The 72,089-nt window shown below is 38.4% G+C and overlaps 1 protein-coding gene and 1 long non-coding RNA gene across 2 annotated transcripts; one reads left to right on the top strand and one right to left on the bottom strand.

Moving 5' to 3' along the window:
• Nucleotides 1-47,936: 47,936 nt before the first annotated feature.
• LOC145116312 (uncharacterized) lies at nucleotides 47,937-67,052 on the top strand. The gene is made up of 2 exons (XR_013711992.1): nucleotides 47,937-48,798; nucleotides 66,771-67,052. It is a non-coding gene; the product is annotated as an uncharacterized LOC145116312 (long non-coding RNA).
• Nucleotides 67,053-68,514: 1,462 nt separating this feature from the next.
• Nucleotides 68,515-70,366, bottom strand: LOC145116018 (uncharacterized). The gene is made up of 6 exons (XM_079052381.1): nucleotides 70,254-70,366; nucleotides 69,487-69,613; nucleotides 69,252-69,337; nucleotides 69,122-69,182; nucleotides 68,940-69,026; nucleotides 68,515-68,816 (listed from the first exon to the last, which is right to left on the bottom strand). Exons 2-6 carry the CDS (start codon nucleotides 69,565-69,567, stop codon nucleotides 68,724-68,726), a joined length of 408 nt encoding a protein of 135 aa, XP_078908507.1. The 5' UTR covers nucleotides 69,568-69,613; nucleotides 70,254-70,366; the 3' UTR covers nucleotides 68,515-68,723.
• Nucleotides 70,367-72,089: the final 1,723 nt, after the last annotated feature.

Here is a 72,089-nt window from a genome sequence, read left to right as displayed (position 1 = left end):
CATCAGGCAGGGGCGATGTGAGCGGATTGTAGGACAGTTGGCCGTAGCAGACTTCGAGGACGAAGTCTAGTTTAAGTGGGGGAGAGTTGTAACACCCAGAATCAGAAAGACCAAGAAAAGAAAGGAAAAGCTCTAAGTCATGAGTCAACTCGTCGAGTCCAGGGAGGAACTCGGCGAGTCGGAGCAGGATCTGGGGTATAGAGTAAGTGACCGACTCGGCGAGTCGGCTAGTGGACTCAGCGAGTCTGGTCTAGGCGAGAAAAACCCTAATCTCGGGGGTTGTGCCCTATTTAAAGAACATTACATCCCTTCCCCAGCCTCTTTACTCCCTTTTTGAGATCCAGAAACCCTAAATCGTGAGTGAGAGCCCTTGGAAGCAATTTAGAGCCTAGATAAGTGATTTTGGTGGAAAGGGGCTTGAAGAACAAGAGGCTTGCTACAAAGGAGTGGTGTAGATCGGAGATCTACTTCAGTTGGAGCATATATTGGAGGTAATAAGCTGTTACTTTGGCTTTATTGCAAATAGATCTATCTTATGTTTGAGATTTGGGGCATTTTGGGCATGATTGAGATCTATGTCGAGTTAGAGGCCTAGATCTGAGGTTGCTACCTCAGATCTAGACTTGTGATGGTCCAGAAGGTCATAAAGTTTATGTCAATAAGTTGTTGGTGAAGCCCCTTTGTCTTAAACCCTAGCCCTAGAATGTTTTGGGCCTATATCTCCTTGGTTTCACGTAAAGTTTGCAACTTTATGTGGGGGATAGACTGTAGAAGAGTGGATCTATGGATTGGAGCCCCTGCATGGCTCGAAAAGCCACTGTATGGATTGAGAACAGGAGAGACTCGGCGAGTCACATGGGTGTACTCGACGAGTTGTATGAATATGTGCATGGGCTCGGCGAGTTGGAAGAACAACTCGGCGAGTCTGTTGAAGATTGCCTAGGACTCGGCGAGTCTGTTCTTGGACTCGACGAGTCAGGTCGCAGAACCCCCCAACCTCTTCTGGTTAATACGCAAATCAGTGAGTTGAGTGGTGACTCAGTGAGTTGGACAGGATGGGACTCAAAGATCGTTGAACTCGACGAGTCCTGGGGTGACTCGGCGAGTTGGGTCGTATTTTGAGAGCTTCTGAGTTTAAGGACTCGGCGAGTCTACGGGTTGACTCGGCGAGTCGAGTCAACTGGAAGGTTGACTTTGACCAGGACTTTGACTTTAACCAGAGTTGACTTAGTTTGACTTCTAGAGTTCAGTTTGGAACTAAGTGTTATATTGATAATAGTAGCTCGGGGAGCTAGTGGAGCAGCGGTTCAGAGAGTTGTCGGATCAGCAGCCATAGGGTTATCAGCAAAGTTCAGCAGTGGAGGTGAGTTTCACTTTTGTGTGAATGTGTCTACGGCCACAATGCCGGCCCATATAGTTATGAGTAGGAAGACCCGGGGGTTAGCCCTAGGCACAGTATGCTAGTATGACATTCGGGACTAAGGTCCAATGTTAGCGGGCGGGTGCCCAAGGAATGGTTTGTATGATAGTTATACTTGTTGTCTGTGTGATACAAGTATGTGCCTGGTAGGGAGGTGAGTGTGGGCGAGGTCCCGCATCTCACCAATAGCAGAGTGTGGACGGTGTTCCATACCTCATTAGCAGCAGAGCAGGGGCGAGGCCCAAGTTAGGAAAAGAGTGAGTGTGGGCTGGGCCCGTATCTCGCTATCAGTAGGAGTGTGGACGGGTTCCATGATTCATCAGTGGAAGGACAGGGGCGAGGCCCAAGATAGGCGAGGCTTTAGCACAGTAATCCAGTAGAGTATAGTGTTGTGATATGATTGTATGTTAGTATATGTTAGCGGGCGGGGCCTAAGGAAAACAGATCTGTACGCCAAGCGGGGCTCGAAGCCAGGCGGGGCCTAGGCCAGGCAGGGCCTGGTGAAGGACGGGGTCCGATAGCGGGCGAGGCCCAATACAGCGGGCGGGAGCCCAGATGTGGTTATGTGCTCAGTATTATGTATGACATGTATGGATCAGTAGATATGTATGGTATGCGGTAGGTTGGGGAACTCACTAAGCTTCGTGCTTACGGTTTTCAGTTTTGGTTTCAGGTATTCAATTTTCTGAAGAGGAGCTCGGGAGGGTTGCTGTACACACACCATGACAAGTTAGCCTGGGATGTTACTCTGATAATTAAACAAGTGTTTTGGAAATGAAACTATGATTTGTCATATAAACCCTTTTAGTATGTTGGATGACTTAACACTATGAATCAGTAATGTTTTTAAAAGGAATTTTTGGACTCGAAATTTGGGACGTTACACATCCTTTAGATAAGTGATCAATTATTCATTTATTTCTACAAGATATCATGTGAATTGAGCATGGATATTGAATCAAACTAACGGTTCAAATTTAGTTTCTTGGTTTCGGATTTATGATGATTAAATCAGACTACTAATTGAACACATCAATTTAGTCCCGGCCAAGCCTAACACTTTAATGTCATCGTCAAATCACCAAGGGGCCCACTATATCACTTTTCCCACTAAGGCGAAAAGGACTAAATAAACTTTGACTACATAACTTTTGTCTACTCATAAAATAATACATAGACTTACCCGTTATTACCACCAGTTATGAATAGCATTTAAGTAAGACTAATATACAACCAACTCGTATCCAAAGAGCTCAAATGTCTCTCCGTTTTAATAATAAAATATATTATCGTCTCATAATTACCCATGATTTAATCCATGAAGCAATCTCTCTAAGTGTGATTTTCTCCAATATCTAAATCTTTATTAAGTACTCATGAAAGTTACTCGCAATCTCCATGCTAAGTCTATCTACCATAAACAATCTGCTAACACTTCACGACAATCTTAATTCAATACTTAGTCCCGAGAGTATGATCGATTGTGGAGTTTAAGTAAATTAATACTCGGTAAGTGAGGATCTAAACATGTAAAAACGAAACACAATAATAAATTAATTATAAATGGTATCACACTTGATAAATCTCTATTATTTAATCACCATAACAATTACAAAATTTATTTCATTGTTCTAAATGTTTTTACTTAATCAACTAACTACAAAACTTTACATCGTCTCTTATGCCTATGCTCCAACATATAAACTATGTCTTTCCTTGGTCATCCCTTTTGTGAACAAATCATCTGGATTTTCTTCTGATGATACTCGCTTCACAACTAGATCTCCGCCCTCAACTATGTCTCGAATGTAGCGATGTTTCCTATTGATATGTCTCGACCTTCTGTGATTCCTAGGCTCTTTAATCAGAAACTGCACCTTCGTTGTCACAAAATATCTCTAATGGATCTTTGTTGCTTTGAACAACTCCAAGGTCACCTATGAAGTTTCTGATCAACATAGATTCCTTCGATGCTTCACTTGCATCAATATATTCAGAATCATATGTAAAGTCTGCCACTGTCTCCTGCTTGGAACTTTGACATGTCATCGCACCACCATTCAAAGTAAAAACCCATCCAAGTTGTGACTTTGAATCATCTCTTTCTATTTGGAAACTTACATCACTATATCACTTCACAACAAGTTCTTGTTTTCCATCATATACAAGCAACATGTTTGGTATTTCTCAAATACTTCAAAAATGTTCTTGATAGCCGTCCAATGACTAAGTCCCGAATTTTCCTGATATCGACTTAATATGCTCAAGGCATATGATACAATAGGATGTGTACATCTCATGGCATACATGATCGATCCTATAGCCGAAGCATATGTGTAACATCCCAAAATTCAAGACCAGAAATTTCATTTTTAGTTTAATAATTCATAAAACCAACAGTATAAAAACATCCATAAAACATCCCATGTCAAAACCAAAGTGTCAATAATCAAAACATGTTATCATAAACCAATATCAGAGTGCAATCCCAAAGATCTCATGTGTGGAAAACATAGTGTGATGCGCTGCGATCGAGCCGACTCCTTTCCCTTGAAAACGAAGTACCTGAAACAAAAACTGAAAACCGTAAGCATGAAGCTTAGTGAGTTCCCCAAATACTACATACCATACATATCAACATGCTTCCTAGCATATCTGGGTGCTGGCCTACCCCTTCGGTCTCTTTCAACCGAATACTGTCTAGCATATAAGCATATAACTCGCATACTGTCATACATAACCATGAGCCATACATATATCATAATCAGTAAAGATGTTATGTGCCAAACATAGTCTTGCTGTCACACCCCCAAACCAGAACGGCGGAAACGTTCGGGGGCGGATGACGTCATGCTCAATATCATAACCATAGTGAAGAAAGTAAAACACAACCATCATAGATATAATTTAAAAGGTTACATTGTTTCAAAATAATACATGTTTTCCAAATAAATTACATATGATGATAAAATGTAGCAAAAGAATCCACGCCTTAGCGTCTTGACTTCAGAAATCTTGTTGTTACCTGTATTACTGATTACCTGAGAATACAAGTTGTTTTGAAAGAGTAATCAGCATAAAGCTGGTGAGTTCATAAGTATTTTATGAAAAATGAATGTTGTTTGTTACAAGTTTGTTTCCAGAAAATCCAATATTTTCTAAAAGATTTGTTGTAATCTGAACTGAAACAAGCCTAGTAAGTGTAAGTAAGTCGTCATACTTATGCATGTGTTTTATATTTAAATAAAACTTCCTTGCATAAAACCTTAGAATTTCCGTGATTTGTATGCTGTGTAAATGTTCCATGCGAGATGTTATAATCATACTAAAGACTAGATGGCCTGAAATACGACGTTCTTCAGGCGTCGGAAAGTTATGACACTTGTCACCCCAAACCTGCCGGTCTAGCTGTTGCAAGCAGCTTAGGTGCGGGTTTGTCAGACCCAGTATAGATCTATACACAACTATCACGTTCTCGATCCACGAGATTCTGATTATAACTACAGGACTTTTCTGTGGTACCTAGGAGTACCCCGAAGGAGAATGTCTCGCGAGTAAAATACAAGATCACGCAATGTACAATGAAATATTTGTTTTGTAAGTCGATTGAGTAACTGTTTCTTTGTTTAACGAAGTGCTCAAACTATACCCTTTATAGTTTATCAAAAAGTATTGTATGTGTTTGGATGAAACCTTTTTATGCAAGTCATTGTATTTCCAAAAATCGACATTTGGCATGATAAGTGTAAACCGTATACACACCTTGCTCAACATGTTACAAGGTGTAGGAAAAACTTTTAAACATATGTTAAATAGTTTTAGTATTTGAACTTGTATCCCCCCTTGAAAACTAAAGAAAACGTAAAAAAGTTAGGGGTATGAACTCACCTGATAGATTGAAGAAAGTGAGACGAAAACCGGGCAGAACTTTGATAGGAGAAAGCGGATTTCTCGGGATTCTCGGGAATCTCGGGGGCGTAAAACTTCCTTCGGGGCTTGGGTATGAAAACCGGGGCTTTAGGATATTTCTTGCACGCAAAAAGGAGTAAAAACGCAAGACAAGGAGAGAAATTGAGCACAAATGCCCGGAACCCTCGCATCCTTTTTATAGTGGCTGGAGGTCCTCGGTACGCTGGGCGTACTCGGACGTCACGCATGACTGCATCTTCGACTGCCGGACTTCGGACGGGACGGCGTAGAGGCATAGGGGGCGACGTGGACGATCCGGAGCCTAGCATCCGAGTACGCTGGGCGTACGAGGGTACGCTGGGCGTAAATCGTCTCGTTTTGTGCACCTCGAACTTGTAAAATCCGTAACTTTCGCATACGAGCTCCGATTTTGACGTTCTTTATATCCACGCGAATGTGAGAAAATACTCTACAATTTTAGTTTAGACTTCGTCGGCTAATTTTGACTTTATTTTTAATTATATTTTATTTCATAGGCCGGGACACGATAATTCCGTTAAAAATCCATAACTTCTTTATCCGACGTCCGTTTTCGTCTGTCTTTTTACCATTGTACTACTATTGTAGAGACCTTGAACTCTTGTTTAGGTTGCGTCGGCTAAAAATCGCTCGATCTTTATTTCGAGTTTTTAGCTGTCTACCGCTGTTCCGAAACTTAGAAAAATCATAACTTCCTCATACGAAGTCAGATTTGGGCGTTCTTTTTATGTATGTTCACGGTTTAACGTAATCTATGACTTTCGTTTAGATGCTTGAGGCTAAAAAGTATTTCATTGAAATTTCACTTTTCACGCTTAACAGCGTTTTATCGGGTGTGTCGTGGATTTTCGATTGGTCATAATTCCTTCGTTATAACTCGGAATTGAGTGTTCTTTATGTTTTTGGAAATCCTGGCACGATATCTAACACTTTATGCATCCCAATTAAGATTTTAGAACACTTCGTTTTTGGCGCTATTTTCATTGATTCTAAACCGTCTATTACATTTGACTTTTTGAATGTTGCTTTGACTTAAAAATATCGGGTTGTCACATCATCCCCCCGTTAGCGGGAATTTCGTCCCGAAATTTAATCTAAGACGGAGTTTGTGGACTAGGAAAAAGATGCGGGTACTTATGTTTCATCTTATCCTCGCGTTCCCAGGTGTATTCCGGTCCTCGTTTGGCGTTCCACCTGACCTTTACGATGGGGATGCGGCTTTGTTTCGTCGACGTCACTTCTCGGTCCATGATTTCAACAGGTTCCTCTACGAAGTGGAGGTTCTCGTTGATCTCAATTTCTTCCTAGGGAACGACAAGGGTCTCGTCCGGCAAACATTTCTTCAGGTTTGACACATGAAAGGTAGAATGAACGTGATTGAGTTCCTGTGGTAATCGTAGTTTGTATGCCACCGGGCCAATCCTGGCGAGGATTTCGAATGGTCTGATGTACCTTGGGTTTAGTTTTCCACGTTTTCCGAAACGTATGAGCCCCTTCCAAGGTGATACCTTAAGAAGTACACGATCCCCAACTTGGAACTCCAAGGGTTTCCGTCTCTTGTCTGCGTAGCTCTTTTGTCGGTCTTGCGAAGCTTTCATTCGTTCTCGAATTTGGACGATCTTCTCGGTTGTTTCCCTTATGATTTCCGGGCCAGTGAGTGCGCTGTTAGGGACTTGTCCTTTCGCTAGTTGCGTATCGCCCACCTCGGCCTAGCACAGGGGTGATATGCACTTTTGGCCGTAGAGGGCTTCGAACGGAGCAACTTTGATGCTAGTGTGATAACTATTATTGTAGGAAAACTCAATAAGAGGCAGATGAGTATCCCAAGCTTTTCCAAAGTCTATCACGCAAGCTCTTAGCATGTCCTCTAATGTCTGAATGGTTCTTTCACTCTGACCGTCAGTCTGTGGGTGGTAAGCTGTACTCATGTCCAGCCTAATTCCCATAGCTTTTTGTAGTGACTGCCAGAATCGTGACGTGAACCTACTATCTCTGTCGGAGATAATGGATATCGGTACTCCGTGAAGGCGTACTATTTCTCTAATGTAGATCCTTGTCAGCTTCTCCATTTTGTCTGTTTCCTTTATTGGTAGGAAGTGTGCGGATTTGGTCAATCTGTCGACGATTACCCAAATGGTGTCAAGTCCACCCGTGGTCTTAGGTAACTTGGTAATGAAATCCATCATAATCCGCTCCCACTTCCACTCGGGTATCTCTGGTTGTTGTAGTAGTCCCGAGGGCTTTTGATATTCTACCTTAACCTTGGCGCAAGTCAGGCACTTGCCCACAAAGGTAGCTATTTCGGCTTTCATGTTCGGCCACCAATATAACTTCTTGAGGTCTAAGTACATCTTGTCTGAGCCGGGATGTACGGAGTAGCGAGTTTTATGAGCTTCGTTCATGACAACGTTTCTGAATCCACCAAATTTTGGTGTCCAGATTTGGTTCATGATACAACGAACTCCGTCGCCCCTGACTTCAAGATTTTTGTCCATTCCTCTCAATGCTTCACCTGTCACGTTTTCTGGCTTCAAGGCTTCTTCCTGAGCTTCCTTGATTTGTGCGGACAGGTGTGAGTGGATGGTCATGGTTAATGCCTTTATTCGGCGACCCGAGTACTCCTTTCTGCTTAAAGCGTCTGCAACCACGTTGGCCTTTCCGGGGTGATAACGAATCTCACATTCGTAATCGTTTAGTAATTCCACCCATCGCCTTTGTCTCATATTGAGTTCCTTCTGGTTGAGGATATGCTGGAGGCTTTTGTGATCGGTGAAGATGGTGCATTTGGTGCCGTAAAGGTAATGCCTCCAGATTTTTAGGGCGAAAACTACTGCTCCTAATTCGAGGTCGTGCGTCGTGTAGTTCACCTCGTGTGTCTTTAGTTGTCTTGAGGCGTAGGCAATGATCTTTCCTCGTTGCATTAATACACATCCTAAACCTTGGTTTGACGCATCGCAATAAACCACAAAGTCTTCGGATCCATATGGTAAGGACAAGATCGGAGCACTGCACAGAGTTCGTTTTAGTGCTTGGAACGCAACCTCTTGCTTATCACTCCAGACGAAAGTCACTCCTTTTTGGGTCAAGGTAGTGAGTGGTTTTGCAATTTTGGAGAAATTTTGAATGAATCTTCGATAGTAACCGACGAGTCCTAAAAATTGTCGGATCTCCGTGGGTGTCCTTGGTGCTGCCCAACTTTCAATCGCCTTGATCTTTGAGGGGTCCACATGGATTCCTTCCTTGCTGACTACATGTCCGAGGAATTTTACCTCTCGAATCCAGAATTCACATTTTGAGAACTTTGCGTACAATTTCTCCGTCCTCAGCATTTCTAGGACTTGACGTAAATGTTGGTTGTGTTCTTCCTTACTTCGGGAGTAGACTATTATATCATCGATGAAAACAATAACGAACTTGTCTAAGTAAGGTCGACACACTCGGTTCATCAGATCCATAAATGCTGCGGGTGCATTTGTTAAGCCGAAGGGCATCACTATAAATTCGTAGTGACCATAGCGCGTTCTGAAAGCTGTCTTGGGAATATCCTCCTCTTGGACTCGTAGTTGATGGTACCCAGATCTAAGGTCAATCTTCGAGAAGAAACTCGCTCCTTGTAGTTGGTCGAAGAGGTCATCGATTCGAGGCAAGGGGTATCGGTTTTTGATGGTGAGTTTGTTTAGTTCACGATAGTCAATGCACATTCGGAACGATCCGTCCTTCTTCTTAACAAACAAAACTGGTGCTCCCCAAGGCGAGAAGCTTGGTCTAATGAAGCCTTTGCTCAGTAGTTCATTCAGTTGACTGGACAGTTCCTGCATTTCGGCTGGGGCTAGACGGTATGGCGATTTGGCTACGGGGGTAGCTCCGGAAATTAAGTCGATTCGGAATTCGACTTGTCGAGGAGGGGGCACTCCTGGAAGGTCTTCTGGAAATACATCGGGGAAATTGCAGACCTCCGGAATGTCCTTGATATCCATCATTCCTTGACCCTCATCTACGACGTGGGCTAGGAAGGCGTGGTACTCCTTGCGGAGATACTTTTGAGCCTTGATACAAGAGATGATCTGAAGGGTTGAGCTAGATTTGTCGCCATAAACAATGAGAGCTTCGCCACTTGGCAGATTAAGGCGAACAACCTTTTCGTGACATAGGATTTCCGCATGGTGAGGGCATAACCAATCCATGCCAATGATAACGTCAAAACTTTTTATGGTGACCGGCATAAGGTCGATTTGGAAAGAGTTGTTGTTTAAGGTGAGGGTACACCCGGTGTAAATATCGTTAGTGTTCTCTGTTTTACCTTTAGCCATTTCTACGGTGAATGTGTCTTTTAGTGTTTGTGGTGTTTGATTAAGCAAGCGTTTAAATTGGTGGCTCACGAAGCTTTTCTCCGCGCCACTATCGAAAAGAATGCATGTGTATGTATTGTTGAGGAGGAACGTACCGGTAACCACAGTTGGATCTGCGACGGCTTCCTCATGACCTATTGCCAGAACTCTGCCCACTTCGCCGGGGTTGGGGTTCCTTGCCTTCGGGCAGTTACGTTTGAGGTGTCCTGCTTCTCCACATCCATAGCAGGTTCGGCTTGCTTCGGCGTTGGCAGCTTGTGCGTTTGGTTGGGCTGGAGTTCTACAGAATCGGGCGGTGTGCCCTTTCTTGGTACAGTTGGTGCAATGCATTTCGCGGCATGCACCGTTGTGGTGGTAGTTGCATTTGTTGCATTTAGGTAGGTTCCCGACGTATTGCCTTATCGGAGTAGGGTTGGTAGGAGTCGTGGCAGCGTGCACAGCAACCACTTGTTGTTTCTTGGTAGAGTCTTGGGCAGGTTGGCCCGTCTTCTTATCCCAGAACTTTCTCTTGTTGTTTCCCCCTTTTGCTTGCTCGGAGGTGATCGTTACAGTGCCATGGCTGGCGTTATGGTCGATGAGTTGTTGTGCCAGTTCCTTGGCACTGTCGAAGGTAGTTGGCTTTGAGGCTAATACGTGCCCTTGGAGTTGTTGAGACAATCCCCATACGTATCTTTCCACCTTCTTGCTTTCAGTAGGAACCATCCCGGGGCACAGCATGGCTAGGTCGCTGAACTTTGAGGTGTACTACAGGATGTCAGAGTCTGTCATTTTCAGACCCCAAAATTCCTCTTCCAGCTTCTGTATCTCACCCCTGGGACAGTACTCCTTCATTAACATGGTTTTCAGATCTTCCCATGTTATCGCATTAGCCACCGGAAGCGTTAGTGCCTTGACGTGACCCTTTCACCAAGTGAGGGCTCTTTCGGAGAATGTGCATGAAGCAAATTTGACCTCGCTTGCTTCAGGGCAGGCACATATTTCAAAAATGGTCTCGGTTTTCTCGAACCATTGTAGCAATGTTATGACACCTCCGCTTCCTTTGAAGGTTTTGGGTTTGACGTTAGTAAAGTCTTTGTAGGTACACTCTCTCGAGCGTCCCTGACCGTCCCCGTTATTAGAATTTGAGGCACCACTCCCTGCTCCTCCTGAACTACTAGAGTTGATTTGGACTATCGTGGCTGCCACCGCGGCCGTCACCGCATCCTGGAACATGACTGGGTCGAACTGAGGAGGTGGTGGTGGTGGCGGTGCAGTTTCATTTGCGTTGCCGCGTCTAGGATTTCTACGAGGTGGCATTTTATGCCATAATCAAGAATGAAAAGACAATAAGTCTTTGATACAAGTCGAGAGTTAAACTAAACATTATTAGTTCTTTATATGCATCATGATTCCGACTTGTAGAAATGTTTGTAAGAATTCATTCATACTAGAAGTCTATGAAATATAGACTTTATGAATTTTGATAGTATTGATTCTCATGAAATGTCTGTGATAGTATCCATACCGGGGCCAACCAATAATCACTTGATGTACAATTATTTACATGTAATTAAGATTAAATAAACTTTCGAATCTAATGGTTCTGCCCTGGGCCCACAACCAAACAAGGAACAGGGTCCAAGGCGGAACCACCATTTCTAGGTCGACATGGTCTCAATTACATATAACTTCGGTTTATACCTCAGGTGATCATAGCTTGAGCACCAGTAAATTTTTATCTGAAAAATAGTTCACGTTATGATTTTGATGTAGTCTTCCCAATAAAACAAATGGCGCGTCAATATCATTGATATAACTTAGTATACAGTACTTTGGGAAAATTTGACCCTACTAGGGTTCTGTGCTACATCAATGTACGGAAAATTTTGACTGCCTAACAGATCCCGGAAGTGTAAACACTTAAATCGCGAGATCGGACCTAGAATACTAGAAGATAATAGTAATATTTATCCGCAAACTAGATTAAACTGGAGCGGGCGTTGCAATACTACTTGTGGTGTTTGAAGCTCTGAGGAACACGAAGTGTAGACATGAAGTTCCTCATTTCAGCTCGTGATTCCGCCGCTTGGCGCTCTGCTTCGGCTAGACGTCCCTCTAGGGTGGCTCGGTGCTCTCGGAGTTCTTGCACTTTGGTTTGGGTTGCAGCCATTTCCCGTCGAAGGAGCTCGGTGCGGTCTCGAGTCCGATCGTATTCATCATCCAGCCGGCGGATGCGAACGGAATTGACTTGGCTGGTGGCACCAACCTCCATGAGATGTTGGGTGTTAACTCTTGTCTGCCCTTCATGGCGTGTGACACGGTGAACTATGACAGGGAGGGCTCGGTCGGCTGACCCTCCTCTGCTGAGATCGTAGAAACCTCGTTGCATGCCGTAGGGAGGTCGTTGACCTTGCTCTCGGCTCCATCGATGTATAGTTTCGGCCCATTGGGGCGTCGGGCCCTGGTAGTGTCGTGGAGGAATGGGGGCAGGGTGTGGATTGTAAACTTCGGGTTCGGAGTCGGTTCCATCTGAGTCTTCTTCTTCTTCTTCACCGTCTACTGGTTCTTCTTCTTCCATGGGCTCCTCATCTTCCATGGGTTCTTCTTCGGGATCTTCCTCTGGGTCTTCCACGATCCAACCGACATTCCCTTGGTTGGGAAAATAGGGGTCACCTGGTAAGTGGAATCCTGCCATCGTACCTATACGAGAATGGGGATAAGGAGGAATGTTGCGAGAAAACTTTGGGAACAAGAAGTTAATTGTCGAAGTTGTGACTACGACTTTTTGTGTTAAAATACTCCTATAGTATTTTTAAGTTTGATTCTTGAAATTTTTGGTAAGCTGCAGACTTGTTGCTCACCATGATCCTTCTTCGGCATACATTGGTCCTACCTTGGCTAAATATAGTTGATCAGGCTATATTCATCCAAGATCTGACTACATACCCCGAAGCTAAATCATGGTGTTCGATTGGTCTTGATACTTTTATTGTCTTTATGATATTGGGTTAACGAGTGTGATTGTATATGTACTTTTATAAAAATACAAATTTTTATTTTTAAAGTATTTTTGAAAAGCTACGTCAGAGAACTTTGTCCCATTGTGTTTATAGTTTGTATATCTTACGTGGTTCGATATACTTAGTTCACTATAAACATAGCTCTGATACCAATCTGTCACACCCCCAAACCAGAACGGCGGAAACGTTCGGGGGCGGATGACGTCATGCTCAGTATCGTAACCATAGTGAAGAAAGTAAAACACAACCATCATAGATATAATTTAAAAGGTTACATTGTTTCAAAATAATACATGTTTTCCAAATAAATTACACATGATGATAAAATGTAGCAAAAGAATCCACGCCTTAGCGTCTTGACTTCAGAATTCTTGTTGTTACCTGTATTACTGATTACCTGAGAATACAAGTTATTTTGAAAGAGTAATCAGCATAAAGCTGGTGAGTTCATAAGTATTTTATGAAAAATGAATGTTGTTTGTTACAAGTTTGTTTCCAGAAAATCCAATATTTTCTAAAAGATTTGTCGTAATCTGAACTGAAACAAGCCTAGTAAGTGTAAGTAAGTCGTCATACTTATGCGTGTGTTTTATATTTAAATAAAACTTCCTTGCATAAAACCTTAGAATTTCCGTGATTTGTATGCTGTGTAAATGTTCCATGCGAGATGTTATAATCATACTAAAGACTAGATGGCCTGAAATACGACGTTTTTCAGGCGTCGGAAAGTTATGACACTTGTCACCCCAAACCTGCCGGTCTAGCTGTTGCAAGCAGCTTAGATGCGGGTTTGTCAGACCCAGTATAGATCTATACACAACTATCACGTTCTCGATCCACGAGATTCTGATTATAACTACAGGACTTTTTTGTGGTACCTAGGAGTACCCCGAAGGAGAATGTCTCGCGAGTAAAATACAAGATCACGCAATGTACAATGAAATATTTGTTTTGTAAGTCGATTGAGTAACTGTTTCTTTGTTTAACGAAGTGCTCAAACTATACCCTTTATAGTTTATCAAAAAGTATTGTATGTGTTTGGATGAAACCTTTTTATGCAAGTCATTGTATTTCCAAAAATCGACATTTGGCATGATAAGTGTAAACCGTATACACACCTTGCTCAGCATGTTACAAGGTGTAGGAAAAACTTTTAAACATATGTTAAATAGTTTTAGTATTTGAACTTGTATCCCCCCCTGAAAACTAAAGAAAAAGTAAAAAAGTTAGGGGTATGAACTCACCTGATAGATTGAAGAAAGTGAGACGAAAACCGGGCAGAACTTTAACAGGAGAAAGCGGATTTCTCGGGATTCTCGGGAATCTCGGGGGCGTAAAACTTCCTTCGGGGCTTGGGTATGAAAACCGAGGCTTTAGGATATTTCTTTCACGCAAAAAGGAGTAAAAACGCAAGACAAGGAGAGAAATGGAGCACAAATGCCCGGAACCCTCGCATCCTTTTTATAGTGGCTGGAGGTCCTCGGTACGCTGGGCGTACTCGGACGTCACGCATGACCGCATCTTCGACTGCCGGACTTCGGACGGTACGGCGTAGAGGCATAGGGGGCGACGTGGACGATCCGGAGCCTAGCATCCGAGTACGCTGGGCGTACGAGGGTACGCTGGGCGTAAATCGTCTCGTTTTGTGCACCTCGAACTTGTAAAATCCGTAACTTTCGCATACGAGCTCCGATTTTGACGTTCTTTATATCCACGCGAAGGTGAGAAAATACTCTACGATTTTAGTTTAGACTTCGTCGGCTAATTTTGACTTTATTTTTAATTATATTTTATTTCATAGGCCGGGACACGATAATTCTGTTAAAAATCCATAACTTCTTTATCCGACGTCCGTTTTCGTCTGTCTTTTTACCATTATACTACTATTGTAGAGACCTTGAACTCTTGTTTAGGTTGCGTCGGCTAAAAATCGCTCGATCTTTATTTCGAGTTTTTAGCTGTCTACCGCTGTTCCGAAACTTAGAAAAATCATAACTTTCTCATACGAAGTCAGATTTGGGCGTTCTTTTTATGTATGTTCACGGTTTAACGTAATCTATGACTTTCGTTTAGATGCTTGAGGCTAAAAAGTATTTCATTGAAATTTCACTTTTCACGCTTAACATCGTTTTATCGGGTGTGTCGTGGATTTTCGATTGGTCATAATTCCTTCGTTATAACTCGGAATTGAGTGTTCTTTATGTTTTTGGAAATCCTGGCACGATATCTAACACTTTATGCATCCCAATTAAGATTTTAGAACACTTCGTTTTTGACGCTATTTTCATTGATTCTAAACCGTCTATTACATTTGACTTTTTGAATGTTACTTTGACTTAAAAATACCGGGTTGTCACACTTGCCATTATGTCACGCGTCGCCACGTGGTCTTTCTTGCCAAGCCGGGGGCCACCCCCTCGGTCTCACAGACAAGTGCCAAGAGCCACCTCCTGGTCTTCCATGCAAGCATCACAAAGACAACTAGCATACATACTACTCTACTTAGCCAATTAGCATACAGTGTGCCAGGAGCCACATCCTGGTTTTTCATACATAATGCCTAGGCTAACCCCCGGGTCTTCCTACCATACATAATAACATAGAGTGTGCCAGGAGCCGCCTCCTGGTCTTTCATACATAATGCCTAGGGATAACCCCTGGGTATTCCGACCATGCATCAAAAAAATGGGCCGACATTGGTGCCTTCGACCCATACAAACAGTTATGAGACTCACCTCACACTGCTGAAGTCCTGCGGATAAAGCTGTGGCTGCTGGCTGACAGATTCCCGAATCTGTCAACATCAAAATAACACCCAATTAGTAATTGGGTTCCAACACATATCCATAAGTCCACGCTTCGGGTAAAAAACTGATTTACCCTTATCTTAGCTTGATTCAAGCCTAAGGCCCAATCCAAAGGCCCAAAAGTCAACTATGAGTCAAAGCCCAACATATGGCCCGATTTTCCAAATTAGGCCCAAACCTCTACATGGTCTTCCCTAAGGCCCAACCATTTAGTCCAGTCCAAACTTGTGGCATTACAATGGTCCAACATCTCATAATCATCAAGGTCCAGATATGGCCCATCTATGGCCTAATTTTCCAAATTGGGCCCAAACCACTTACATGGGCCTTACCCTAAAGCCCATTAATTTATTCTAGTCCATATGCTTGTTTTTGGATGGCCCATTAATAGCCCAATCACCAAAGCCCTTTAGAGGAGCCCAAATCAAAGCCCAAGTGAAATTAAGGTTTTCACATAAAATGATGATTATGGTTAAGTGTTTCTCACTTAACCCATTAAGGACTTAATCCATTAAGTCCATAACTCTACTAGATAAATCATATGGTGTGATCGAGTATAATTCACAATTCCATTCCAATGGCCCAATATGCGAGTCCCGATAAGTCCAAACCAATAATTCCAAAATTAGCGTTTTCTAAACCCTAATTAGGGTTTTCAACTCCATCACAACCCAGTTAGGCCCAATAGCTAAGTCTTTGGATCAATTAGGGTTTCATTAGGCCCACTAGGGTTTTATTAGGCCTACTAGGGTTTCGTTAGTCGGGCACCACCCACTACCACCTCGGATAGTGGTGGTCAACGACGGCTCACGGTGGTGGTTATGGTTCTAGTCAATTTGTCCAAGCATCCCAAACAAAATCCAAACACAAACAAGCACATCGCCACCCAACACGGCGGCTGGTGGTTACTCTGAACATGTTGTATCAACTCAGTAGTCTTGAGTACCACCTCAATACTCCCCACAACTCGCTGACCACCAAAACCGGCACGTCATGCCGTGCTACGACCTCCTTGATGTATACCTCAACCAACTTCTCGTAGAGATACTATCTTGGACCGGGATAAAATGCGCTCTCTTGGTCAATCGATCCACGATGACCCAAATCGAATCCAGTCTGCATGGAGTCTGAGGCAACTTCATAATGAAATCCATGGTAATCTCCTCCCATTTCCAAACGGGAATATCCAACAACTGCATCTTGATGTGAGTTCGTTGATGCTCGACCTTGACTCTCCTGCAAGTCAAGCACATCTTCACATACCAAGATACATCCCGCTTCATGTAGGGCCACCAATAATCAGGATGAATATCTCTATACATCTTCATCGCCCTAGGATGAATAAAGAACCTCAATTTGTGTGCGTCCTCCATCAAAACCTGACACACACAACCCCAATACGGAACCCATACTCTCCGATGAAGAGTCAACAACCCTTGCTATCAAAATCAAAGGAAGCCACCTAACCCACTATGCGCTCACTCTTCCGGTGCTCTTCCTTCATAGCCTTGATCTGAGCCTCATGAATCCGCTCCAAAAGCGGAGTAATCACGGTCATCCTCAAAAAAACATCCCTGATCGGAGCCGCGACCGCCTTGAGGTTAAGAGCATCAACAACCACATAGGCCTTCCCCGGATGGTAAAGGATCTCACAATCATAATCCTTCACCACATCCAACCACTGGCATTACCTCATATTCATATTCGGCTGATCCATCAGATACCTCAGGCTCTGTGATCCGTGTAAATAGTACAGTGGAACCCATAGAGGTAATTTCGCCAAATCTTGAGGGAGAAAACCACATCCCCCATCTCTAAATCATGCGTCGGATAATTCGCCTCATTAGGCTTCAGCTGCCTCTAAGCGCAAGCGATCACGCGTCCCCTCTACATCAGAACTGCACCCAAACCCGTGATCGACGCATCACAGTAAACCACGAAGTCCTCAACACCTTCCGACAGGGTCAAAATCGGCGCCTCACACAATATATGCCCCATGGTCTCAAAAGTTGTCTGCTGCTCAGACCCCCAACAAAAAGTGACGGTCTTCTTCGTCAACCGATTTAGAGGAACCACTATCTTGGAGAAATCCTGAATGAATCTCTGATAGCAACCTACTAAACCAAGGAAATTCCGAATCTCAGATGGAGACCTCAGAACCTCCCATCTCATTACGTCCTCGACATTGGCTGTATCGACCAGAATACCGTTCTGGTTGACAAGGTGCCCCAGAAAGTGCACCTCGCGTAACTAGAACTCACACTTGGAGAACTTCGCAAAAAGTCTCTCCCTCCGTAGAGTCTCCAAACCTCTCTCAAGTGCTCCTCATGCAGCTCCTGTGTCTTGGAATAGACCATGATATCATCAATGATTACAATCACATACTGATCCAGCATCGGTATGCATACTCGGTTCATGAGGTCCATGAATGTGACCGGGGCATTGGTGAGCCCGAAGGGCATCACCATGAACTCGTAATAACCATAACGAATCCATAAGGTCGTCTTTTGCACATCCTCCTCTCTGACCCTCATCTGATGGTAACCCGAATGCAGATCAATCTTGGAAAACCAAGATGCACCCTAAAGCTGGACAAAAAAATCATCAATCCTTGGGAGTGGATAACGGTTCTTCACCGTTAGCTTATTCAACTCCCGGTAATCAATACACATTCGATGAGACCCATCATTCTTCTTCACAAACATGATCAGTGCTCCCCATGGCAAACTGCTCGATCGAATGAACCCCTTGTCTAATAGCTCCTGCAGTTGTGTAGACAACTCTTGGATCTCTGGTGGAGCTAACCGATACGGTGCCTTGGCTAGGAACCAGGTCAATCCTAAACTTCACCTGCCTCTCCGGAGGCACTCCAGGCAAATCCTCCGTAAACACATTGGGGTACTCCTGTACAATCGACACATCATACACGGTCGCCTTACCCTTATCCCGGGTATCCATAACATAGGCGACAAATCTGGAACAACCCTGACGAAGATAGCGTCTGACCCTAGTCGTTGAACAAAGAATTGGCCCACGCTGAGCTCTCTCTCCCTGAACTACCAACTCTCCCCCACTTGGGGTCCGAACACGCACCAACTGATGCTCACAATTAATCATCACCCCATTGGGGCTCAACCAGGCCATCCCTACGATAACCTTGTTCCTGTGCAAAGGAATGGGAACCAAATCAAATGGATACTACTCGCCGAACATCTCAAGAACACAACCCTTATGAACCCTCGATACCTGGACAAATCGATCATCTGCAATCTTGACGTCAAAAGGACAATCCAGCTCCCCCGGAGCTCCAACAAACCTCTTTCTAAGCGCAAGTGATACAAAAGATCGGGTAGCCCCCGAATTAAACAATACCAAGGCAGAAATACCGTTCAGGAGAAACGATCCTAAAATAAAACACATAAAAATAAGCAGGAACTTCAATATAAATAAAGAGATAAGGAGAAGATACACACCCGTCAGCACATCAGGTGCTGCGTGAGCCTCCTCGGCCGTCAGCTGAAAAGCGCTGCTCTTCACCACAGGCGCATCCGCCTTGCCCTGATGGCCATCAGTGATCCTCAACGTCGTTGGAGCGTGTGCTACCACTGGTCCTGCTGCTGCCAAACTCAGACAATGGACCTACTTGTGGCCCCTCTGATTGCAATGGAAGCAAATCAGATCAGATACTGGTGTGGTGGTGGTAGTAGTAGCAATAGAATCCCTGCTAATATGGCCCGTCCGACCGCACTTGAAGCAGCCAGAACCACCCACCCTGCACGCCACCATCGTGCGTCTTGCCGCACTTGCCACAACGGCTTCGGCCCTGCTGGCCCCTCGATATCGAATCAAATACCTTGGGCCTCTTGCCCGAACCCCCTGAAACCTGAGCCTAATATGGCTTCCTCTTCCTCTCCATCTCAAGATCAATCTCTTTCTCTGGCTCTCACAATCATATCCTCCAGTGTCCAGCAGCTGGATCGGCTCATAAACTACCGAATATCACTCCTCAACATCTCATGGTATCTCACCTTCTTCATCTCCTTGTCCGCCACATACTGCGGAACCAACATCACGCTCTCACAGAACATCATAGTGATCTCATTCACCATCTCAGTAGTCTAGAGAAGGTATTGGAACTCCCTCGCCAGCTGCTGCACCTCAATCACTGGCGCAAATTCAGCTCGGAATCTAGTCACAAAATCATCCCATGTCATCGAATCAACAACCTCATCACCAACGGAGCGCCCAACCTCCTCCCACTAGTCTCGAGCTCTGTCTTTCAGAAGACTGGAAGCAAGTCTGATCTTTGCCCCATCGGGACAACTGCTAGTGCGGAAGGCGTTAGCGACATCCGCCAACCAACGCCTGCTCGCGATCGGGTCCTTCTCCCCGAAGTACTCTGGAGCCCCACATGTCCAGAGCTTACTGAAGGTCAATGAACATGCCCCAATCAAAGCCATTATCTCAGAACGGAAAGAGCCCAAGAACTCCTCCAACACCTCCATGATACCCTCATTGATCGTACCAAAGATCACAGGATTCTGCTCAAGTATGCTGCGGGTAATTTCAGACAAAGTGAACTCCCGCATCTGATCATCCAATTGCCTGGCTCCAAAACTTGAGCCTGAACCCTCACCAGCACCAGAACCACCAACCGGTCTTCCTCGAAGAGTCACCATACTGAAAATAGACCATATAAACCATCGGAATACGCATCAATATATATATATATATATATATATATATATATATATATATATATATATATATCAAGGAGTCTCGTACTCAACAAGTTTCCTGGTTTCATCGCAATTCTCCTTGACTCAAGTACGAATCCTCTGTTTTTAGGCCAATACTACCTTCCACATCTATCCGTACTTTCCTCAAGGATCACTTTGAATCCTCAAAGTCAATTTTTATCCACACAAATTGTCACACCCCCGAACCAGACGACGGAAACGTCCGAGGGCTCGTGTGACTTAAATTGAATATCATCACAATGAATATACATGAAACATAACATAAACATCACCATACATTAATACATTACAACCGTCATTGTTCACATCAAGTACGTTGTTTACATTACATAATCTCCAACATAAATTGTTTATCGAATGACATCACACAAAAGACCTTCAGACACACGCTTGATAGTTCTTCATTCTAACGGTTACCTGAGAACACAAGTTATTTTGAAAACGATCAACATATATAATGTTGGTGAGTTCATAAGCAGGTTTGATGTGAAAATGTTTTGTAATGTTTGTGAAACCCAGAAAATCCGATATTTTCTGTAACAAAAAGTGTTTACAAAAAAAGAGTGTGATGATCCATAAGTATGCGTGTATATGATTTCAAAACATGTAAAAGTGAAATGCCCTTCATAATAGTTCCTTGTATTATAGTTGTTGTAAGTAAAAGTGCATAATGTTATTTCCCCCGGAAAACCCGATGTTTTCCGATATAAATAGTATGATAGTCTTGTATTATTATATCAACACAGCGTATGGATATGATTTCCATGATTTCTTAGATGATAATGGATTTTTATGTGAGTCGTTATAACCATGCATAATAATGACTAATTCGCTTGTCTTGGCATTTTATCGAATGCCGGTCTTGAATTAAGATTTTGTCACCCTAGACTGGCCGAGTCTAACTATAGCGAACAGCTCAGGTGTGGGGGAGTGACCCCCGTATAGATCTATACACAAACTCTCGCTCTCCCTCCAGAAGACTCTGATTATAACTACAGACTACGACCGACACTTATTGGTGTCACCCGTTATTACTCACTAAATCCAAATGAAATTGAATAACATTGTTTTACAACCCGATTTATGTTTACTTGAATATAAGGTAAGCCTAACAGGCAAAGAAAAGAGGACTACGGAGGCCCACTAACTTTGTATGTTATTACAGGCTGTCGAGTATGCTACAGACACGTTATAGCCCATTAAGCATATTATGAATGTTTAGGGTCTTATTAGCAATGCAAATTGACCATTATGGCCCAATAGCATGTTAAAGCTGATAAAGACCCATTGGGTATGTAATTGGGTCACCGGAAGCCCAATAAACATGTGTGAATATATTGGGTCCAATAATCATGATATTGGGCCACAAAGACCCAATAACACGAACAAAAGATTTTCGAGCCCAATCATTGAATCATTTATAGTTTATCGATTTTAAGTTCGTAGTGTAGGTATTTGTTGTAAGCTAAATGTTTATTCGAAGTGTTAAAATACTTTGACGTTTGATTTATAACGAAGCTTGGTTATATATATATATATATATATATATATATATATATATATATATATATATATATATATATATATATATATATAAACATTTAAAAAAAACATGTGTTATAAACTTGATATTTTTAACCCAATAATTTAATATTTGCCTATTCGGCCCAAAAACATTTAGTTTGACCATTGCAGCCCCTTTACCTATAAAAATGGCACTTTTAGTCCCTTTTTATGTAAATTGACATTTTTGGTCCTTAAACCATTTTTTTTGACATTTTCGACCCAAACTTTATTTAAATAATAGTTTCAGCCCAAAACTATTGTATTTGTCATTTCCAGCCTTTATTTGTAAAAAGTTTACATTTTTGGCTCAAATTCCGTAAGTTTTACAATTTTGGCAAAACTTTGCATTTTTATTCCAATTTTTGCATGAAAGTCATTTTCAGCCCCTAAAATAGTTTATTCACGTTTTAGACTCATATTTTGATAAGTTTACCACTTCAGCCCCCAAAACTCTTCATTTTTCGCAATTTTGGGCCCAAAAACTCGTGGGGCCCAAATTAAAGCCCAATAAGCTAAAACTTATGTTTTTGACCCCTAGAAAAGTGTTATTTTCATAAAAGTCAGATTTTTATGTGAATGATACCATTTTACCCTTATAGAGCCGAAAATATTATATTTTACCCAAATCTTTGTTATTTTTGCAAAAATGACACTTATAAGGATTTTGAATTTGTTTTCACTTCTTGATCCTAAAGAACCTTAGATCTTTGAAGTAAGTTGTTTATTATGTTATTTGTTTATGTATCCTTCACACTTTAGCCTTCGATTACAAGATTTAGCAAATAATGTCATGTTCTCTCGACATATCCCAATGAAATCACATATAACAAGCATACACACATAGATCAACACATAGTACTTGTATTCTCCCCCCAAAACATGTAAAAAACGAAAACAAGGGGTATGAACACGCCTTGATTAGTTGTTCTCGGTTTTGAAGCAAATATGAAGGAGGTTTGTATGGTTTTTCGGCCCTAGCAAGCTCCTTGAAGAGACCTTCGAATTTGAAAAGTTCTAGGGAGTATGATCAAGAATTTAAGGTGGTAAGAAGAGTGATTAGGTGTAGAAAGAAATTATGTTTGCAAGATTTTACCATTAGTATGTAGCTTGAAGTGATTTTTGGATGAAAACCTTCTTGAAGCTCTTATGATTCTTGAAAATTTGGAGGAAGGAAGAAGATGTTCTTGAGAGAGTTTGAAGAGAAATTTTGAAGATGGTGGTGTGGTTGTGATCCTCGGCCGAGAAAAAGAAGAAGAGAGGAGAGAAGGAGTGAAATGACATGCATGGAAATCCACCATGTAATAAGGAGGTGGCTAACCCTCCTTAATTCTCCTAATTTCCTTTTAATTCTTTTTATTCTTCCCCCTTTTTTTTACTTGGGCCGAAATGGGCCTAGTGAAAGAAGGTATGGATTAATTTTGGCCCACTTCTAGCCTATGTTTGAAACTATGAGGTTCATGGAGAAGGTTTTCGGCCCATTGGGCTCCTTTGGATGGTTCACGGCCCATCTAGCATAAGAGAATGGGTTTTATGGCCCATTAAAGCTAATTAGGTTATTTATGGCCTAATAAGGTTAATTAGGCTAGTTATGGCCCAATAAGGCTTATTGGAGTAGTTTATTCCATTTTAGGCCCAATATGGCCCAAAATGTCAAATCTTATGAAGGTGGGTTGAATTTGAGCCCAATTAAGGGTTCTAAGCCCAAATTAGTCAAATTGGAGGCTTATTGGTCCATTAGGCCCAATAAGAAAATCCTAGTCCATATTGGACTTTAACCGGGATTTTTAGGGTTTCCAATCCTTTGTTGACTATTTGAAGTGTTTGTATAGAGTTTTTGATGGAATTTTGTTGTCATTGGATAAACATCATGCATGCTTTCAAGTTTTAGTTACAAATGTTAGCATCATTATTGTTACAAAAGCATAGAATTCCTAGTTGTGACATCATCCCCCCATTAGAGGGAATTTCGTCCCGAAATTATTTTTCAAGCTAGATTTGAGAATGCGAGAATAGGTGAGGGTACTTTTGCTTCATCTGGTCTTCGCGTTCCCATGTGAATTCCGGTCCACGCTTTGCGTTCCATCGAACTTTCACAATCAGAATGCGACTTTGCTTAGTACGCTTCACTTCCTGTCCATGATTTCAACTGGTTCCTCGATGAACATGAGGTTCTCGTTGATTTCGATTTCTTCCAATGGGATGACAAGAGTTTCATCGGATAAGCACTTTTTCAGATTGGAAACATGGAACACGGGGTGTACACTGTTGAGCTCAACAGGCAGCTGCAACCTATAGGCCACTGGGCCGATTCGGGCAAGAATCTCGAATGGCCCAATGTATCGTGGGTTTAATTTTCCCCGTTTCCCGAAACGAATCACCCCTTTCCAGGGAGAGACCTTTAACAACACCCGATCCCCGACCTGGAATTCCAAGGGCTTTCGTCGTTTATCAACATAGCTCTTATGTCGGTCTCGTGATGCTTGGAGTCGAGCTCTAATTTGAACTATCTTCTCTGTCGTTTCGTGTATGATTTATGGCCCTGTTAATGCATTGTTTGGTGTCTGTCCTCTTTCTAGCTGGGTGTCACCTACCTCAGTCCAACACAACGGTGATCTACATTTACGCCCATATAATGCTTCGAAAGGAGCAACTTTAATGCTCGTGTGATAACTATTATTGTACGAAAATTCAATCAAAGGTAAGTGGGTATCCCACGACCTTCCGAAGTCTATCACACATGCTCGAAGCATATATTCAAGCGTCTGAATGGTTTGCTCACTTTGACCATCCGTTTGTGGGTGATAAGCAGTGCTCATGTCGAGTTGTGTTCCCATAGCCTTGTGAAGTGTTTTCCAAAAGCGTGAAGTGAATCTACTATCTCTATCTAAGATGATAGATATTGGTACTCCATGGAGTCTCACAATCTCTTTGATGTAGATTCTCGTCAATCGCTCCATCTTGTATGTCTCCTTTATTGGCAGGAAATGGGCGGATTCCGTCAACCTATCGACTATTACCCATATCGCATCCAATCCATCAGTTGTCTTGGGTAATTTGGTCACAAAGTCCATGGTAATCCTTTCCCATTTCCATTCGGGTATTACCAGCTGTTGTAATATTTCCGAGGGCTTTTGATATTCTACCTTCACTTTAGCACAGGTGAGGCACTTGCTAACGTAAGTGGCAATTTCTGCCTTCATGTTAGGCCACCAATAATGTTGCTTGATATCCAGGTACATTTTATCTGAACCCGGATGGATGGAGTATCGTGTCTTATGGGCCTCATTCATGACTACCTCTCTGAATCCCCCAAGTTTAGGGACTCAAATTCGGTTCATGAAATAATATGTTCCATCCTCCTTGATCTCGAAGTTCTTTTCCATTCCCCGTAACGCTTCGCTTGTTCTGTTTTCTGTCTTCATGGCATCAAGCTGGGCTTCTTTGATTTGTGAGAACAGATGGCATTGAATGGTTATTGAAAGAGTTTTCACACGACGATTTGAGGATTCTTTCCGACTCAAGGCATCAGCTACCATGTTAGCCTTGCCTGGGTGGTACTTGATTTCACACTCATAATCGTTTAGCAGCTCAATCCATCTTTGCTGCCTCATATTTAACTCCTTTTGATTTAAAATGTGTTGGAGGCTCTTGTGGTCGGTGAAAATGGTGTACTTTGTACCATAAAGGTAGTGCCTCCAAATCTTCAAAGCAAAGACCACAACTCCCAATTCGAGATCATGGGTGGTATAATTCACCTCATGTGTCTTTAGTTGTCGGGATGCATAAGCTATCACCTTCCCACGCTGCATGAGTACACAGCCTAAACCCTGATTCGAAGCATCGCAGTAAAATACGAAGTCCTCAGTTCCCTCTGGTAATGATAGTATTGGTGCACTACAGAGAGCTCGTTTCAGAGTTTGGAAGGCAACCTCCTGCTTTTCTGTCCATTCAAATGGTACGCCCTTTTGTGTAAGCATGGTAAGTGGCTTGGCTGTTCTGGAAAAGTTCTGAACGAATCTTCTGTAATAGCCTGCGAGGCCCAGAAATTGATGAATTTTTGTGGGCGTCGTTGGGACTTCCCATCCTTCAATAGCTTTGATCTTAGAAGGGTCCACATGTATTCCTTCTTGGCTGACAACATGACCTAAAAAGTTTACGCTACGGAGCCAGAACTCACACTTAGAGAGTTTTGCGTATAACTTTTCTGTCCGCAGGGTTTCCAAGATTTGTCGGAGATGTCGACCATGTTCTTCTTCGCTTCGAGAATAGATCAGGATATCGTCGATGAAAACGATGACAAAGTTGTCGAGGAATGGTCGGCAAACTCGATTCATCAGGTCCATAAATGCAGCAGGGGCATTCGTTAGACCGAAGGGCATTACAACAAATTCATAATGTCCATAGCGAGTTCGGAAAGCGGTCTTGGGGATATCCTATTCCCGGGCCCTGAGTTGATGGTAGCCGGATCGCAGATCTATCTTAGAGAAGTAATTTGATCCTTGAAGCTGGTCGAATAGATCGTCGATTCGTGGAAGTGGGTAGCGATTCTTGATAGTGAGCTTATTCAGCTCTCTATAATCGATGCACATCCTAAAGGATCCGTCCTTCTTCTTAACAAAAAGGACCGGAGCTCCCCAATGTGAGAAAATGGGTCGGATGAATCCTTTGTTCAAGAGTTCGCTGAGTTGGCTTGACAATTTTTGCATCTCCGCAGGAGCCAACCTATAAGGCGATTTGGCAATGGGTGTAGCTCCTGGCACAAGGTCGATTTGGAACTCGACTTGTCTTTCTGGGGGTATCCCCGGAAGATCTTTAGGAAAGATGTCAGGGAAATCGCAAGCCACTGGGAGGTTTCGAATATTGACCTCCTCCTTGGATTTATCCACAATATGAGCCAGAAACGCAAAGTCCTTCTTTTGTAGACACTTCTGTGCCTTGATACATGAGATAAGACGAAGGTTCGTACTGGGTTTGTCTCCGTATATGATTAGGGTTTCGTGGTTAGGGAGATGAAGGCGAACGGCCTTCTCGCGACACATAATTTCGGCATGATGGGGGCTCAACCAATCCATGCTGATAATCATATCAAAACTCCTAATAGTTACAGGCATCATGTTTATTTGAAAGGCGTGGTGATTTAAGGTTAGGGTACATCCTACGTAGATTTCCCCAGTTGCTTCTGTTTTCCCATTAGCCATTTCCACCGTAAAGGTTTCATTAAGCTTCTGGGGTTGTTGTTTTAGAAAATGTTTGAATTTATTACTCACAAAACTTCGCTCTGCCCCGGTATCAAACATGATGCATGCATATGTGTTGTTAAGGAGAAACGTACCAGTGACAACAGCGGGATCCTGAACCGCTTCTCCTTGACCCATGGTCAGCACTTTCCCTGCTCCTCCATTCCCTTGGTTGTTGATATTGGGGCAGTTTCGACGAAAATGCCCAGTCCTTCCATATCTATAACAGGTGTGGCTAGCCCCAGTGTTGTTGTCGTTGTTGTTGTTGTTGTTGCGGTTGTTGTTGTTGTTTCCTTGTTGTTGGTTCTGGGGAGGATAGGTCCTACAGTATTTTGCCGTGTGACCCTTTCGGTTGCAACTGGTACAATGCATCTCCCTGCATTCACCATTGTGATGGAGATTGCACTTGTTGCACTTTGGGAGATTTCCGGAATACTGCTTAGGGGCACTTGGGGTGGATGAGGCTGGAGCATGTGGTGTGGAGGGAACTTGGGTGGTTGCAACATGAACTGTCACTGTTTTTTGTTTCTTTGACGACTCGGTGCCTTGTCGTCCCTTCCGCTTGTTATTCTTTCCCTTCTTGTTATCACTCTCCTTCCTGCCTTCAGTTTCCCCTGTTTTCTCGCCCTTCTTGTTGTTATGGTCGTACAGCTTCTTGGCCAACCTCTTGGCACTGTCAAAGGTTTTAGGATTTGCAGCTATCACGTTTCCTTGAATTAAGGAGGTTAATCCCCAGATGAATCGTTTGATTTTCTTCCCTTCCGAAGTAATCATGCCAGGGCACAACAGAGACAGTTCACTAAACCTTGATATGTAAGCATCAATGTCGGAGTTTCGGACGGTGAGATTCCATAACTCTTGCTCCATTTTCTGAACTTCGCCACGCGAGCAGTATTTAGCCATTATCATTTCCTTCAATTTCGTCCATGGAATGGCATTAGCCACTGGAAGAGTCATAGCTTCCACATGTCCATTCCACCAGGTGAGAGCTTGATCAAAAAATGTACATGCTGCAAACTTCACCTTGACTTCATTAGGGCATCCGCATATCTCGAACATTTATTCCACCTTTTCAATCCATTTCTTCAGGGTTATCACTCCCCCTGTTCCATTAAAGGTTCGTGGTTTGGTGTTGGTGAAATCTTTGTAAGAGCATGTCTTGGTAGGTCCTTGGTTCATCCCGTTGTTTGAACTTTCGGCCCCCTGTCCGTTGCCTCCACCATTGTTCCCATTGTGGATCTGCGCCAGTGTTGCTGTGACTGCAGCAGATACAACGGCTTGAAATGCAACTGAGTTGATTTCCGGTGGCGTCGGTGATTGATTGTTTCCACTGTTTGGTCTTTGCGGCATCTTGCTGTTATGGAACAGAAAGATGTTGAGTACTTATTGTATTTAAGTTGGGAATTCCGTGAATCGATTTTTTCATTTTAGTGATTCCATACATTTACACCAAACAATAAGAATATAAAACACAGCAGATAACAACATCACGATAAAACACATAATAATTTCCACTAATAATATCCGTACTTTGATACATGAAAATTTGCCCGAAAGAGCATACATAAGGGTATAAGGTTCGGCAGCATAACGACTCTATGAGTAGTGTAATCACTTAAACATGGAGTCGGTAGTACATAACATGGTAAGCATAAGAGAACATAACACTAGTAGGTAAAGCTGATCCTAATCACGACGAGATGTATCGGGGGGTGGTGCTGTAAATGTGGATGCTCCCTGAAGTCGAGCCACCTGTCGCTCCATGTCTCGAAGTCGGGCCTCCCACATCTCCTGTCTCATGTGGAATTCCCTGATAACTTCCTGTGTTTCCTGCTCGGCCCTTGCAATCCTTTCTTGCATCTGATGCATGTGGTCAGCAATGTTCTGAGCTAAGTGGCCGGTATCCCTCAATCGTCTTACCACAATAGAAAGTGCTCCGTCTGCCGGTCCTCCGTCCCTCAGATCATAGAATTCCCTCGCCATGCCGTACGGGGGTCGCTGACCTTGCTGCCTACTCCATCTCCAAATGTCAACTCCCCATGGGGGTGTAGGGCCATTAGGGCCCATCCGATGTGCTGGCACCCTAACTGGAAATGGTGGGTTGATGACTACGGACTTTGCGTCCCAGTCATCGCCACTATTGTCGCTAGATTCTTCCCCTCCAGAGTCAGCCACAGGTTTTGCAGGTCCGTCTTCGATCCCATCCTTTTGTCCCTCCTCGGGTTCCTCCTCAGACACCTCTTCAGGTTCCTCCTCAGGCTCCTCTTCAGGTTCCTCCTCAGGCTCCTCTTCAGGTTCCTCCTCAAGCCATCCATTATTCCCATGATTAGGCAAATACGGATCTCCAGGAAGATGGAAGCCAGCCATACTGTTTCAAGAGGGTATATAATTAAACCATTATTATTCCTAAGATATTTTAGTTGTAAAAAAAATTGGGTTGATGTTCTCCCCTTGGTTAACAAAAGGAGTATGCCTCAGGTTTACTGACCATCGCGATCGCCCCAGGGCATGTGATAGTTGTATTCTGAAGGAAATGTAGTTGATCAGGCTACATTCATCCCTAATACAACTGTGAACAGTCCTGGCTTAACCGAGATGTCAGGATTTTCCAATCATCTTATTTGAATTGTTATTATGTTTATTTTTATAAGTCGCACTAGTAAGAGTGTTTATTATTATATTTTATTTGTTTTGTTCAGAGTTATTTAGTCCCTTATTGGGTTTATAGTTGCATATCAATATGTGGTTAGATATGCCAGTTCACTATAAACAGAGCTCTGATACCAACCTGTCACACCCCCGAACCAGACGGCGGAAACGTCTGAGGGCTCGTGTGACTTAAATTGAATATCATCACAATGAATATACATGAAACATAACATAAACATCACCATGCATTAATACATTACAACCATCATTGTTCACATCAAGTACATTGTTTACATTACATAATCTCCAACATAAATTGTTTATCGAATGACATCACACAAAAAACATTCAGACACACGCTTGATAATTCTTCATTCTAACGGTTACCTGAGAACACAAGTTATTTTGAAAACGATCAACATATATAATGTTGGTGAGTTCATAAGCAGGTTTGATGTGAAAATGTTATGTAATGTTTGTGAAACCCAAAAAATCCGATATTTTCTGTAACAAAAAGTGTTTACAAAGTGATGATCCATAAGTATGCGTGTATATGATTTCAAAACATGTAAAAGTGAAATGCCCTTCATAATAGTTCCTTGTATTATAGTTGTTGTAAGTAAAAGTGCATAATGTTATTTCCCCCGGAAAACCCGATGTTTTCCGATATAAATAGTATGATAGCCTTGTATTATTGTATCAACATAGCGTATGAATATGATTTCCATGATTTCTTAGATGATAATGGATTTTTTATGTGAGTCGTTATAACCATGCATAATAATGAGTAATTCGTCTGTCTTGGCATTTTATCGAATGCCGGTCTTGAATTAAGATTTTGTCACCCTAGACTGGCCGAGTCTAACTATAGCGAACAGCTCAGGTGTGGGGGGAGTGACCCCCGTATAGATCTATACACAAACTCTCGCTCTCCCTCCAGAAGACCCTGATTATAACTACAGACTACGACCGACACTTATTGGTGTCACCCGTTATTACGCACTAAATCCAAATGAAATTGAATAACATTGTTTTACAACCCGATTTATGTTTACTTGAATATAAGGTAAGCCTAACAGGCAAAGAAAAGAGGACTACGGAGGCCCACTAACTTTGTATGTTATTACAGGCTGTCGAGTATGCTACGGACACGTTATAGCCCATTAAGCATATTATGAATGTTTAGGGTCTTATTAGCAATGCAAATGGACCATTAAGGCCCAATAGCATGTTAAAGCTGATAAAGACCCATTGGGTATGTAATTGGGTCACCGGAAGCCCACTAAACATGTGTGAATATATTGGGCCCAATAATCATGATATTGGGCCACAAAGACCCAATAGCACGAACAAAAGATTTTCGAGCTCAATCATTGAATCATTTATAGTTTATCGATTTTAAGTTCGTAGTGTAGGTATTTGTTGTAAGCTAAATGTTTATTCAAAGTGTTAAAATACTTTGACGTTTGATTTATAACGAAGCTTGGTTATATATATATATATATATATATATATATATATATATATATATATATATATATATATATATATATATATATATATATATAAACATTTTTTTAAAAAAAAAACATGTGTTATAAACTTGATATTTTTAACCCAATAATTTAATATTTGCCTATTCGGCCCAAAAACATTTAGTTTGACCATTGCAGCCCCTTTACCTATAAAAATGGCACTTTTAGTCCCTTTTTATGAAAATTGACATTTTTGGTCCTTAAACTATTTTTCTTGACATTTTCGACCCAAACTTTATTTAAATAATAGTTTCAGCCCAAAACTATTGTATTTGTCATTTCCAGCCTTTATTTGTAAAAAGTTTACATTTTTGGCTCAAATTCCGTAAGTTTTACAATTTTGACCCCAAAATCAAAAACTTTGCATTTTTAGTCCAATTTTTGCATGAAAGTCATTTTCAGCCCCTAAAATAGTTTATTCACGTTTTAGACTCATATTTTGATAAGTTTACCACTTCAGCCCCCAAAACTCTTCATTTTTCGCCCTATTGGGTCCAAAAACTCGTGGGGCCCAATTTAAAGCCCAATAAGCAAAAACTTATGTTTTTGACCCCTAGAAAAGTGTTATTTTCATAAAAGTCAGATTTTTATGTGAATGATACCATTTTACCCTTATAGAGCCGAAAATATTATATTTTACCCAAATCTTTGTTATTTTTGCAAAAATGACACTTATAAGGATTTTGACTTTGTTTTCACTTCTTGATCCTAAAGACCCTTAGATCTTTGAAGTAGGTTGTTTATTATGTTATTTGTTTATTTATCCTTCACACTTTAGCCTTAGATTACAAGATTTAGCAAATAATGTCATGTTCTCTCAACATATCCCAAAGAAATCACATATAACAAGCATACACACATAGATCAACACATAGTACTTGTATTCTCCCCCCAAAACATGTAAAAAACGAAAACAAGGGGTATGAACTCGCCTTGCTTAGTTGTTCTCGGTTTTGAAGCAAATATGAAGGAGGTTTGTATGGTTTTTCGGCCCTAGCAAGCTCCTTGAAGAGACCTTCGAATTTGAAAAGTTCTAGGGAGTATGATCAAGAATTTAAGGTGGTAAGAAGAGTGATTAAGTGTAGAAAGAAATTATGTTTGCAAGATCTTACCACTAGTATGTAGCTTGAAGTGATTTTTGGATGAAAACCTTCTTGAAGCTCTTATGATTCTCGAAAATTTGGAGGAAGGAAGAAGATGTTCTTGAGAGAGTTTGAAGAGAAATTTTGAAGATGGTGGTGTGGTTGTGATCCTCGGACGAGAAGAAGAAGAAGAGAGGAGAGAAGGAGTGAAATGACATGCATGGAAACCCACCATGTAATAAGGAGGTGGCTAACCCTCCTTAATTCTCCTAATTTCCTTTTAATTCTTTTTATTCTTCCCTTTTTTTTACTTGAGCCGAAATGGGCCTAGTGAAAGAAGGTATGGATTAATTTTGGCCCACTTTTAGCCTATGTTTGAAACTATGAGGTTCATGGAGAAGGTTTTCGGCCCATTAGGCTCCTTTGGATGGTTCACGCATCTAGCATAAGAGAATGGGTTTTATGGCCCATTAAAGCTAATTAGGTTAGTTATGGCCCAATAAGGTTAATTAGGCTAGTTATGGCCCGATAAGGCTTATTGGAGTAGTTTATTCCATTTTAGGCCCAATATGGCCCAAAATGTCAAATATTATGAAGGTGGGTTAAATTTGAGCCCAATTAAGGGTTCTAAGCCCAAATTAGTCAAATTGGAGGCTTATTGGTCTATTAGGCCCAATAAGAAAATCCTAGTCCATATTGGACTTAAACCGGGATTTTTAGGGTTTCCAATCCTTTATTGACTATTTGAAGTGTTTGTATAGGGTTTTTGATGGAATTTTGTTGTCATTGGATAAACATCATGCATGCTTTCAAGTTTTAGTTACAAATGTTAGCATCTTTATTGTTACAAAAGCATAGAATTCCTAGTTGTGACACAAATAATGCTTCTCAAGACAAGGCTCCCAACACTAAATCTCTTCCTAGGTTTTCCTATGGCAATCACCACACCACTCTCCGCCACCAGCTGCAGAAGGAACTCCTACCAACACCCTCTAACTTGCTCATGAATACAATTACATATCACTGACACCAAATAATTCTTCGAATGAAAGGTCTCACACTACAACGGTTGGACTCAAACAAGAGCTGTGCAATAGAGTTAAAACCTAACCTTCTAAAATTATTTAATTTCCATAATATATAACTCAGAATATTCGCTTACTAGTTAGCTGAAGTTAGTGAGGACTCCTAAAAATCACAAAGCAAGCAGCATTCGAGCATTGAGTAATCGGAATCAAGCATAACCTAATCAGGCCATCCTATCACTGATTGATTAGTACTAGCATGCAAGTCTACAAGGTCATACAATAGGCATATAAAAGCATCTCTCATAGCATTCTATCATGCAAATCCTGAGCACATCCTTAGCCCTAACTAGCATGCGATTCACAAATTCATAAATCAAAGCATATCATAAAACATGTATGGGTATTTTGGGAAAACTTACTTGAGCTCGGTCGATTGAATGCACCACACCCTTTTCTTTTGTTAGAACCCTTTTTATAAAACATTTTTTTTTGAAAAATTCTACCAAACCCTCAGTTTGAGTTCAGACATACCCGAGAGTACGTCCGAGTCCCTCAAACTAAGGCTTTGATACCAACTTGTAACGTCCCAATATTAAGACAAAAAAATTTCCGTTTTTAAATTAATAAAACCATTATCTAAAACATCATCATAAAACCATGATGGAACAAAGTGTTATCAACTACATCATAAAACATCAGAGTAATCATAAAATGCGGAACGAGGTGGTGTGTGCACTGCAATCATCTCGGGCTCTTCCCATTCGAACCAGACGTACCTGAAAACATAAACTGAAAATCGTAAGCACAAAACTTAGTGAGTTTCCCAAAATACCACATACCATACATAATAAACACATAATGGGCCCCACTCGAGATCGAGCCCCGCTCGGTATACAGATCTGTCAGTCATCGGGCCCCGCTCGGTATACACATAACATATAATAGATAAACACATAGCACATGCAATAATCACAAAGATAAATAGCATACAGAATTGTAACATCCCAAACTTCAGAAGTATGACTTAGGGGCTTATGTGTAATTTAAGGAGTCTACTCGGCGAGTAGGTACATCTACTCGTCGAGTCGGAGCGGGTTTTGGCCACGTGATTAAGTGACCAACTCGCCGAGTCGGCGGCTGGACTCGACGAGTTGGTGCTGAGAATAGAAAACCCTAATTTTAGGGTTTGCACCCTATTTAAAGGACCTCAAGTCCTTACCTCAACCCCCTTATCACCTCTTGACACCCAGAAACCCTAATTTTCGTGAGTGAGAGCTTGGAGAGTGTTTTGGAGCTTTGGGAGGTGACTTTTGTGAAGGAAATTTGTAGATCAAAAGGCTAGCATCAAGATTTTTGTGTGGATCCAGAGCCTACTTCAGTTTGGGCATGTTTTGGAGGTAACCAGCTGTTACCTTAACCTCTTTTCCTTCTAGAATCATTCATATGTGGAAACTAGGGCTTTCTTTAGTTATTCATGAAGGGATTTTGGTGTGAGGGCTAGATCTGAAGTTGAAACTTCAGATCTGAACCTATTTTGAGTCCTAAGTCCATAAAGTTTCCAGCTCTTGCAAGGATGAGACTCTCCCAAGGTGTAAAGCTCCATTAGAAGCTTAGATTGGTCATTTAGGGCCTTTAGAGCCTTGCATGTGCGTAAAGTTTGCAACTTTACGTGATAAACATGCCTTAGAAGCTTGGATCTGTAATCTGGAACCTTGCCATGGATTAAAAAGCGTCTGCATGGATAAAGGTCTGCAAGGACTCGGCGAGTTGGATGAACAACTCGGCGAGCCCGTTGAAGATGGCCATGAACTCGACGAGTTGATGAACAACTCGACGAGTCCGTTGAAGATTGCCTAGAACTCGGCGAGTCGTTCGAAGACTCGGTGAGTCGGCTAGGGTTTCTCCCAATTCTTGGACACGTATGAACTCGGCTAGTTAAAGAGGAACTCGACGAGCCAATCAAGGATTTCACGACTTCTCGAGTTCAGGAAGGACTCGACGAGTCGGTGAACTGCACTCGACGAGTCGAGTCAACATGGACTGTTGACTTTGACTGTTGACTTTGACTTGGACCAACGGTGGACCAGTTGATTTCTGAGGGTATTCTGGTAATTTGGAGATTTATAAAAAAGGGGTTTTATGGTAACTATAGGTGGTTGAGTTCGTGTTGGTGATCCGGGAGTTGAGCTTTCTAGTTTCAGACAACAGTTGCGAGGTGAGTTATCCTCACTATACTAAGGGGTCTAAGGCACCAAGGCCGGCCCATTAGATATGTTATCCTAGCAGTGTTAGAGGTTGAGTACGAGTTAGTGTTGCATGCTAGTGGTTATGCCAGTTAGGTAGATCTGTAGGACTACCTGTGATGTTATGTGATTATTACATGCTCAGTGGTTATGTTATGTGTTTGTTATATGGGATGGGTTGAGGTTGTACTGCTTCGTGCGGTAGCCAACAAACCCTAGGAGCATTCCAGTTACGGGCTAAGGGAGACGCGTATTGTGGGCTCGGGAGCATTCCAGTTACGGGCTAAGGGAGACTCGTACTACGGGCTCGTTGGTATTACAGTCTGTAGGGATGTGGACCCGCTATGTGCTGTTCTGATCAGTTTGTTATGATATGTTTATGTGGACTGTATACGTATCGGTATTTTGGGGGAAACTCACTAAGCTCTCGGGCTTACAGTTTTAGTTTATTGTTTCAGGTACATCAGGGGATCGCGGCAAGGCGAAGGCGTGATCGTACAGCTCCTCATGTTTTGTCTATGTTTCTGGGAAAACTCTGATATTATACATTTTGAAAACAAAGTTGTAATGATTTGAAATGTTTTTAAAAGTTTAAATTTGCTTGAAATTTTTGGGTGTTACAAGTTGGTATCAGAGCCTTGGTTTGAGTGAATTGGAGGAACATGCGTGTGAATCCAGTCTCAAATCAAGGAAAGGTTTTCAAAATGATTTCTAAAATGGTTTTCAAAATAAGTAAATGAGGATGCAGGGTGTACGATCAGCCGAAGCCAGTAAGTAGACCCCAAAATACCATACAAGTTATTGATCTTATGTGTTAGAACAGCATGCTAGTAATAAGATAGGGATCCTCAGGAATCGTATGATAGAATTGCCTGATCTTTGATGCCTTATCTTATGTAGAGTACCTCAGTTGATTGTTTGTGACTCTTTCGCGTGTGAACTAACTATTGGGTGAATACTATAAGTCACATGCTACATGGGTTAAATGGTATTAGGGTGAGGGATTTGGTCCTGCAGCGCAACTCTTGTCTGAGTCCAACCGTTGTGGGATTAAATCTTTTAGCGTATGATTGTTTAAGCCATGCGGTATGTGATTGTATTCACGCAATAGTTAACTGGCACCAAAGGAGAGTTGTGAGGCAGTTGGTGGATGGGTGGGTTGTGAGAGGCCGAGAGGCCAGTTATGTGATATTTAGCATTCCTCTAGGAGTGAGGATTGAGCGGTCGCTATGTATATGTATATGGTAGGGTGTTGTGGTGATACTTGAGACAAATATGGGTAGGTGTGGAAGGTAGTATGGGCCCGTACTACTGAAAGCACATGACTCATACGCGTGTCAAGGAAGTCACAACCTCGAGGGTTTGGTTGGGGTAGGTTACCCGTCATGTATGCAGCTTATCTGATATCTTCCTGGTATATGTTCAGTATAGTGATGGAAAATCGATTTGAGGTGGGATCCGGATCAGGATCGGGAGCGAGTGGCCAGGATAGGCCAGTATTGTCCGTTGATCAGATACGGGAGATGATTTCCGTGGAGGTTTCTCAGATTTTGTGAGAAGAATTATTCGGTGTCGTGGACCGGGTCACCGCCAGGGTGATCGCCAAGTTCGAGGAGCAAGTTGTAGCGTTGCAATCTGTGAGAGATGTTGCTACCGGGATGACTACTGGGGGAGTATCGGTGGTGGGGTCATAACTAGGAAAGAGGAGGAGGGACTATTCAGCAGAGGACGAAGAATTGGAGACAGCTAACTTAAGTACTGGAAGTCAAGAGGGTTACGAGGTGTGTGGCAGGTGTGGGGGAACCCACGGATTTGCTTGTCACAAATTCAGGTGCTACAAGTGCGGGGAGAGAGGGCATGTGCAACGGGATTGCAAGAAGGATCAGATATGCTTTCACTGTCACCAGTCAGGTCATTTCAAGTCCAGCTGTCCTGCGTTGAGGACGGAAGGAATTCAGATTCCAGCGATCATCGTTCCTCAGGAGGTCAAGATCGATCCGCAAGAAGTCTCTGGTATGTAAATGGAAAACCCCATTCTGTAATTATATTATGGTCAAGTCGTCCGTGATCGGTATTTATTCTGTCTTAGAATATTGTTGAGTATGGATAAGCAGTAATTTCGGGTTAGTTGCCTGTTCTTTCTGAACTATGTGTTGCGGAGTTTCATGATTTGTTAGGCCATTGGAGGTGTCAGGAGAAATTTATTATCAAGGATTGTAGGTGATTAGAGTTCAGGGATTCATTAGAGGATGGGAAGTAGAGTGGTTGATTAGAATTCTTTTTTCATCTATGGCAAGGGTTGTGCCCTTTCAGTTTTTCGAGCTCAAAGGAGTGAGCAGACGTGTGACCCCAGGATCAGGTTGTATTCCAGCTCGGCGTCAGTTGGATGCAGGAATAGGCAACATTATTTCAGAACCGGTGAGCACAGAACGGTCAACATGGCATAAGTATTTGTGAGGTCTGGTTTGCCTTGGATCTCTTGTATCGGATGGAAAGGATTGATTGTGCGACCTATTGCACTTTCAGGATTGTAGACTATGACTTGGGAGTAGTTTGTAGCCCGGTTTAGGGCAGAGGTTGTCTCAGCTGCTGCAGTTCAGCTATGGGCGTTTGAGCTGGTATGTGAGTCAGGGTTCGAACCCCGAAGAGAATGATTTCTAGAGCCCGAGAGCGGGAAGCTTGGTTGGGACACCTTTGGAAGGGGGCATCAGGTGGGAGGCCTGCGTATAAGGTCCCACAGAAGGGTTAATCAGCATTGTCAGGATTCAGTGGTTAGCAATCGTTAGTGAATGACGGACTAAAGCGCAAATGGAAGGGGTTCATTGCCGAGGAAGTGTTCATCTGGTTCCTAGAAATGTGTGATCAATTGAGATTATCTAGCAATGGAGCACTAGTGGGAAAGAGTTGGTTGTCATTGGATCGATCGTTGGGAGGTGAGAAGGATTGAGAATCCTATAATTTTCATGTATTATGAAGGCTTAGTCGAATCTAAGTGGGGGAGTGTTACCCCGAGATGCAGAAGTGGGAGGGATTTTGAAACGAGGATAAGTTTCACAACCTGATAGGGAGAATGGAGGCCCTAGTGGCTGCTTGGATTGAGGGTTGTGTTGATTGGGGGATTGGCAAAACTCCCCAGCATAAGAACATGTCTTCTGGGTGCTTGATAGCAGAAGTCGGGGAATCAGGTTGGGATTCTGGCCATGAATTGCGTACAGTTGTGTGTTAGTTCGAGTGCGTGCTCGACCAGTATGGAAAGTGTTATAAGACTACGGGGGTAGCCGTAGCAATCACTATCAATCAGTAGGTCTATCCCCAAGTATTGAACATGTTGCTGGATTAGGCTGAAGACTCCAGTGTATTTTGGTTTGATCGGAAGTTGTTGTTAAAGATCAGATGGAGTGCAAAGGATCTTGGTGATCCCATCAGTTCGGAGTGTCTCCGAGGCCTCATCTTCTTTGATTGGGTAACACTCTAGTTGGGGACTGAGAGTGGATACGAATGGGTATTAGTCAGTTTTAGGAAGGCTTGGGATTAGAATATCCTGTCATTCAGGTTCTGGGAACCGGGTTAGATCTTTCTCATGATTGTCTATGACATTTGGATAGGGTTGAGGCGGTCCTGCTCTACGCAGTAGGCCAAGATACCCGGTGTGGGCCGACTGTAAGTCGTAGGCACGGAGGCTCGAAGGGAGCGGTAGGGTTGAGGCGGTAGGCCAACAAACCCTGAGAAGTTTCGACTCGATAAATGAATTGATTAGACATGTTGGGATTCTAACCCGAAGGGGGTGATATGGGTTAGGTATGAGTGTCGTGCTGGTTGGCCGGTAGTGGCATGTATGTTGATGATGGTTTGAGTTATTGTGATGTGTCTTGGGATTCGTGTGTGGTAGTAGTTTTTGTGTATCGTATGTTGTTCGTTGATGAGAGTAGCATCGATTAGGCCCTTCGAGTGGCGGAGGAAAGTGGATATCTGCAGGGTCAGAGTGTTGGGCAACTGAAGTGACGACAGTAGTGTCAATCGGTCATCGGGAGCATTCCAGTCATGAGCTGAGGGCCGGAGAGGGCATACCAAACTCATGATGTGGGCTCAGAAGCAATCCAGACTTATACTGAGGACCACGTAAGGGTATTCCAGTCATAGGTCGTGGGCGTAGAAATCGTGATAGTTATATTCCATGTTGTAGCAGGATTGAGGTAGACGTATTGTTGAGATTTGGGTAAGTTGTACTCGGTTGTGTCAAGTCAGAGGAGTTTGAAGGAGATGAAAGGATAGATCCTTGGATTCCAAGTATGGGTATAGACATGGGATATGTATGTAGTGGTATTCCGATCTAGGGTATTCCATCATGAGGATGACCGGATCCTGTGATTGACTAGAGCTGATGTGTTTGGTATTCCAACCCGAGGGTTGATTGGGCCAAACATGCGTGAGGATACGAGGGTATACCATCCTAGGGATGACTGGACTCGTCGTAGGCATATCTGGTATTCCAGCCCAAGGCTGATTGGGCCAGGTATGAGTGTTTATGTGATATAGCTGGTTGTTCATGGGAGATGCCCGGAAGCTGAAGGATGCATCATCCTGTCAGCACGGAAAGGGACTAGATTCAGGAAGGGGACAGGATGAGTTTCCAATATTGCAAGTTACTCGGGTTATCGCCAGTTTTGGAAAGGGGAAGATAGATTAGTTTTGTGGCAGAGAGCCCCGTGAATTATAGTGGTATCTAACTTTCGCCAGTCACGAAAGTGTGCTCATGACAGGAAGGTGGAAGTATCATCGGGTGATACTTAGATTGATGTGTGGAGATTAAGGAGAAGAGGCCGGTGGAAGGCTTGGAGAAATAGGTTCGGACCCTGCACAGGAAGGAGTTGTCCTTAGAAGGGACGCGGTAGTAGCGCCTGAAGAGATTTGGGAAGGTTGGGAGATCGGAGGCTGCAATGTAGGAGTGTTATCCAAAATCGTGTGCTGCAGCAGGCTTCGAGGACAAAGCCTAATTTAAGTGGGGGAGAGTTGTAACATCCCAAACTTCAGAAGTATGACTTAGGGGCTTATGTGTAATTTAAGGAGTCTACTCGGCGAGTAGGTACGTCTACTCGTCGAGTCGGAGTGGGTTTTGGCCACGTGATTAAGTGACCAACTCGCCGAGTCGGCGGCTGGACTCGACGAGTTGGTGCTGAGAATAGAAAACCCTAATTTTAGGGTTTGCACCCTATTTAAAGGACCTCAAGTCCTTACCTCAGCCCCTTTATCACCTCTTGACACCCAGAAACCCTAATTTCCGTGAGTGAGAGCTTGGAGAGTGTTTTGGAGCTTTGGGAGGTGACTTTTGTGAAGGAAATTTATAGATCAAGAGGCTAGCATCAAGATTTCTGTGTGGATCCAGAGCCTACTTCAGTTTGGGCACGTTTTGGAGGTAACCAGCTGTTACTTTAACCTCTTTTCCTTCTAGAATCATTCATATGTGGAAACTAGGGATTTCTTTAGTTATTCATGAAGGGATTTTGGTGTGAGGGCTAGATCTGAAGTTGAACCTTCAGATCTGAACCTCTTTTGAGTCCTAAGTCCATAAAGTTTCCAGCTCTTGCAAGGATGAGACTCTCCCAAGGTGTAAAGCTCCATTAGAAGCTTAGATTGGTCATTTAGGGCCTTTAGAGCCTTGCATGTGCGTAAAGTTTGCAACTTTACGTGATAAACATGCCTTAGAAGCTTGGATCTGTAATCTGGAACCTTGCCATGGATTAAAAAGCGTCTGCATGGATAAAGGTCTGCAAGGACTCGGCGAGTTGGATGAACAACTCGGCGAGCCCGTTGAAGATGGCCATGAACTCGACGAGTTGATGAACAACTCGACGAGTCCGTTGAAGATTGCCTAGAACTCGGCGAGTCGTTCGAAGACTCGGCGAGTCGTTCGAAGACTCGGCGAGTCGGCTAGGGTTTCTCCCAATTCTTGGACACGTATGAACTCGGCTAGTTAAAGAGGAACTCGACGAGCCAATCAAGGATTTCACGACTTCTCGAGTTCAGGAAGGACTCGACGAGTCGGTGAACTGCACTCGACGAGTCGAGTCAACATGGACTGTTGACTTTGACTGTGGACTTTGACTTGGACCAAGGGTGGACCAGTTGATTTCTGAGGGTATTCTGGTAATTTGTAGATTTATGAAAAAGGGGTTTTATGGTAACTATGGGTAGTGGAGTTCGTGTTGGTGATCCGGGAGTTGAGCTTTCTAGTTTCAGACAACAGTTGCGAGGTGAGTTATCCTCACTATACTAAGGGGTCTAAGGCACCAAGGCCGGCCCATTGGATATGTTATCCTAGCAGTGTTATAGGTTGAGTATGAGTTAGTGTTGCATGCTAGTGGTTATGCCAGTTAGGTAGATCTGTAGGACTACCTGTGATGTTATGTGATTATTGCATGCTCAGTGGTTATGTTATGTGTTTGTTATATGGGATGGGTTGAGGTTGTACTGCTTCGTGCGGTAGCCAACAAACCCTAGGAGCATTCCAGTTACGGGCTAAGGGAGACTCGTACTGTGGGCTCGGGAGCATTCCAGTTACGGGCTAAGGGAGACTCGTACTGCGGGCTCGTGGGTATTACAGTCTGTAGGGCTGTGGACCCGTTATGTGCTGTTCTGATCAGTTTATTATGATATGTTTATGTGGACTGTATGCGTATCGGTATTTTGGGGGAAACTCACTAAGCTCTCGGGCTTACAGTTTTAGTTTATTGTTTCAGGTACATCAGGGGATCGCGGCAAGGCGAAGGCGTGATCGTACAGCTCCTCATGTTTTGTCTATGTTTCTGGGAAAACTCTGATATTATACATTTTGAAAACAAAGTTGTAATGATTTGAAATGTTTTTAAAAGTTTAAATTTGCTTGAAATTTTTGGGTGTTACAAGAATGGTCATCGGGCCCCGCCCGGTTAGCATACAAGCACATAACACATGCAAGAGTCACGCATACATATAACATCCTAACATAACAAAACATGGGCCGAAATTGGTGCCTTCAACCCGCTAAAATACAATGAGGAAACTAACCTCTAGCTGTTGAAATACGCAAAAGAATCTCTGCCTGCTAGTCCCGAAAATCCCTGTGCTATCATCAACAAAATAATATCAAATTATTAATTGGATCTCGACCCAGCCAAGAATCTAAGCTACTTAGCCCATAACCAGGGTAAAAGACAATTTTACCATTTTTCTAGCTTGGCCCAAAGCCAAATCCCAACCCAACTACTAAAAAGGCCCAAATCCTAAATGGCAACCCAGATCCCAATTATGGCCCAATCTTCCAAATTGGGCCCAAAACCCATCATGGGCCTAACTCCAAGGAAGCCCAACATACTATTCAAAAGTCCAAAACAAAAGTATAATGGCCCAACAAGGCCCAAACTTAAAAACCCAAACTATGGCTTAATACCGAGAATTGTCGAGCCCAAAATCCCATCTGCTGAGTACGCGGGGCGTACTTAGCTCGTACGCCCAACGTACTCCCCTGACCACTAGTCCTCTTCATTAAGCACTTAAAACGTTAAGACCTTTCACCAAACTCTCAGATCTGGTTCCTAAGGGTAACTTATCACGTAAAGTTGGAAACTTTACACTCATGCATGGCTTAATGGGACTCAAAGCTCAAAAAGAAGCTTAATAAAGGTCTTAATGCTTTCATGGACCAATATCCTCCATAAGGTTTGCATTTTTATGAACAATAGACCTCCATGGAGATAAGATCTAACATCCATTGCTTTTGAAGTAGATCAAAAGCTCAACTTTAACTCAAAAGACCCAAAAATGCAACAATAACAGCATAAACTAGATCTAGCACAAATGACCATCAAGGTGAGAGCTTTTTACCTCAAAAGGCTTGCAAATGTGAAGGTAATCGTGGATCTACAAACTCAAGCTATCCCTTCAAGCAACCACCAAGAGTTCTTCTTCTTCTTTTTTCACTAAAACACCACCAAAATCACATTTACAAGCTCAATACTCTCAAGAGGCACTTAGGGTTTCGTTTTCAGGGTAAGGGGAGGTGGAGGCTGATCAAAAGTGTCCAAGAGGTGTTATAATGAGGTTTAAATAGGGTGAAAACCATAAAAATTAGGGTTTGCCCCTACACCACGTACGCCATGTGTACTCCACGTACGCCCCGCGTACGTGGGTGAAACCCACGATCATGAATGGGGTAGTACACTAAGCGTACTCATAGAGTAAGCCCCACGTACTAGACACAAACCAAAATGTAAAGAATTTGCATTGAAGGGCTAAAAGGAAACTTACCAAAAACTTGAATGTTACAATGTGGCAGATGCTGCAGCCCAAGCCCATTATTCTTAGGATTTCTTCCATATTTAAGCACCCAATCTTAAGGATTAGGGCATCCTCTTCAGCCTCCAACCCTTTAAGATGAAAACCTAGCCTCCATGCATGTTTGAGAGGCTATTTTCTTGATTTAGAGTTTATTCTTTGGATTTTGGTGAAGTTTGAGGAAGAAGGAAGTTCACATTGGTGCAAGGAAGCAATGAGCTGGTTCAGATCCATCATTCTCTTCTGATTTCTGAGCTATTTGAGGTATAAAGTTCATACCTTGGCATTTCATCTTCTAGATTCAAGTTTGGGATCATTTTGGGTAGTTTTCGTCCCTTCCATGGATGCTCTTTGAGTTTGAGGAACTTCAGAGCTTGTTATGGTCCTCTTATGGTCTCTAAGTTTATGATGATTGATAAAAGAGCCATGTTTGGGGTCATCATGTGTCCATGCCTAAGTTTGGGTCACATTAAGGACTTATTGGCCTTAGAATTATAGATTTTCCTTGTGGTGGAGTCCTAATGGAAAAAGTTGGAAACTTTATCCATTAAGTCATTGCAATGGACCAGATCTGAAGTTATGAGCTTAGATCTGTAAGGATTAAGCACTTAATGAAGAGTATGACATTATGCCAGGAACTACGACTTGGCCAAGGGATTGCCATAATGTGGCGAGGTTCTGCATTTCGACTGTTTTGTCGTGACATGCCCACGACGTAGCCAAGAGGTCCCCACATTGTGGTGAGCGTTGACTTGGTTGACTGTTGGCCATTGATTTTTGACTAGTTTGACCTTGGATGAAACTTAAAGGACCTGGGTTACTAATTAAGGATCTATCTTTGTTCAATGCTAGTTAGTTCGCGAGAGCAATCGGTGCACGTGATGAGGGTGTTGTTGTGTTCTTTGGGTCTTCGATTTAGGTGAGTTTCCTCACTATTCTATGTGTTACATAGTATATCCTTGTATAATAGGATATAGGAGTAGTGGTATGCTGGTTAGAGTACCAGGAGGTCGGTGATAATCTAGTTGAGTGCCGTAGGGGTTGTATTTAGTCATGTAGGATAGCCTGAGAACTCTTGATCCAGGCTTTCTTGCCTGTTTCTTGTTTAGTTATGGCTCCAGAGTGGCATCACCTGTTCGTCTGTCTATATCACCTCTGATTATATATACATATGCATTCATTGGTGATCTGCCAATTGTGGCGTAGTGTGTTGTTGATACCCTGTATGCGGCAGTGAGTCTTCTCACTATATTACCTATGTCATAGTAGTATGCATGATAGACTAGCTGAGTCTTATTTGTTGATTGTTGTTATGTGTATGAGTTGCTGATAACTCCAGGACTGTTGATAGTCCGCAGGGTTGTTGATAATCCATAGGGCTACTGTGAGCCCACAGGACTGCTGATAGTCCTCATGACTGATGATAGTACCAGCGTTACTGATAACCCATAATTGTTTATATTGTTGTGTTGTATGTGATATTTAGGATTGCTGATAGTCTCAGGGTTGCTGATAACCCATAGCTGATTATTATGATGTGATGTATGTGATATTTTGGGGGAACTCACTCATCAACAACATTGGAGATTCCACATATATTATATTACTCTGATTCTCAACAATTGTATTTTGGAACAAATGAGTTTTCTTAAATTGAGTTTTTATGAAAATGGTGTTTTACGTTAATTGAAAATGAAAATTTTATTTGTGAAATGGGACATTTCCGACACCATTCTCACCTCCAGCGATTAAATCCTAGCCACCGAAGACTACTCCCTCCCCCATTCTGAATACGTCATACACACACAAACACACACCACTCCAAATTAATTTTATAATAAAACCCCAAATCCACATTCCATCAAAAAATTGGAGCTTGATCAGTGCCATTAGTGGAATCTAGATTCTTCTCGTCTTGCAGTGCCATTAGTGGAATCTAGATTCTTCTCGTCTTGCAGTGCCATTAATGGAATCTAGATTCTTCTCGTCTTGCCATTGACAATGAACATGATATGGTTGATACCCTGTGAATCAAATCCATTTATTTCTAATTATTTTCATTGATAACAACCATTCATCTAGAACCCAAAAATCAATTCTAACAAAAAAATGGGTAATACCATAAATCTAAAACTCGATTTGCAGAAACAGAGAGAATGAGAAATGACTAAAAAAATTGATTTTAGGCTTACAAAGATCGTTCATTATAAAACCAGACATTAATGGTTCAACTAGAGACTACGGTGATGGTGATTGCGGCTTTAATGGTTCAACTAGAGACTATGGGGATGGTTATGATAGCGTTGATGGTTCCACCAGAGTGGATGATGGTGATCCTTCAGATCTAGAACTCTTCTGCAACCATCTTGCCGAAGATTGTGATGATGGCGATGTTGGTGGTTCCACCAAACGCAGTTGGTGGTTACAATGATGGTTCTTCTTTTTCTTGAATATAGAAAAGAGAGCCTGGTTGAGAATGTTGGGGTGGGTGAGAGAAGAAGGTAAGGAGTAGTGGAAAGTGTGGTATTGTTTTTAATAAAAAGTTAAAAAATAATAGACAAATAAAAAAATGAAAAAAATAGAAAAAAGGTATATAGTTATTTCATGTCTGGGACGAAACATGCAACTTTTAACAATACAAGGGACGATACGAGTCAATTTTTGAAAATAAGGATTAGACGTGCAATTTGACACTTAGACCATAGAGAAATCATGTAATTTACTAATAAATAAATGATTTATACTCTTTTATAAGTGGGAAAAATGAAAAAAACCCTTGGATTTTATTTTTATTCAAATAAACCGTTACATTATATTTTACTGTTTAAATACACCCAAATAACAAATTTCACCCAAATTTAACTGGCTAAAAATATTACATGACATATACTTCATCCGTCCCATAATTCTTGTCTATTTTTGATTTTTGAAGTATTTATTCATCAATTTTGACCTTAAATATGTTTATTTGTGTTATGCATTACTTGATAAAACTTATAACAATAAAAAGACATTTAAAACACAACCCATTCATATATTTTACATCAAGTATTATATATATCAAAAACAAAAATATTTAAGGTCAAAGTTGATGAGTAAAGACTTCAAAAAGTCAAAAGTGGACAATACAAATATGAGACATAGGTAGTATTTATTTAAAAGAAAGTACATGGATATTATTAGGCTGAATATGATTTTTTCTTTCAAGTCTTGTGGAGTAGGAATGATCGCCTCATACAAAATCGAGCAAAGAAATCCAATCAATGAGGTTTCTTTGTCTCTTATACATAGATAGGACATTGCTTTCCATTACTCAAAGGCTTGAATGAAAAACAGAAAATGAGTTACCTCATTTTATGAAGTGTCGAACCACGATGGTAGGGTTGTTAGGCTCCAGAGAAGAAAACGAACACTACCAGTGATTTCACTCCATTTGATGGATTGTCTGTCAATAAACCCACCTTGATTGTTTTCTTTATTTATTTGCTCAATCCTTCCTCGTACATAAGACTTAAAAAGAAGAATCAATTTCTGCCTAATAATATCCACACATTCTCTGTTACGGGGGTGTTTGGATAAATTAGATTATAACTTATTAGTTTATTAGCTTGTTTGCGGTGGGAATAAGCAATAAACAATAAGCAAGGGGATAGATGCTTATTAAAATCAAGTTATTTAGTTTATCCCTACCACAAGCTGATTTTTAAGGATTCTTATCCAAACACTTAAACTTAGTTTATTGTGGTGGGAATAAGCAATAAACACCATCTTTTTTTCCTATCCAAACACTCCCTAAGTAAATATACGGCAGGTCAGATTTTTAGCAAATCAAATTGGGGTGAAACCTACATAAAGTAAAGGTTTATTTGAACAAAAATAATAGGGTTTTTCCTGCATTTTTCCATTTATAAGTTATAATTTTGGAAAGCTTTTAAAAATATCCGTTGGAATTGGAAGTCAAAGGGGCTGGGTCGTCGTAGCGCGTATTTTACATACGTTCTTCATTCCGCTTTCAACACACGCTGACACCTCGGCAGACATAAACACCCTGACCCTCATCATTATAAATAGCCGTTGGAAGTCCGAAGGGTTCGGTCATCTTCTTCAGTTGTTCCTCTCTATCCAGACCCAAACCCTCCCGGAGACCCATACCCATCCCTCTGACCCCAACACCCATTTCTTCGCAGGACACAGCCATGTCTCTTATAGGTTTTCATTCTGTTTCTATTTCTAATCTTTTATTAAGGGTTTTTAAAATTTTTATTATCTAGGGTTTTTAGTCTTTTTGTTGGCGTTTTTTCCTTCAAAATCTGATTTCCTTGGGGTCTTCCTCTTCTTTTTTGTCTTTTTGTTGGAGGTTCTTCTTTAGTTGATATGTTTCAGGATATGTTTCTGTGGGTTTGTTTGACCATTTGATGATGTTTTTTTCTTATGAAAAACCAAATTTATCAGATCACGATGGTTCAGTCAAACATTTTATTTGTGGGTATGTGATGCTGGAAGACTCCATGGCTTAATGTTTTACTTGTTTCTTGTATTTCTGACATTGATTTCCTCTTTACTAATCCCTAAAATAAATCTGGTCAAAATCTTGAATCAAGTTTGGTATGCTAACCAGATTTACTTTGGTCACACTTAAAATACTTGAAACACACTTTTAAATCTATAACTCTTGGCAGGATTTACATAAATTTCTAAAGATTGTAAAGTTGCCATAGTAATTTCAATTTATGTTTACTTATATCATTTACTATCATCTAACACTTCCTATATATTTGTGGCTATTTGATAGGATAATGGAGCAATCTAGACTCTAGAGCTTCTAGCAATATGTAAATGTCCAACAGATCATATACAATACCAAGGTACATAACCAAATTATATTATGTTGATTACTTGATATACATTCAAAATGTCTAATAGGGTATTAAGGAATAAGCGTTGTCATACTTTCTTGATTGCTTAATATATATGCATAATGTCTATTAGGGTATTAATGAATAAGCCTCACCATATGTTTTAATAAGTTGGTATGTCATAATTAAATGTTATTTAGAAGAAACACATAAGAACATAGTGTCCCATGACACGACGTATTTGTGACTAAATTGTAATTTTAAACTTTTTTTACCACAACAATGCACTTTGAACATTTAACAAATTATAGAATTATAGCACTATGCTTTCAATTTCTTTTCCTTTTTAGAAATTGAACTTTTATATTTTTTTTTCTCCCTATTTTATAATTTATCCATATATAAGATCGACTTTTAAAACAATCGTACCCTTGAAAAACTAAACTTTTGTTATTTTGCTTGCTAACTAAGCATTATACCTTCTTATAAAGACATTGTATTTTGAAAATATACCAATTATAGCATCAAACCTTCATTTACAACATTTTACTTTCAAAATCTGACTTACTAAAACAATTGTAGTTATATTATTTTTCCTATTAAGATATTGTACCTTATAATTTTTTTATATAAAAAAGTAGTGTATTGAAAATGTAACATATTAAGACCTCGTACTTTATTATCTATTATTTTTTTATTTTTTTTATTTTTTTAAATCTTATTAAGACTTTAAATTGATAATCTAACCAATTTTAGCATTATAATTACAATATCTACCCCATCAAGACACTGAGTTTTTGCTTTTTTTCTTCTATATTTCACATTGAAAATCGTATATACCAAGACATTGTATTTTTAATTTCTAAACTTGTTTGATTTTTGTTATCACTTATATCAATATACTTGACTTTTTTTTCTTATTAAGAAACTATAACTAGAAATCTAACCAATTGTACTTTTGTTTTTTAATATTAAAACTACTTTGAAATCTAACCAATTATATCATTAATTTTTTCACATATACTCCCTTCGTCCCAAAATTATAGTCCATCTTTCCTTTTTGGTTTGTCCCAAAATAATAGTCCACTTCTAAAAATAAATAACATTTTTACCAAAATACCCCCTCATTATTACTTAACCAACTAAGCATTTAATGGAACATTAAATACAAAGTAATGACAAAACTGTCATTTTATTAAATAAAGTTAGTGGTAATTAATGTTTTTCTTAATATGTGTGTTTTTTTGTCTGTGGACAATAATATTGGGACGGAGGGATATATAATAATATACTTCCAACGCTAACCTATAATGACATTGTACTTTTAATATTCAATACTTGTTTAATTGGTTACTAATTATAGCAATTTAGTTTTAAAAAATTTCCTATTAAGACATTGCCTTTTCAGTTATAGCATTATACTTTCAATATCTAACACAATACTTTCAATATTATTTTATTAAGACATTGCACATTGATCATCTAACTTTCTATAGCATTTGGCTTTCAAATTCTACCATTTTACTTTCAATATTTTTCTTTATAAGATTTTTTTACTTTTAACTGTTTTCTTATTAAAACACTGCATTTTGAAAATCTAACTTGTTTTAAATATTTTTCCTTTTAAAACATTTTACTTATAATAAAACTTCTTTTTAAATCATTATACTTTGAAAATAACTTTTGTATTTTTAATTTTCCCTTTTAAGATGTTATATTTTTTAGATTAAATTTTTTTGATTTTGGTTACTAATTATAACATTTTACATTCAATATTTTTCGATTAAGACATAATCCACTTAAATTCTAATTGATTTTCGCATTATATATACTTCCATTTTTATCTATTAAGACATTGAACTTTCTACCTTTTTTTTGTATTAAGATATTGATCTTCTTGTCATTTAAGTTATTATTCTCTTATTATAACTTTATCTAGAAATCTAACCAATTGTACATATGTTTTTACCATATTAAAACAATATACTTTGAAATCTAAGCAATTACAGTATTATTATTTTTACATATATATTGCAATATAGCATTATACTTCCAAAACTAACCTATAACAACTTTGTACTTTTAATATACAATGCTGGTTTAATTTTCGTTTCTAATTATAACAATTTAGTTTCAATGTTTTTCTTCATAAGACATTGCATTTTAGTTTTAGCATTATACTTTGAATGTCTAACATCGCACTTTTAGTATTATTCTATTAAGATAATGTACTTTTTAATTGTATTCTTATTAAAACATTGCATTTTGAAAATTTAACATGTTAAAACAATTTTATTTTCTTAACTTTGCTTTTCAAAACATTATACTTTGAAAATCTACCAATATGTTCTTTCATACTTAAACATCATACTCTCAAAATACATGGTAATCTAAACTTTGATTTTTGTTACCAATTATAACATTAATTTCATGTTAAAACATTGTACTTTTTTTCAGTTAAAATCTAGCTTATTAAGATAAATATACTTTTTCTTCATATAAAAACAATAATATTTCAAAAAGCTTTACTTCACAATTGAACATATGACTATTAAGATATTGCCTTTTTCTTTTTTATCTATTAATATATTGAACTTTAAAACAATTACAAAACTATAGTTTTAAAATCAAAAGTATTAAGATATTAAGAAATAAGATATTGAACTTTAAAACAGTTATAGAACTATAGTTTTAAAATCAAATATATTAAGACATAGTATTTTTAAATTGTTTTTTACCATTAAGTCATTGTGATTTGAAAATCTGAACTTGTTTATATTTGTTTACCAGTAATAACTTTTTAGTTTCAAAATTTTTCCTCTTTAAGACATTGTTGTTTTTTAATATATTCTTATTAAGTCTTTGTGCATTGATAATAACTATCTGTAGCATTATACTTTCAAATTCTAACATCACACTTCCAATATTTTTCATATTAAGATTATGTACTTTTTAACTATTTTCATATTAACATATTACATTCTTAAAATCAAAATTATATGAACATGTAATTTAAAATAGCATTATTTTAAAATTGAGTCTAAGATTTTGTATTTTTATTTTCCTCTTTGAGATGCTATGGGTGCGTTTGGTTGTGGAAAACTGTTTTCATTTTCTAAGAAAATGTTTTCAGAAAATAGGGTTGAGTTTTCATTTTCAACTTTCAATGAAAACGTGTTTGGTTGGAACGGGTGGAGTTTTTATTTTCCATCTTAGAAATTTGGAAAACTTTGGAAAACTGTAAAAATCACTTTTCTAATTTACATACAATTTGGAAAACTGAACGAACCAAACGCGCAAAATTTTCGTTTTTCTTGGAAAATTTTCCTAGAAAACTGGAAAATTTTCCACAACCAAACGCACCCTATGTTTTTCAGATCAAACTTTTCGATTTTGGTTACTAGTTATAGCTTTAAACATTCTGATTATTTCAATTAAGACAATCCACTAAATTTCTAATTGATTTTTGCATTATACTTCCCATTATAATACTATTCTTTCAATATTTAAGTGTGCGTTTGGTTGTGGAAAATTGTTTTCATTTTCTAGGAAAATGTTTTCAGAAAATGGAGTTGAGTTTTCATTTTCAATTTTCAGTGAAAATTTTAGAAAACGCGTTTGGTTGAAAGCGGGGGAGTTTTCATTTTCCATTTTAGAAATTTGGAAAACTTTAGAAAACTGTAAAAATCAATTTTCTAATTTACATACATTTTGGAAAACTGAACGAACCAAACGCGTTTTCAAAATTTCCGTTTTTCTTGGAAATTTTTTCTAGAAAACTGGAAAATTTTCCACAACCAAACGCACCCTATGTTTTTCAGATCAAACTTTTCGATTTTGGTTACTAGTTATAACTTTAAACATTCTGATTATTTCAATTAAGACAATCCACTAAATTTCTAATTGATTTTTGCATTATACTTCCTATTATAATACTATTCTTTCAATATTTAAGTGTGCGTTTGGTTGTGGAAAATTGTTTTCATTTTCTAGGAAAATGTTTTCAGAAAATGGAGTTGAGTTTTCATTTTCAATGAAAATTTTAGAAAACGCGTTTGGTTGAAAGCGGGGGAGTTTTCATTTTCCATTTTAGAAATTTGGAAAACTTTGGAAAACTGTAAATCAATTTTCTAATTTACATACAATTTGGAAAACTGAACGAACCAAACGCGTTTTCAAAATTTCCGTTTTTCCTGGAAATTTTTCCTAAAAAACTGGAAAATTTTCCACAACCAAACGCACCCTAAGCTTTTATACTTTTATTATTTATGTTAAGTCAGTGTACTTTGGAATCCTAAACATGCATGATGTTGAGTACAACTTATAAGTTATACATTTAGTTTTTTTTTTCTTTTAAAATATTATACTTTTATTATTCTTACTATTAAGAGATTGTACTTCGTAAATCTAAACATGTTTGACTTTGGTTACTAAATATAGCATAATAGTTTCCCTACTTTTTTTCTACTAAGACATTGTAATTTTTGATTTCTTATAAAGATATTTTAACCTATATAGCCCTGACCCTTCATTTACAACATTTTACTTTTAAAATCTAACCTGTTAAAGCAATTGTAGTTTTGTTATTTTTCCATCAAAACATCTTTGCTTTCACTTTTTTTTAATTTTTTTTTCATATATAGCAATATTCTTCCAAAACTAACCTATAACAACATTTTACTTTGAATATTCAAAACTTGTTTACTGTTTACGCTTTTCATTTTTTGTTACCAATTATAACATTATACTATACTTATTTCCTGTTAAAACGTTGCACCTTTTTTTATTTAAAATCCGTTTGACCAATTAAGATGATATACCATTTTTTTCCTTATTAAGACATTGCTATTTGGAAAAAGCTAAATTATAAAATTGATTGTATTAAGACATTGTGTATTTTTATTTTTAATCTATTAAGATATTGAACTTTGAAATTTTTATTAATTATACAATTACTTTTTCAAAATCAAATCTATTTTCATAGTATTTTTTCAATTTTTTTTCACTATTAAGTCATTGTACCTCAAAAATCTAAACTTATTAATTTTTTTTTAAGTATAACATTTGCGCTTCAAAGTTTTTTTGTATTAAGACTTATTTTTTAACATTTCTTATGAATATACCTTAACAATCTATCATCTATAACATTATACTTTCTAGTTTGGCCATTATACTCTTAACAATATTTTATTACGATATTGTACTTTTAAGTTATTTCTTATTAAAACATTGCATTTTGAGGAAATGTACATTGAAAATCTACTCATTTGTAGCATTTTTCTTTTAGTTTTTAACCTTATACTTTCAAAGTCCAATCTTTCAAGACATTGTACTTTTATATTCTGTAAGATAATATATGTTTAGACTTTTTCTTATTAAGATAATCTACTTTTAGTTGGTTTCTTTTTAAAACATTTTACTTTGATAATCTTACTATTTATAACATTTTATTTTTAAATTTGAAAGTATATTGTTATAGATGATAGTTTTCATTTTGAAAGTACTTTCAGTTTTTTTCTTATTAAGAGATTGTTTTTTTAAGTGTTTTCTCATTAAAACATTTCATTTGGAAAATCTAAGTTATTAAGACATTGTACTTTTAATAAAGTTTCCTTTTTAAAATATTGAATTTTGAAAAATCTACCTTTGTAGCATTATTCTTTTAAATTTAACCCAATACTTTCAAATTTCAATATTTCAAGAATTCTAAATTTATTTCCAATGAAAACATCGCACTTTTGTTTTTAGTTTTTTTTTATTTATGAAGTCTATATTTTGACAACTTACTTTATTTTTTATTAAGAGATTGCATTTTAACAGTCTAAGCTTGTTTGGTTTATGTTACTAGCTATAAAAGTATACTTTTAAAATTGTTCCTATTAAGATATAATACTTAATTTTTTTTTTATAACATTCCATTTTAAAAATCTAAGCAATATTTGGTAACTAAAGTGGGACACGTTTACTTATTAATCCTATTTAGAAGTTGTATTTTGAAAATCTAAAAAACTGAGCTTTTAAGATTTAATACTTTTCTTCCTATTAAGTCAATTTACTTTGAAAATCAAAACATGTTTGATTTTGTTTACAACATATATACTATACATTCAACTTTTTCCTAGTAAGAGATTGTACTTTGAAAATCAAACGTGTATGACTTTGATTACCAATAGCAATACTACTTTCACTTGTAATTTCATACCAAGACATTGTAATTATTAATTTCTTATAATGATGTATTTTGAAAAAATCCAACCAATTATAGCACTGAACCTTCATTTACAACATTATAACAAGATTCTTTCAAAATTGAATAACCTTTTAAAAAATCGGACTTCTATCATACTTCCAAAATCTAATCTATTATGACATAGTATTTGAAAAATCCTAACCTTTTTGGTTTTGGTTTCCGCTTATGTTATCATCTCATTATTACTTCTATTAAGATTTTTTTTGAAAATATATCCAATTAAAAATTTATTTTTTCTAAAGCTAACCTATTAATATAAAACAATGTAGTTACCTTTCTTCATATGTAGTGGGATATTCATTTTTTTGAAAACAATGTGGTTACTTATTAATCGAATAACCTTTTTTTGAAAATATATCCAATTCATCAGCCAAATTCGGGGTTTCTCAGCTACATAGGTTGACCACCAACCTATTTGCTCCATTGTCAAAGCATCCGTTTGTGTTTCCACCATAAAGGAAATACCTTTCTTCATATGGAATGTTACAAATTGCTCTCGTAACAATCATCTGTCCTCATCATTTTCAGGAATTCTATTGAAAGATTCCATGACACTTTGCATAACCTCTTTGTTTAAACTATGAACAAAACAAAGTGACCAAAAGATATAATTGAATACCTTTTTGATCTTGCGTCTGACGGCTTTGAAATTAGCCGCGTTGTCTGTCACCACTTGCAAGACATTACTTGGACCAACGACTTTATTGATCATGAAACACCACACCACGAGCATTGAAGGCAACAAAAGTGAGAAGTGAATTATGTTTGATATTAGACCACCCATCCGAAATAATAGAAACACCTTGAGTGTAGCAAGTATCTTTCACTTGTATTAGTTCTTTATCAATATCTCTCACACACTCATCTAGCAACACAGTTCTTGCTTTTTCACTTCTTAATGGCTTGTATCATTTCAATGAATCGAGGATTCTGCAAGACATTAAACAAGATACCATTAGCTCACAAGCCTCTCATGATTTTCATGTCCACTATTTTACGCTCCACGACACCAAAAGCTTCCTCAAATCATTTTCTTTATGCTGAATTTTTAAGGATCTTGAACACCTCCGCTCTCGGCTTCTTTTACCTTGCTCGAAATTCGTTGTAGCTTGGACGAATCTTTAACCATAGCAGAACATCTTCTAATTTCTATCAGCTTCCCGCTTAAGCATTAAAGAAATACATATGAATTCTAGTGTATGAGCTTGTATATTTTCACTTGCAATGGTTACAAATTCACGGTTTTGATCCACCAGCATTCTTACTAGTATAGTAGTACGTACCTGAACCAACCATAGTCACTTCTTCCAAAAGAGGTTTGCCAACTTCTTGCCATTGCCAAAAATCATTCTCAATAACTAACAGAACAGTATAAAAGAGTAGGAGAGAAGCAGAAGTAGAAAATTGGAAACTGGATCACTGGAAGTTAATGTTAATTGCTAACAGTGAATAAATCGTTCAATCGTCGTACTAAAAACACGAATCAGAGCAATCCAAGTTGATAGAAACGCGTTCCCACCATCGTACCGACTGATTGATTCGATCGTCACGCTGCCGTACCATGGAGCGTTTTGGCTGGCGTTGGGTACAAATTTGTACCGCGTTTGGGTACAGAACGTTCAAAATATTGCACACGACCTATTGAGCGATTCCTGTGACTATGCAGAAAACATTTCCTCAATCCATAATCACATGGATCACTGGAATGGCCATGATCCATGTTCCAAACACGCCGTACCCAAACGCGGTATGTTTGCGATCCGGTCGCCCCCGAAACGTACTCCAATATGGCTACCTTCTAACCCTACCTAATCTCCGGAACGACCATGGAAAACATGATTTTATTAATTCTAATTTTCTAGAAACGCAATTGGGACCTCTAATTGTAGATTAGGATTGCTGATTGCAGATTTTGGCGGGAAATAGGTTGCGTGAAATAAAATGTTGACTCATGGTATGCAGGTATTGTCCGTCAATTGTAGATTAGACCATGCAACTTATCCCACATCACCACCACTCTATCGCTACTTTTCTACTGCTCAGTTCTGCATTTGTAATCTAGAGTTCTAGATTTCTCTACTTCTAGTTTTCATCTTTCACCGTATTTGGCAAAGCTTTTAGTCGGCCAGAATGTAGTGAAGCACGACAACCAGAAAACATTATTGATCTAAGCTAGAATATAGTGAAGCATGACAACCAGAAAACATTATTGATCTAAGCTACAATGACTTTGGAGTAAGGCGAACGAAGCCGAGATCGAAGGTGTTTCAAGATCCTTAAAAAATTCTATACTTTCAAAAAATCCAGCATAAAAAACAACTTGAGGAAGCTTTTGGTGTCATGAAACCTAATATGGTGGATATGAAAATCATTAAAGGCTTGTGTGCTAATGGTATCTCGTTGAATGTCTTGAGAACCCTCAATTCATTGAAATGATTAGCGCGATCAAAAAGGCACTTAATGGATAAAACCTCCATCTAGTGAAAAAGCAAGAATCGTTTTGCTAAATGAGTGTGTGAGATGTTGTTAAAGAACTAATCCAAGCCAAAGATACTTGGAACACTCAAGGGGTTTCTATTGTTTCGGATGGGTGGTCTAATGTTAAACATAAGCCATTTCTCAACGATGTTGCGGTCAATGCTCGTGATGTGGTGTTCATATGTGACGAAGATTCTTTGAGGGTCGAGAAAGTGAGAGTGGAGATTTCCAAGTTTCAAAAAAGCTATTGAAAATGTTGGTGCAAATAATGTCTTGCAAGTGTTAACAGATAATGCAGCTAATTGCAAAGCCACCGAGTGTGAGATTGAAAAGGTATACAAACATATCTTTTGGTCACCTTGTTACGTTCACACTTTATTTTGGTTTTCAAAGACATGGCAAATGGAATGTTCTGGTTAAGTGATAGCTATAAGAAATGAACAATTGTCAAGTACTTCATTAACCACACCCATTCCTTGTGAATGTTTGGTGAAAATTCAAAATTAGAATTGTTGGAGTTGGCTTAAACTCGGTTTGCATCACACTATATTTTGTTAAAAAAGAATTATCGATTGTAGGGAGGCTCTTGTCACAACTATAGTTGGGGAAAAAGTTGTAGATGAAATCATAAGATTTGTTGGGGAAAAAGTTGTAAATACAATTAAAGACGATTCGGAAAAGATGTTGAAAGTGTTTTAGCCATCATTAAACCCATTTTTCTACTTATAAAGTTGTGATTGCGAAGGCCTAAAATGGGTGAGATTTATGAGTGAATGGATAACATGTTTGGTGAAATCAAAAACATTATGCAAAAAAGTATTTTCTAGATGTTATGTATGACTTGAGAAAATAATTTTAATTAGGTGGAGAAAATGAATATACCATTACAATGTTTGGTTTGCATTAAATCCACGATTTTTTTGATGCAAAGAAGTTGTGCAAGCTATCATGGAAGCCTTTCGTAGAAATTCATAAAATGAAAATGACGGAAGAGTATTACGAGAGCAATTCGTAACATTCCATGTGAAGAAAGGTATCTACTCCATTGCGGCACCACAAACGGATACCGTGACAATGGATGCAATAGATTGGTGGTCGAACGATGGAGCCGAAACCTTAGAATGGGCCGAAGTAGCAAAGTAGGTACTTTCACAACCTATTAGTAGCTCTTCGGCGGAAATTGGTTAAATGAAAAAAGAGCTAATAAATTGGTACTTTGACATCAATCCTAAAAGCACTTACATTGGGAGAATTTAGATGAAGAAAACGAATCCAAATATTCTTGTTTTTTGTTTGTTACTGCTTCTTCTATTTTTTGAGTTATAGCGTGTAACTGTTAAGTGTTAGCATCATGTTCGTTTTTGGTAATTTGGAATTTGGATTCTGTTTATAATATGTTGCTGGTCCAAATCTCTTTTAAAAAGAAATGTTGCTCGTCCAAACTAATCCTAAAAGCACTTACATAGGGAGAATTTAGATGAAAAAACGAATCCAAATATTCTTGTTTTTTATTTGTTATTGCTTCTGTTTTTGAGTTATAGCTTGTAACTGTTAAGTGTTAATGAATCATGTTTGTTTTTGGTAATTTGGAATTTGGATTCTGTTTATAATATGTTGCTGGTCAAGATCTCTTTCAAAAAAAATGTTGCTCGTCTAATGGTTATACAGATAAAGATTACAAAGATTACGACATGGTTTAGATTGAGGAACATTTGGTAACGTATTGTTGGACATATGTTCGTTTTTTTGGTAAACTATTTCTGTTTTTGGTGGTAATATATATAAAATATAAACTCTATTACTTTATAATTGGTACATTTGCAATATGAAGTATGAACTGGAATTGTGACTATGCCTTCATACCCGAGATGAACCCACCCCCTTCATATCCGATACGTCCCACCTCGTGAACCACGAACTATGTGACTATGCCTCAATCCATCCATTATCTTTTCCCTTGCTCATTCTCCATGTCTTCTTCATCTAAATTCTCCCAAATCATTTCTTCTTTCTACTAATCGTGAACTCAAGCCTTCAATGCGAGTGATTTTAGGATTTATGTCCCACTTTTTGTGGCTATATGAATTCGAGATAAGAGATGAGTCAAATCTTGGAGTGAATGAAACCAATTTGTCGGCTCTTTTGCAATTTGACCATCAATCTATTTCATCCATTGTCACTGCATATGTTTGTCTTGGCGCCATGGACTAGATCCCTTTTTTCACATGGAATGTTGCGAATTGCTCTCGTAACTCTTATTCCTCTTCATTTTTGGAAATTATACTGAAGGCTTCCCCATCACAAAAGTTGATCATAATTCTAAAACATTTTCTATATCTTTCCAAAATAAATCATCTTTGACTGTATCCGCAACTTTTGATCCGATAATTCTTGTGTTTTCATCTACATTTTTAACCCACCCCCTTTAAAAATTAATAAGTATAGTTGTGGCAAGAACCTCCTTACAATCCATAATTCTTTTTAACAAAACATAATGAGATGCAAACCAAGTTTTGGCCAACTTTAACAACTTTAATTTTGAGTTTTCACCAAATAATGACAAGGCTGTGTCATTTAGAAAGTACTTCACAATTGTTTTTCATCTGATGGCTTTGTAATTAGCCGCATTATCCGTGACCGCTTGCAACATGTTACTCAGTCCAACAGATTCAGTAGCTCCTAGAAGATATTTAGAAATTCCCACTCCTTTTTTTTCGACCCCCCGAGAAATCGTCCCAATATATGAACATCTCACAACAGGAATTCACGATAATAACATTGATAAGTGGCGTATGCTTGACATTAAATCATCCATCAGAAACAATAAAAAACCCTTGCGTATACCAAGTACCTTTGACGTGAGTTTTTTTTTCAACATCTCTCACACAGTCATCTAACAACACGGCTATTGCTTTTTCACTAGATCGAGGTTTGTATCTCTCTGGTGCCTTCTTAAGTGTGTTGATCAATTCAATAAATTGTGGATTCAGCAAAGAGTTGAGTGGGATACCATTAACACATAATCCTATAATGATTTTTGTTAGAATGTATATATGTAGACTAGGGTTTTGGTGCTTTCTTAGTATCAGAGCTTGTAGATTAGTGCATTTCCGTGTTGTACCTTGTGAGTATAACTAAGATATGTGTTTGTTTTGAAGTGTTGTACCTTGAGAGTACAATTCAGATCTGTTGGGAAATATAACGTCGGTTTAGAGAAGCTTTGCTTACCGCCACGACCACCACTACCACTGCCTTTAGAAGACCTCGATTAAGGTACCCTGTAAAAACGACGTCATTCTGACCACCTCATGCTCCCCATGCGCCACCACCAACTTCCTCCGTCCCACCACGTGGAGACTTGATCCCCATAGATCAAGAAATGACTCGTGTTTCTGGTTTTAATATTACAGCTAAAATTCCCACGTCTAGTTCTCACCTCTAGTTCTGGTTCTATATGTACGGAAGAGTATGCTCAACTTTTGGAATACGAAATTCGCATACTCCCACTGCCGTTTTTGCTGAGACTAGCAACTCTAGTAAATGTTTGTTATCTTCTACTTCCAAATGGATTTATTGATTCGGGAGCTTTAGATCACATGACAGGTAATCCTAATGTCCTCTAACTTTCACACTCATACATCCACATCCCATGTTACCATTGTTGATGGGTCTACCCCTCGAGTTCTTTGATCTGGCCCCGTTGATTTGGCTCCATCTATCTCATTATCTTCTGTTTTAAGCCTACCAAATTTTCCGTTTAATTTGCTTTTAGTCAGTAAAATTACTCGTTCCTTGAAATGTAGTGTCAGCTCTCAAGTTTTTTCTTGATTATTGTGTCTGCAAAAGTCTTTCAGCGAAGCAAATAATCGGTAAAAGACGAGAATCTGGTGGACTTTATTTAAACCTGTGATGCCGAAAGCCATGGTAGGATTGAAATCATTCTCTCCGTTCGGATTACATTGTCGTTTAGGTCACCCCATCTTTTCAAAGTTAATTATATCCCCAATTTAGTCATTTTTCATCGCTGAATTGTGAGTCCTAGAGTTGATAAATGAGTTGCATCTACATTCGTATTGGTTCACTCTAATGTATGGGGTCCTTGTCCTATCACTTCAAAAACCCGGTTCAAGTACCTTGTTGCTTTTGTGGATGATTATTCTCGCGTTACTGCAAAAGAATATACCTCTGAGACATTTCGATCATACATGCTTCATCAAGGCATTCTTCATGAATCTTCTTGTGTTGATACTCCCACTCAAAATGGAGCTGTTGAACGAAAAAATCGTCACCTTTTTGAAATAGCTCGAGCACTATTATTTCAAATGGCTGCTCCAAAACCATTTTGGGTTGTTGTAGTCTCTATTGCCTATTTCCGCATCAACCGAATGCCATCTACAGTTGTTGGTGGTGAGGTTCCATTTTCAGTTATGTTTCCAAATATATATTTGTTCCCTGTTGAACCTAAGGTGTTTGGTTGTAGTTGTTTTGTTCGGGATTCTCGACCTCACATCGGCAAACTAGACCCTAATTCCCTCAGGTGTGTTTTACTTGGATACACCCGCCTTAAAAAAGGTTATAGGTGCTTTTCTCCTATACTCAATCATTACATTGTTTCACGTGATGTCACTTTTATGGAGAAAGTACCGTTCTTTCTGATGATTACCTCCCTTGATCAAAGAGATGATGATGATTTGACGGTATATACGATACATGTTTCTGGCCCGAATGCAGAGCCTCCTATACCACCCAACTTTCAACTTTGAGCAATTATCAGAGCCCGGAAGACCACAAGTGATTCACATATATAGTAGACAACGACGACCTACATCATGGCCGATTTGGTACCTCCTACATCTGCAGGGTCGACTGATGATACCTCTAGTACAACAAATGATGAGGTTCCAACTTCCTATATAAAACTTTCAGATCTTGATCTTCCCATAGCCCTTCAGAAAGGTTAACGTTGATTTACTTACCCTATTTCTTCATATGTGTCTTATGATAAGCTCTCTACATCTTCTCGTTCATTGGTTTCAACATTAGTCTCTATATCGATCCCGAAAACGGTTGGTGAAGCTTTAGCCCACCCTGGATGGCGTGTTGCTATGCTTGACGAAATGAATGCCCTTGAGGACAATAACACGTGGAGTTTGGTCAAGTTACCTGTTGATAAAAAAGGTGATTGGTTGCATATGGGTGTTTACTGTAAAGGTTAATCCAGATGGATCGGTGGTTCGCTTAAAGGGGCGATTAGTTGCCAAACGTTATGCTCAAACTTATGGAGTTGATTACTCTGAGACATTTTCTTCTGTAACTAAATTATCCTCTGTACACCTATTCGTTTCTCTCGCCGCTACTTATGATTACGTACTTCATCAACTTGATGTCAAAAATGCCTTTCTTCATGGTGATTTACACGAGGTTGGTAAAGTTTGCAGATTAAGAAAGTCTTTGTATGGATTAAAACAATCTTCTCGCGCTTGGTTTAGGTGGTTTAGTACTGTGGTGACTACGTTTGGATTACGAAGAAGCGCATATGATCATTCGGTTTTCTTTGCTTCATCCACCTATGGTTGTATTTTATTGGTTATATATGTGGATGATATAGTGATTACCAAGAGCGATGAGACTGTCAGTAAGAATTTGAAAGAGTTTCTTGGATCTGAATTTCAAACAAAGGACCTAGGCCCTTTGAAGTATTTTTTTGGGGATTGAGGTCTCCCGCTCTCGGAAAGGAATTTGTTTGTCTCAACGAAAATATTGTTTAGACGTGCTGAATGACTGGAGATTGACTGATGCAAGACTGTATGATTCTCTTATGACACCGAATGTCAAATTGAAAGCAGACGATGAAGACCCAATTGAGAATCCAGAAAAATATAGAAGAATTGTTGGGAAGTTAAGATATCTTATGATTACTCGGCCGGACATCGCTTTTTCGGTAAGTGTTGTGAGTCAATTTATGTCATCATCAAGAGTTGCACATTGGGACGTTGTCATTCACATCTTAAAGTATCTAAATGGTACTCCTGGTCGTGTTATTTTGTATCAGAATCATGGTCATCATGTTGTAGAAGGGTTTACAGATGCCGACTACAATGGTGACCCCACAAGTAGGCGGTCGACTACTGGGTATTGTGTTTTTGTTCGAGGAAATCTTCTCTTGGAAGAGTAAGAAGCTAAATGTAGTTTCTCGTTCGAGTGCGGAGTCCGAGTATAGACTATTGGCGATTCTTGTTCTATTTTTTCAAGTATAATGTTATACTTTAAAATTTTTATTCCTACTAAGACATTGCACTTTGAAAACCTAAACTTGTTTGATTATGGTTATCAATTATAGCTTTATAACTAGTTATAGCATTATACTTTCACTGATAGTATTTTACTATCATAATCTCTAAACTATTAAAACTGTTGAATTTTATCGTTTTTTTATTTCTTATTAAGACATTGTATTTTGATAATTTAACCATCTATAACATTATGCTTTCAATTATATCATTATACTTTCAAAATTTAAAGGCATTCGGGTTACCACATAATCAGTTATAACATTAATATTTCAATATTTTTCATTATTAAACATTGTAATTTTAATTTATTTTCTTGTTAAGCACTGGAGTTTGATAACCTAACCATTAATATATTCATATACTTTAAGATTTTGTCATATCAAGACAATGTACTTTGAAATTTTAGACTTGTTTGATGTTCTTTACTAATGATAACAATATATTTTTAGATTTTTTTCCTATTAGGACATTGTACTTTGAGAATCTAACAATAGGGCATTATACTTTCAAATATTACATTATTCTACTAAAATCTAACGTGTGATAGACTACTTTTTTGAGTTTTTTCTTATGGCATTATCTTTTAAAAATCTGAATTTCTTTGATTGATTACCCACTTAACATTATACTTTCATCTTTTTCCTATTTGGATATTGTACTTTCAATTTTCTCCTAAAAAATTGGACTTTTTTTTTTCTATTTGGACATTGTACTTTAAAAAATCTACCTCTTATGACATTGTGCTTTTAAGATCCCCCCTGTTAATACATTATACATTGAAACCACTTATAGCTTTATACTTTTAAAATTTAATCTAGTAAGACATTGTAATTTATGTCCCATTAAGACCATGTTCTTCGAAAATCTAACCATTTAAAAGACTGTACTTTGAAAATATAACCATTTATAACACTATACTTACAAAAGTTAGCCTATTAAGACTACTTCTTTCTATTAACATAATATACTTGGAAAATCTAATCTATTAAAATGTATTATACATTTATACCCATAATTATATTTTTCCTATGAAGTTATTATAATTTATTAAGACATTGTAGTTTGAAAATCTAACCAAATTTAGCATTATACTCATGAAATTCAACCTATGAAGACATTGTATTTTTAATTTTCTCATATATGTGTTTACCTTTTTATGAATTGTTATTATTTGATATATGATATTTTAAAATAATGGGATTAACCGATATATGTTGATCTTATGTGAGTTTATGATTTTGTGAATTTTGTATGCCAAGTAAATCTTGTGAAAAAACACAGGTGCTCATACTTTGTCTACACGTGTTTAGAGTTATTTTTAAATTTCATTTTACTAGCACTTATATCATGAATTTGTCATTCAATATGGCTACTCATATTTGATAACTTGTGATCATACATGTTTTTATCCCTCCAATATGTTTGAGCTTCGTTTCGGATAATCATTGTGCCTCCTTTAAAAAACCCTTTAAAACCTTTATTGTGTTTAGATCCACATTTGAAAATGTTTCCTTTGAGGAATTGTCTCTAGTGAAACCAGTTTCTCCAGCCTTTGTTATTCGACAAAAAGGGAAGAACGGTTGATTGTTTTCGTTATTTCATTTAGATTTATTTATCTGGTTGTGGTTCATTTTATAATATATTCATTTTGACCACAAAAAATGTTATTAGTTTTGTCATCTAAAAAAAGAAAATTGTTGGTCCATGTGATTTTTACAATCTAGCAATCTAATCTAATTATTACGATGATCAAACAATCAACATGAAGGAATTATATTGTTTACTAACTAACCATTTTCACAAGCAGGAGGACTCTAGTACATTTTTCCACTTTTTTATTTATATTTAAGCTAATCTTTTTGTTAGTAAGCCAAGCCTTTTGGTTACATATTGACAAAACCCTAAATGGAGAGAAATACCTATTTACTTTTCTAGTACCCTATGCGACATCCTTCCATAAGTCGATATATGGACACTTTTGTCTTTTGACATCTTTGGAGGGGTGGGTGGATAGAGATTGTATTGTAATTAAGTTTATTAGGGGAGCAAGGTCCGCATACTTCTTGAGTAGGTGGAAAATTACTTAAGTTGGAGAAATGAAACCTTGGCTTGGGGACAATTTTGGTTCAACCTAGACCACCAAATTCAATTTTTTAATGTAAAATAGTTTTCTACTTTTGTAAAACTATAGTTGTATATGATATTAGTTTTGGGGTGTTGCACTAAGAACGTTTGTTATGAAAAATGTGTGTGAATCATAATTTAGGAATTTTTGAATCACTAGCATCGACATTAAAAAACAACAATGATGGTGAATTAGATTTGATTAGTGTTTGGATCACCATTTTTAGGTGTGGATTTCTTTTAACACGAATGAAATCACATGTTATAATACGTGAATCTTGAATTAAATTGTTAAGGGTGAGGATAGACATTTTTTTACACGAATGGAACACCATTCCATGGTTTGGATTCCATTTTCTTATGGGTTGCATTTAATAGATCACGTTTTGGTAATTGTGTTGTGAAATTCCATTTTCAATCACTACTTATCAGTTTACGACAATGAATAAACTAGGAATCAATCAAGTATTATTATATAATTATGACCTGGTCTTGAATTCTATATTCCAACGACTTTGTCTTGCATTCCATATCATACATAGGAAACAAACAAACAGCCCTCTAATTCAAATAACCAGAATCTAAAACCAGGAATATAAATCCTCCATACATATATATCATATATCCTTAACAAAATCAAAAGGGGTTTCAAGTTTCAACAAACACACAGTGAAAGTGAAACGGAAATGGCAGAAGAGCAGGTATCAACTGTGAGGAGGGTTAGAAGGCAAGGATCATCTGGTTACTATTGGGATGATGAAATGTTGTCAAGTGAACCACAACAAAAGCATTCATTGTTATCGGATGATTTTGATTTTGATTTTGATTTTGATCAGGGAGAATCACGATCACAAATGGATGGACAAGATTCGTCCACAACAACCATCACCATTCATCGGGACCCACCTTCTCCAAGGGACCCTACATGTGGGTTATGTATGTGGTTTTTTCAAGTGGTCAAGAATTGTCAAGGCTCAAGACAAACCTAGATGTCCTCAGTTTTCAACTCTAAACCCATGTTTTTTTTTTCAATGTTGTCTGGATAAATAATGTCTGAAAAATATTTGAGAAAATGATAACATGTTTTTGCAAATAAAGGAAAAATAAACAAGATCAAATGTGTAAAAAGTCGTGACATTATGGGAAAACCTCATTTTCCCAACTTTTTTTATTATGTCGTTATTTAGGTAGTGTTTGTTTTTTGTCTGCAGATCTGCGTGGCCTCTTCTGTCTGCGCCGCGCAGACCACGCGCAGACATTAGCCTTCGCAGACTGTTTGTTTTTTTGAAGACTGCAGACCTAAAAATGTTTTTGCGCACCCTCTTCTTGGCGCAGATGTGGACCAGAGTCTTCTAACATCTTCAGACATCTTCTAGCCTAAAAAAACATATATATCTTTATTTTTTTTAAGTTTTTTTTTTAATTTAATTTTTTTCCAACTTTATTAATGATAAACAAATTGAAAAAAAAATTACAAAACTTAAAAAAAACGTTAAACGATACAACATGAAATTTTTGACAAATTTATAAATAAAGATTTATTAGAATAATAGTCGTTGAAGTTGTTTATATAAATATGAAAAAAAATCATAATATATTCTTATATTTTTTTTTGCCAAATTTTGTAAAACATTATTTAATACAGTATCGTTAATTTCTAAAAAAAATATTTATGGTATGTTTTTAATAGATTTAATTGAAAAAATCGAAGTTTATTTTCATCAATTTATGTATCAAATTCTTTGATCACTAATTATAATGTTTAGTTATAACTTTACAACCAAAGTTGTTGGTTTTTATCAAATATATACGTTAATTCATACCATTTTTATTTTTATTTTTCATACAATAATACATAAAAGTTGATCTAGATTCGTTAATTATTTATAACAAAGTCATAAAAATATTAAAAAATCATTTTCAAGTTTAAAAAAACCAGTTTATTTAGATTTCAGTTTATTTTAGTAGCCCGCAGATATTGAAAAAACAAACAGTCTTCTTTTTTCATACTGCAGACGTTTGGTCCACCTTTTCTACTGCAGAGGTCTACAGATGTGGTCCGCAGACTGCAGACATTTTGCCTCAGAAAAAACAAACAACACCTTATTCAGCATTAGAGCATCTACTACAACAGTCGACCTATACTATAACTTATTATTTTTGGCACATCAGTTTTCCATTAATTTTAACCAAGTATCCAAAATTTCTCCAATCGATGAAGTCTTTCAAAAGCTTTCCCCAAACATTACCAAATTATCAAAAATGGGCTGAATGGGTAAAGAAGAAAGGGATATTTTTGTACATGATGATGGCTGAATGGGTAAAGCTCACATTTCTCATTTAACCCATTAAGACTTGCTGAATGTATTAAGTCAAAAGATAACAATCCTTGAGGTGTCTAATTTAGTCCATCAAGCACTAACAAAAAGAATAATTCATATATAGGTTACCAAATTATGGGTTTGTTTCTTTTTTTTTTTCTTTTCCATCATGTGTAGTAGACTTTGTATAAAATGCTCAACTGATAAAGAGTAAATGACTATTTTACCCTCATGTCTAAAAGATGATGCCGGACAAATGTTTATCTGACAAATAATTCAAGTTGCATTACATATTAATGGAGATCCAAGTATTTTCATTTTACAAGAGACATTTTTAAGCTTCCATTTTCACAGTAAAAGTAAATGCTTAATTGACATTGTCACAGCATATTACACTCTAATTTGTGTCCCTCTCAATAATAAGTATTTTCACAGTAAAAATCAAAGTGAAAATGTAAGATGAAGGACTCATAGGTACTTTCTTGCAAGGGCTCTTACCTTGGTATCAAAATGTGAAGATGTTACACGGGATCCTGGTAGGTAGAGAGGATTTAAAAGTATCTGCAAAAAATGTCATGTAACCATTTTATATTATATAACATATTACCTAAATCATCCATTTAACATAAAGTAATTACATCCCTTATAGTATTTGAGAAAAAAGATAGACTTCATAAATGCCACCTTTATATAAAGCTCATGGACTTCCTGAAAAAAGCTCTTAATCCCATCATCATTACGTGAGTCATGAAGCAGCATCAATCGTGTATGTGTAACTTGAATTAAGGAATATACATATTGTTCTTTCATGTAATATATAATTAAGGATAAATTAACCAATTAATTACCAAAATAAAAAGGATATGACCAGCTGTAACGTATACTGACACCACCAAATCATTGAATCTATCAATAGATTTCAAAAACCTAAAACCAGAAAAGTTGGGAACTTTATGAGAGAGAGAGAGAGAGAGAGAGAGAGAGAGAGAGTCTTACATGGCACTTGTAGTCCATGCAAGATCCTGGACAACATCCAAAGCTGCATGAAGGATGAACTGGTGCTGATGTGCAGCCTCTTCTTTCTATAATGTAATTAGAAGAGCATATGTCAGAGTTAAAGCTTTACAATTCAATTCAAAATGTTTAAGTTAATTAGAAATAAGCCATTTTTGTATGTGTAATCTAACATGTTTGGTGAAATCTTGAATTGATTAGTCACAAGAGATCATACTTTAGGAGCAGATCCAACTTCAGCTTCATAGATAGGAATGTCATTTTTGCTAATGATCATAAAGCATGCTGTACTAGCCATTTTGATCCAGTATACAGTTGCTGATTAACTGGATTTCTTTATTGATCTGCATCAAGAAATGGAAGTGTTACCTATGAAGCAAAGCAATCAAATTCCCATAACTTATTACTTCATAGAAACCCAAGATTTGCAAATAATCAATTTCAAAACATCAAATTGCAAACTTAAAATCAGACTTCCAACAGAGACTTGGGCCAGTATGTTGGTATTCTACTTTCCACTTTCCAATTCCTATCATGATTTAAGCTTTTAACCCCGTTTACTTAAGAAACAACTACTTAAATGTGCTCTATAAACCTCTAACCACTTGAAATTCTATTCTTTTGCTGGAATTCAGACATAGTTACATCTTAATTTCATAAAGTCTTGAGAATTTGATACCTGGAAATCAACATAAATACATCATCCAACCAACCAGGAATCGAAATTAGCAACCCTAGCCTTTTTCATGATAATCAAGCGCAATCTTTATGCATTACCAGAAAGATCAAAAGATAGATACAAGAATACGACAATGTGACACACCAATTGGATCATCTTATCAACATAGACACGTACAACTACACAACTGTGCCCTAGTAAGATCGGAGAGAAGCAATGTCCGGCAGGTAATTAAGGTATTCAATTCTAGAGCGTGTATGTATGTGTGCCAATTGGAGTTAAATGAAATCGGCAGGGAAACTTACACTGTAGTCTGATCGGAGATCTTCACTGAAGAGAGATAGAGGTGTCGGGAGGGGAGGGTATAAAGATCTGTCTTATGCCCTGCTAATACGAAGAAGAACATGGATAAAGTTTCACTTTGGCCCTTGTAATTTGAACCAACGACGTTATGGTCCTCCTGTGTTGTTAATTAGTAAACGGAATTGTCTAACTCAACAATTTAAATTAGACTATTTGGTTTAGATATTCAAATTTTAGATTGTTTTTCAGTATTATTGTTTTGGATTGGTTTTGGGGCAGTTTATTGGTTAATCCAAACATTATTTTTTTATCAGAAAAATCTCAATTATTTTATATTTTGTCTAAATTAACGAAACAATCTTATTTTTTTTTTTCAACATAAAATGACAGATTATAATATTGATATTAAACTGTAAACTGATTCAAAGTATTATGATTTTATCAGAGATTTTCCTTTATTAATTTACTAAATTATTTTTCAAATAAATTATAAACGTTTCACTAATAAAAAACCGAATTATCAAACAACGTTATGGTCATCTTCAATTAGGGTTGTTAATTAGTTTGATAAAACCGAATTATCTAATTGGACAATTTGGATTAAGCTATTTGGTTTGGATATTCAAATTTTTAGATTGTTTTTCAATAAAATTGTATTATTTGTTTTGGAATGGTTTTAGTTTTTAAAATAAGAACCGAATAATCTAAAAAAAATCGAATTATTATTATTTATTTATTTACTAAATTATTTTTCAAATAGATTAAAACGTTTCACCTAATAAAAAACTGCATTTTTTCTTAAATGTTTATTATATGTTAAATATTAAACTATAATATATTTTTTAGTAGTTGTTTATAAATTCTAATACACAACTAGATAATATGTTTTTGTTTCTTTTATAAAGTTTTCAAATTATATATTTTTTCTTAATGTTCCAACTCCTCAAAACCGAATTATAAAAATCAATCAAATTGAATAGTAATTTGGTTGGATTCGATAAAATTCATATTTATTTTAAACTATTTTGATTCATGTTTTAACAATCAAAATCAATTAAGATTCACTTGATTGGATCAGATCGAATCAATTCATCCAAACAAACACCCTTGTCTCCAAGTTAATATAGACCAAAACCATTTGGACATCCATTTTTGATGTCGAACCTATGATACGACTAATTGTGTGGGGGTTTGAAAGATTTGAATTTCTGATCTTTTGTATGAAATTCCACACATCAACAACTTAGTTCTCATCGTGAGGATAATAATATCAAATAATGTCCGGTGAGTATGGAGGCTAAGTTGCTTATGTCAGTATTCATAAGCAGGGCAATCCGCATAAGCAATGCTGCTTATGGCAATAAGCAGCCAACATTGCTTAAACGATCAGTAAGTGCTCGAGCATCAGGGCATGTTTTCTTGAAGAGCAAGTTTTGACTCGCATGTTTAGTGGGGGTCAATTTTGTCAGCATTGACTTCAGCCCATGATGTTTTTTGGCCCATTATTATTAAGTCAATCTATCTATAAATAGTGTAATTTATTGTAACCCTAATGTATCGTACGAAAAAAAAAAACTTTTACAACAGGAAATAATAAGTCCGTCTCTCGTGTTCGTCGTGGACATCAGGACATAGCCAATCATTTTGATCGTGTGGACCACATAAATTGATTGTCTTGTATTTTGATTTTATATTTATTATTCTGATTGAAATTGTTTATCATTTATTGAAGTGTTGTTTTAACCCTAACAATCTCATCTCGTATTCGGTATTTCTAGTATCTTTCATAGTAAAATAATGAAATTTTAAAACCATTTAGTCGCCTACCCACTTTAAAA

This window comes from Lactuca virosa, chromosome 5 (assembly GCF_052849685.1).
Source record: "Lactuca virosa cultivar CGN04683 chromosome 5, Lactuca_virosa_CGN04683_v6, whole genome shotgun sequence".
Taxonomy (NCBI): domain Eukaryota; kingdom Viridiplantae; phylum Streptophyta; class Magnoliopsida; order Asterales; family Asteraceae; genus Lactuca; species Lactuca virosa.
This window is presented reverse-complemented; position numbering and strand designations above follow the sequence as displayed.

Coding starts and splice junctions, on each gene's coding strand:
- LOC145116018 (XM_079052381.1), bottom strand. CDS start 69,567: ATGGCTAGTACAGCATGCTTTATGATCATTAGCAAAAATGACATTCCT. Junction 69,027..69,121: donor CAGTATACGTTACAGCTGGT/CATATCCTTTTT, acceptor ATTCAAGTTACA/CATACACGATTGATGCTGCT. Junction 68,817..68,939: donor TCCATGAGCTTTATATAAAG/GTGGCATTTATG, acceptor CATTTTTTGCAG/ATACTTTTAAATCCTCTCTA.